A 67,781-nucleotide genomic window follows, 5' to 3' on the forward strand; every position below is an offset into this window, starting at 1 on the left:
GATGTCCCATTGGTTTTCGTTTTGACCAGTTAGATGTCCCTTTGGTTTTTGTTTTGACCAGTTAGATGTCCCCTTGGTTTTCGTTTTGACCATTTGATGTCCCGCGTTTTCTGTTTTGACCAGTTAGATGTCCCCTTGGTTTTTGTTTTATCCATTTGATGTCCCGCGTTTTCTGTTTTGTCCATTTGATGTCCCGCGTTTTTTGTTTTGTCCATTTTGATGTCCCCGCCGCTTGTATTTTATCCTTTTTTTGTGTCCTCGTGTCTGGTTACTCATTTTTGCACAAACTCTAAAAGAGACGCAATTTTGTCTTTGCGTACTGAGGCTGTGGTGTACTGGTGACCATGTATGAGTAAGACAACACAGTATCATAGGTAACAAAACAACGTGATATTTATTCAACACGTCATAAAATATATGTTAGACTAAATACAACTTCGTATAAAACATGTACTTTAACATAGAAGAATAGAGATAAAAAACCGGGTATCAAAATATAAAATACAGTTTTATAATTATGTATACAATAGTCAATTGTAGAGTCACATTAAAATTCATAGTATATAAACACGTTAGCCAACGAAATATCTGTATAATACCGTCCAATTTTAAAATGTATATATCTAGTCTTAAATAAATAAATAATATATCATCAATATTGATAACATATTTATTGTATTGTTATGTAACCATAAGAAGAAGAAAAAAAGATAAAGAATATCCATTTTAACTCATTCAGCCCTGAAATTTCATAATGAACTATTCCAACCTTTGAATTGGAAGAGTTCAAATGTGTCTTCAGGAGTGAACTAGTTAATACGAAATATAGTAGTCAGTCCTGCCATAGAAACGAATTAGTGCAAACTGTAAGAACTAGTACAATATTATGTTTGAATAGTGTTTTCGATTCCTTTTCGAAGATGAATTTTTAAAATGAAGTTCACGTTATGTATTTATATACATATTACAAAAGGATGAAATGATAGAGTTTGCATTAGGGAAACAAACTCACAAATTATGTAAAGGAACAAATGTCGTTTACTTCACTATCAATGGAGATCGATCGATTGATTGATTGATTGATTGGTTTTACGTCCGCTTCACTACTCACTATTTAAGGAAGATCACAGCGCCACATATTCTATAAAAATCGAGATCATTAGATCAAATTCGAATAAGATATTAAAATCATACATTGAATTTAACTACTACATCAAATTAAAGATCACTCCCAATCGGCACTGTTAATTCAAATTTTACTTTTATCAATTTACAACCTTATATCAAAATACATTAATTTATTTACGATTATCATTTCAACTACAAATGTAGCGACAAAGATCGGCTACCTTCATAAGGGGAAGCTCTGTCGCGACCCATTTCAGTAAGATGTAATTCCACCGAAAATTACAGCCTCAGCTAGATATATTTACTAATATATCTACAATCATAAAATGGTATCTGCGATTTTTTTGTTTGTTATCCGAAAATATTTGCTTTGATAGATAAACACATAAAAATATCATCTCGAATCGTAAGTAATACGTCTAAATCATTCTCACAGGCCGTGACGCTATCCAATCTTCACCACTCTTTAGAGTTGTTTTAACACCCTAAACCACCCTGTTCCCCTATCTATTCACCAGCGTGAAGTTGGTTATCTATTCTATCTCCGCAGCTTTATAAATGCATGCACATGCATTCCATTTTTGCAGTTATATTTCCACAAATACTCCGTATATCTCCTACTTTTTATCTTAATCGCTTTCTTAACTTCTATATACAAATATATATTTATATATATCTTCGCCATCCCGTGAACACGTCTATTATATGGTACCTCTATTGTCAGAAGAAAAGTCGAATTTGTGTCTATATACTATTCCATGTTATACACTTTTTTTGTCCTTCTGCTATTTTAATTTACACTTTGTTATCCGTGTTTATGTGTTTCTACTCCGTGTGAATCTATTTAGATATTAGGTTATTTCCTGCTAATGTTTTAATTTATCTCTTTCATTATACAATTATGCTAGAGTAATCATTTCTATACTTGTAATCTACCACTTTTTCAATATTGACGATTTCATTCGGCATAGTTTATATATGCGTATAACCTCTATAAACCTATTATCAAAACATTTGATTTAAACGATTATTTCTCATACATGTATGAACAAATAATACTTGCTACAAGTCTATGTCTGTAAAAAAACTAAAAATAATATCTGAGTTAGTTTCTTGCGATGCAGATGTTTTCTCACATCTGGTGTGGAACTTTCTACTGTCGCCCACAGCAGCACATTGTCCATATTCCGCTCGTCTTTTCCTCCTTTTCGAATGACTCCATGCCCAGCAAGAAACATTTTCTGACGAAAGTGAAGTCTGTTTGGACGCATGCATCCACCTTTACGACATGTGCAGGTGTGAACTGGAGTAAAAAAACAACAGTACATGTATGAAAACTTCACAGACGATAAAAGGGGGGGGGGGGGGGGGGGGGGGGGGATCGTATGGTAGACATGACATGTAGGTATACTTCTGTTTTTAATATTAATACCAATTCTTTCCTTTTAGCCGATCCATTTTGAAGGTGAAGTTCTGAAAATTATCTTACGATAAAAAAAAATCAATAGAAAGTTTTGTATCGTTCTGATCGGCTTGTCAGGGGGAATATATGGCACGCAAGACAAAACACCAAGCAAAAACACTCAGGTTAACACAATATCAGTGTTCTGTCACGAACTACGCCTACTTACCATCCCGAGTCCATCATACAGGGAACGGCACGGCCGATGACGCTGTAACACTTTGTACCAGTGGGACTCTTCAACGACAAAAGTAACCATATTGATTACATATAGGTTTTATATATACCGTTATCAGAAAAAAATATGGATATTATCTATCTACAAATCACAAATATTATAATTTTCTTTCTACTTCCTCTATAATCTAATAAACATTCTAACATCCAGCATCATATACTAATAACTACCCAAATCTTATATCATATCCTACTAAAGATTTATCATCTAATTAGTTATCTACCTCTAGGTGATCGGGTGGTTCACCAATAAGGCCGGGGTTCAATTCCCCGATGGGACGTGAAAAGGTATGGGGTCACCTACCCGATCACGTGTTTTTTCTGGGTACTGTTGCAATTGAAGCTGTACTAGTCAAAACATTGAGTCTCTAATGTTGTGAGGAAACGACGCCAAGTATTTTTTATTTTAAACAAGTAAATTGTACACACACCAAAAAGCAAACATGATCTTTCGTGTGTCAGTTTTTGTGCCGTATACAGTTGATGTAAGTATTTATATTTATGTTCCTTTGATTTGATTTAAACATATTTTATTGTCGAAACAGACAAATGGATGAGAGATAAGCTCTAACAACTTACAAGCTCTTCTCCACGAATACAGCATATGAATTACATTTAAATCACGTGACGTACTATGTACATAGAGATACATTTGCCAAAATAATAATATGGTAGATGTATTTTTTTGTCTAAATCAACTTCATCACAAAAAGTAAAGGGGGATTGGAAGAGAAACTAGATGAAAGACGGGAAAGGAAGTCGGGAGTGAGCAGATTCGATGCCGATTGTAAAAGGTTCGTCACCGCATAAACAATTTGGGGACGGACAAATTAACCACTTCAACGATGCCTTATACGGCCATTTAGTACAGAAAGATAGCAATTTCCAGTATGCAGATAACCAGGCACAGATGGAGGTACACGAGAAATTTTACTCTTAAAAGTCTGAAGAAAAACACCGGATTTAATGCCGTTATCTAAAAATATTCAATAAATGTATAGACGACGGAACAAAAGATTTTTTTGTAATGTCAAGACGACAACGGGATGCCTGATAAGTGTCTGGGTTTCTTAACTCCCTGTTTAATCACGTCTGCTTGGTGGGATTAGGTGTTCTAAGTAAGCTGGGGCACGTTATTTGTGAATATTATAAAAAGTGCACAGTTTCTGCTCTTCTTTTTTCTGTTTAAGTGGTTTCCAGACAGTTTCTAAATATAATGGCTCGCGTGAAGCAATGGTCGTAAGACCGGAGACGACCCTTGCTGCTTCCAATTGTACTTTTTGTAGGGAGTCGGACAAATGTTCGGAGCAGCCGTCCAACACGCAAGAAGCATATTCTAGCACAGGTCGAATAAACGATATATATAGAGTATTAAGTGTAGATTTACTTACTTTGTATTTCAGTTTTTTTAAAGCTGTAACTTTTTGAGAAGATTATATTAATTGGTTTACGTGGTCAGTCCTTTGATTTACTCACCATTTTCAAACTCAACAGGATAACTTTTCTGAAAGAGTAGTTTCCTCCACTCGTCAGATCTGGTATCACTCTTCTGTTTCGTTTCCCGGAATTCACTGGAGAGGGTCCCAGTCGGTGCTGCGAGATGACATCATCAACAAATAAATGACACGTTTATCGTAAAAACCTTAACTTGAACAACACCGAGTCCATTTTGTTCAACAAATAGGTAGCAGCTATGTTACTCGTATAACAACTAGTTATCATATTACACATGTACATTATAATACTGACGAGCATTTATTTTGAACATTTCAGAAGGTATTCTGCTACAGTTATGCCTCTCTTAAATTCCTTCGAATCATTGTAAAAATGTGAAAATTGAATAATTTTTTAACGGAATGAGGACTTGAGCTTGAGCATAGAATCTATGTTTGAGCATGATCACGGTTCCATACATAGGTGCCGAGTGGTAGAACGGATTGTTAAATCTTTATACTAGGTATCTACATGCCCGGATATCTTGATTCAAAGTACATTTATCTATTCCGTCTTTGCGTATTGCAGAGTTATCTTCTCTTGGGAGCAGGTATTGATTGTTACGTCATTGGTTTGTGCGAGAAAATTACGTCGTTTTCTCAAAAATTGATGATGTTACTCTCTTAATCAAGTGACGTAACAATCAATACCTGTTCTGAAGAGAAGAGAACTCTGCAATACGCAAAGACGGAAATATGCCCAGGTATCTTTATACTAAGTATCTATATGCCCGGATATCTTTATACTAAGTATCTATATGCCCGGATATCTTTATACTTAATATCTATATGCCCGGATATCTTTATACTTAGTGTCTATATGCCCAGATATCTTTATACTAAGTATCTATATGCCCGGCTATCTTTATACTAAGTGTCTATATGCCCGGGTGTCTTTACATGAAGTATCTATATGTCCGGATATCTTTAAACTAAGTATCTATATGCCTGGATATCTTCATACTAAGAATCTATATGCCCGGATATCTTTATAATAAGTATCCTTATGCCCGGATATCTTTATACTAAGTATCTATAGGCCCGGATATCTTTATACTAAGTGTTTATATGCCCGTGTATCTTTATACTAAGTATCTTTATGTCCGGGTATCTTTATACTAAGTATCTATATGTCCGGATATCTTTATACTAAGTATCTATATGCCCGGATATCTTTATACTAAGTATCTGTATGCCCTGATATCTTTATACTAAGTATATATATGCCCGGCTATCTTTATACTAAGTGTGTATATGCCCGGGTGTCTTTACATGAAGTATCTATATGCCCGGATATCTTTAAACTAAGTATCTATATGCCTGGATATCTTCATACTAAGTATCTATATGCTCGGATATCTTTATACCAAGTATCTATATGCCCGGATATCTTTATAATAAGTATCTTTATGCCCGAATATCTTTATACTAAGTATCTATATGCCCGGATATCTTTATACTAAGTATCTATATGCCCGGATATCTTAATACTAAGTATCTGTATGCCCGAATATCTTTATACTAAGTATCTGTATGCCCGGATATCTTTATACTAAGTATCTGTATGCCCGGATATCTTTATATTAAGTATCTATATGCCCGAATATCTTTATACTAAGTATCTATAGGCCCGGATATCTTTATACTAAGTGTTTATATGCCCGGGTATCTTTATACTAAGTATATATATGCCCGGATATCTTTATACTAAGTATCTATTTGCCCGGATATCTTTATACTAAGTGTTTATATGCCCGGGTATCTTTATACTAAGTATATATATGCCCGGCTATCTTTATACTAAGTATATATATGCCCGGATATCTTTATACTAAGTATCTATATGCCCGGATATCTTTATACTAAGTATCTATATGCCCAGGTATCTTTAAACTAAGAAGCTATATGCCCGGATATCTTTAAACTAAGTATCTCTATGCCTGGCTATCTTTATACTAAGGATCTATATGCCCGGATATCTTTATACTAAGTGTCCATATGCCTGGCTATCTTTATACTAAGTTTCTATATGCCCGGCTATCTTTATACTAAGTATCTATATGCCCGGATATCTTTATACTAAGTATCTATATGCCCGGATATCTTTATAGTAAGTATCTATATGCCCAGATATTTTTATACTAAGTGTTTATATGCCAGGATATCTTTATACTAAGTAGTTATATGCCAGGATATCTTTTTACTTAGTGTCTATAAGCCCAGGTATCTTTATACTAAGTATCTATATGCCCGGATATTTTTATACTTAGTGTTTATATGCCCGGGTATCTTTTTACTAGGTATCTATATGCCCGGGTATCTTTATACTAAGTGTTTATATGCCCGGATATCTTTATACTAAGTGTCTACATGCCCGGATATCTTTATACTAGGTATCTACATGCCCAGATATCTTTAAACTAAGTGTCTTTATGCCCGGATATCCTTATACTAGGTATCTATATGCCCGGATATCTTTATACTAAGTATCTCCATGCCCGGATATCTTTATATTAAGTATCTATATGCCCGGATATCTTTATATTAAGTATCTATATGCCCAGGTATCTTTATACTAAGTATCTATATGCCCGGTATCTATATGACCAGGTATCTTTATACTAAGTGTCTATATGCCCGGGTGTCTTTACATGAAGTATCTATTATTATTATTTATAGTATATACCCGGGTATCTTTATACTAAGTGTCTATATGCCCGGATATCTTTATACTAAGTATCTATATGCCCAGGTATCTTTATACTAGGTATCTATATGCCCAGGTATCGTTATACTAAGTGTCTATATGCCCCGATATCTTTATACTAGGTATCTATATGCCCAGGTATCTTTATACTAGGTATCTATATGCACAGGTATCTTTATACCATAGATCTGTATACCTTGTATCTGTATACTATTCATCTGTTCTTAAAATATTTATATACATAATCTAAATACCACGTATCTGTACATTGAGCATGTGTATTGATGTACGATATGTAACTAAATATACTAATATGATAATGTATTTACCAGGCGGTTCACTGCATTTAATTACACGGCTGTATCGCCTAACATACTCTCGTCCGGTTCTCTGTAGATATTCAGCTACAAAATATAACAATGTATTGATTTACACAATATAACAATGTGTGATCCTTCACAAAATATAACAATGTGTGGCCCTTTACAAAATATAACAATGTGTGGCCCTTTACAAAATATAACAATGTGTGACCCTTTACAAAATATAACAATCTGTGGCCCTTTACAAAATATAACAATGTATTGATTTACACAATATAACAATCTGTGGCCCTTTACAAAATATAACAATCTGTGGCCCTTTACAAAATATAACAATGTGTGTGATCCTTTACAAAATATAACAATGTGTATGATCCTTTACAAAATATAACAATGTGTGGCCCTTCACAAAATATAACAATGTGTGGCCCTTTACAAAATATAACAATGTGTGGCCCTTTACAAAATATAACAATGCGTGATCCTTCACAAAATATAACAATGTGTGACCCTTTACAAAATATAACAATCTGTGGCCCTTTACAAAACATACCAATCTGTGGCCCTTTACCAAATATAACAATTGGTGACCTTTTACTAAATATAACAATCTGTGACCCTCTACAAAATATAACAATGTATTGATTTACACAATATAACAATCTGTGGCTCTTTACAAAATTAAACAATCTGTGACCTTTTACAAAATATACCTATCTGTTGCTTTTTACAAAATATAACATTCTGTGGCCCTTTACAAGATATAACAATGTGTGGTCGTTAACAAAATATAACAATGTATTGATTTACACAATATAACAATCTGTGGGCCTTTACAAAATATAACATTCTGTGGCCCTTTACAAGATATAACAATGTGTGACCCTTTACTAAATATAACAATCTGTGACTCTTTACAAAATATAACATTCTGTGGCCCTTTACAAGATATAACAATCTGTGGCCCTTTACCAAATATAACAATTGGTGACCTTTTACTAAATATAACAATCTGTGACCCTCTACAAAATATAACAATGTATTGATTTACACAATATAGCAATCTGTGGCCCTTTACCAAATATAACAATTGGTGACCTTTTACTAAATATAACAATCTGTGACCTTTTACAAAATATACCTATCTGTTGCTTTTTACAAAATATAACATTCTGTGGCCCTTTACAAGATATAACAATGTGTGACCCTTAACAAAATATAACAATGTATTGATTTACACAATATAATAATCTGTGGCCCTTTACAAGATATAACAATGTGTGACTCTTTACAAAATATAACAATGTATTGATTTACACAATATAATAATCTGTGGCCCTTTACAAGATATAACAATCTGTGGCCCTTTTCAAAATATAACAATGTGCGACCCTTTACTAAATATAACAATCTGTGACCCTCTACAAAATATAACAATGTATTGATTTACACAATATAGCAATCTGTGGCCCTTTACCAAATATAACAATTGGTGACCTTTTACTAAATATAACAATGTGTGACTCTTTACAAAATATAACAATGCGTGCTCCTTCACAAAATATAACAATGTGCGACCCTTTACTAAATATAACAATGTGTGACCCTTTACTAAATATAACAATGTGTGCCCCTTTACAAAATATAACATTCTGTGGCCCTTTACAAGATATAACAATGTGTGACCCTTTTCAAAATTTAACAGTCTGTGGCCTTTTACAAAATATAACAATCTGTGGCCCTTTACAAAATATAACAATCTGTGACCCTTTACAAAATATAACAATGTGTGATCCTTTACAAAATATAACAATCTGTGGCCCTTTACAAAATATAACAATGTGTGACCCTTTACTAAATATAACAATGTGTGACCCTTTACTAAATATAACAATGTGTGACCCTTTACAAAATATAACAATGTATTCCCTGACGGATACTCTCCAATGTTAATTAAAACTAATATAACAGTTGGCATACGGAACATTAAAGCTGGGAGTTCAGGTTTCTACAGAGACACACTCTCTAATTTGTAGTGCTAAAATATTTAATGCTAGTTAACATTTTGTAACATGCCCGTTACTACGACATCAGAATATGTATGAGAATGTATCTTGCAACTATTATATTTTCACCATAAGACATATATCTGCAGAGAATCAACTGGAAATGACGTCCATAGCTAGGATCGGTTATCCCCGTGATCCAACTGTAAAATTGCATGAAAACATGTCTTTATCTTTTTCTATGTCTTCTCCATCAAAATAAACATTGTTAATCGTTATTAATGACTCGTTATTGATGATTCCTGCTGAAATAGTTGTTATATGCCTCCTGCTATTAGCAAGATCCTGTCGGACTATTTAATATTTTAACTCACCTTTTGTAAGATTTCTGGATTTTAATTCTTCCATATCAATACGCGCCGGAAATCAAGTATTAGTATAGGGACATTAAAATGTGCCGCAAGAAGCTACCGGGAGCTTTCCATTGGTGTCGACTACTATATCAACTATATCAGTATGAGTATGATTCGTTCAACTTGTGTTCTACTGTATCGAGATTTGTCCAACTTACCACTGTCTAATGTTATCTCAAAAGACCTCGTTACATTCCCCAAAAACTCGCGTGTTTCCTTCCATTTATCATCTACTACAGTTGTATCCATGCTGAATCTGCAACACGAAAGAAAAACAGTGATAGCATAGGCATCAATGGGGAGTTCTGTAGACATGCAGATACAATTAATGGTGCGTGTTAAATGAGCGGGTGGGAGTTTTATTTAGTTGATGAATTTTTCATTAACAACTCAAAAATGTCAAAATCACAGTAGAAATATAACTTAGAGACAATGTAGTGTTTCACATGTTGACAGGAATGGTGTAGGTAAAAACACTTACCTAATTACAATATGTTCTGATGCTCTGACGACACTTCAGACAATGTGGTCGGAAAGCCCGACAATATAGACACTAACACGATCTGGTTGTGAAGCGTATCAAATGACGTCACAATGCTAAAGAGCACGTGATGACACCATAACTATGACGCCATAATGCATCTTATGCTGCTGTGTATAATAGTAGCATTACCTGATATAACGCAACAAACCCGAACATTTTCTTCAATGTCGAAATCAGAATAAAAAGACTGTTTTTAAATTGACTTGAATGGAACTCTTTCAATACAGTTAACACGCTTTTGAAAATCATCAATTGCATATAAAAAGAGTTGGGATTGAAATTGGAAGTGATATTTCTGTAGAACTCTAGCAGTGAGGGGCGGGGTTAATATTTGGGGTGACATTTTGGTAGAGCTGGAGTGATGATATTTGGGATGACATTTGGGTAGAGCCGGAGTTGTCAGGGGCGGGATTGATATTGGAGGTGGTATTTGGATAGAGAATGAGTTGCGAGGGGCAGGTTAATATCCGAGGTGACTGTTGGTTAGAAATGGAGTGGTGATCGAGGACGCTTGATATTTGGGATGACATTTGGGTAGAACTAGAATGATGCGGGGCGGGGTTAATATTTGGCTAGAACTGGATTGATGCGGGCGGGGTTAAGATCTGGGATGACATTTAGGTAGAACAGGAGTGATAATGGGTGGTGTTGATATTTGGAATGCCATTTTGGGTAGAGCTAGACTGATGCGGGGTAGGGTTGATATTTGAGGTGACATATGGCTAGAGCAGGAGTGATGAGGGGCGGTGTTGATATTTGAGGTGACATTTTGGGTATATCCGGAGTGATGTGAGCGGTGTTGATATTTGAAGTGACATTTTGGTAGAGCTGGATTGATGCGGGGAGAGGTTGATATTTGAGGTGACATTTGGGTAGAGCAGGAGTGATGTTGATATTGAGGTGACATTTGGGTAGAGCAGGAGTGATGTTGATATTTGAGGTGACATTTTATAGGGCTGGATTGATGCGGGGCGGTGTTAATATTTGAGGTGACATTTTATTGATCAGGAGTGATGAGGGGCGGTGTTGATATTTGAGGTGACATTTTATTGATCAGGATTGATGAGGAGTGGTGTTGATATTTGAGGTGACATTTGGGTAGAGCAGGAGTGATGAGGAGTGGTGTTAATATTTGTGGTGACATTTTCGAGAGAGAGGCTGTTGGTATACTGGCTAGCACTTGGTGGTCATCTAGCTGGTTCTTCTCCCTTATTGTGCATACACAAATTTGCAAAGAACTGTTTGTAAATGTCAGTCATCGCTGTCTTATTACCAGGCACTTGGAGTGCGTTTCTTTTGGTCCTTGACGATTTTTGTTGTTAATATGCGTCATTTATTTACAGGACAGAGCTGGAGTGATGTGACAATTTGGTATTTGAGTTGGCAATTCGGTAAAGAATTGATATTTAGGCCAAGCCATTAACGGTTGGGGTGACATTTTGGGTAGAGCTGGAGTTGTCAGGGGCGGGGTTGATATTTTAAGTGACATTTTGGGTAGAGCCGGAGTTGTGAGGGGCGGGGTTGGTATTTGTGGTGACATTATGGGGCGGGGTTGATATTTGAGGCGACATTTTGGGTAGAGACGGAATTGTCAGGGGCGGGGCTGATATTTGTGGTGACAATTGGGGGGTGGGGTTGATATTTGAGGCGACATTTGGGTAGAGGCAGGGTTGATATTTGAAGTGACATTTTGGGTAGAGCCAGAGTTGTCAGGGGCGGGGTTGATATTTGAGGCGACATTTGGGTAGAGCCGGAATTGTCAGGGGCGGGGTTGATATTTGAGTAGAGGCGGGGTTGATATTTGAAGTGACATTTTGGGTAGAGCCGGAGTTATAAGGGGCGGGGTTGATATTTGAGGCGACATTTGGGTAGAGCCGGAATTGTCAGGGGCGGGGCTGATATTTGAGGGGCGGGGTTGGTATTGGAGGCGACATTTGGGTAAAGCGGGGTTGATATTTGAGGTGACATTTGGGTAGAGCCGGAGTGATGAGGTGTGGGGTTGATATTTGAGGTTAGGGATGTGGTGGCCCAAGTGACGAAGACGAACAAACCAAGAAAGAAACCAATAAGAGGATAGAAAAACAACATAATGCAGGCCAATTAGCTTTAATACCGACATCTGCTATACCAGTCATAATAACATATTTGAACATTCAGACACTCGAGAGTCTATCAATATCTCGGCAAATGGACCAGTCGGGCTTGAAACGTTGCGACACGTTTAATACGTGTATTGTTTGTACATAAACTTTGATATTACCGCAGTCTTATTTAGCAGATCGACGATGAAGATGAAAATGTCGTAAAGCAAAATGTGATTTCTAAGGACTAGGTGGTAGTAACAATGCTTGCATGGGTTCCAAGTCCCCAAGTCTTAGATGTTTTAATGACGTGTACACAAGAAAAGCCTTGTACAACAACAAACTCCGTTTGACTTTCTTCAGTAAAGAGAATATCTTTCAGTCTCCAAAACAGCAAAAACATGTAAGCTTATTAAGAAAATAAGGACATTTTTTAGATATTAAAACGTTTTGTCTGTTTTGTAAAACGGACATATAAAATCCTTATATTTATATGAGCTATCGCTAGGGTAGCACTCACGGCTCCCGACCCTCGGATTCCTGCTCCCCTACACTCTTTTAGTCAATCCCCGTCTTCCACTCCTGAATATATATCCTATATAATTATCTTAAACGGCAGAATACTTACTTCGTCGACTATTTTATCTTAGTTTACACCTCCACAATTACAGCAACGCCAGGGAGAACATAAAATGCAGCCAGAGAATCTGGTTGTGATGCACACTAAATATGACGTCACAATGAAGAACACGTGGTAATACAATAGAGAAAACAACAATGTCAAGATTTGACCCCACAATGACTGGTGTAAACAATGTCAAGATTTGTCCATACAATGACCGTAGAAAACAATGTTAACATTTGTCCCAAAATGACCGGAGAAAACAATGTCAACAACTGTCCTCACAATGACTGGAGAAAACAATGTCCACACTTGTCTCACAATGCCAGGACAAAACAATGTCAATATTTGTCCCCACAATAAATGGAGAAAACAATGTCTATATTTGTCCGACAATGACTGGAGAAAACAATGTCAACATTTGTCACTACAATGACTGGAGAAAACAATGTTAACGTTTGTCCCGAAAATGACGAGAGAAAACAATGCCAACGTTTGTCTCAGAAAGACTGGAGAAAACAATGTCAACGTTTGTCCCAACGATGACTGGAGAAAACAATGTCCATATTTGTCTCACAATGACTGGAGAAAAAACAATGTCAACATAAGTCCCAACAATTACTGGAGAAAACTATGTCAACATTTGTCCCACAATGACTGGAGAAAACAATGTCAACATTTGTCCCACAATGACTGGAGAAAACAATATCAACATTTGTCCCACAATGACTGGAGAAAACAATGTCAACATTTGTCCCACAATGACTGGATAAAACAATGTCAACATTTGTCCCACAATGACTGGAGAAAACAATGTCAATATTTGTCCCAACAATGACTGGAGAAAACAATGTCAACATTTGTCTCACAATGACTAAAGAAAACAATGTCAACATTTGTCTCACAATGACTAGAGAAAACAATGTCAATATTTGTCTCACAATGACTAGAGAAAACAATGTCAATATTTGTCCCTACAATGACTGGAGAAAACAATGTCAACATTTGTCTCACAATGACTAGAGAAAACAATGTCAATACTTGTCCCTACAATGACTGGAGAAAACAATGTCATCATTTGTCCCACAATGACTGGAGAAAACAATGTCAATATTTGTCCCAACAATGACTGGAGAAAACAATGTCAATATTTGTCTCACAATGACTGGAGAAAACAATGTCAATATTTGTCCCACAATGACTGGAGAAAACAATGTCAATATTTGTCCCTACAATGACTGGAGAAAACAATGTCTATATTTGTCTCACAATGACTGGAGAAAACAATGTCAATATTTGTCTCACAATGACTAGAGAAAACAATGTCAATATTTGTCTCACAATGACTGGAGAAAACAATGTCAACATTTGTCTCACAATGACTAGAGAAAATAATGTTGTCATTTGTTCTCAAAATAATTGTAGAAAAATGTGTCTACACAGCAAACAACATCTGTCATCAAAATGACTGCAGGAGTACATAGAAAACAAGAGGGCCTATATGAGCTAACAAAAACAGCATTTGTCCTCATAATGACTACAAAAAATCGCAACACTGTCAAAATTTTTCCCCAGAACAGGGTACCTTTATTATCACATAGTTTTATGTGCATTCAATAAAAAATTACAATTTATTTTATCACAGGCTCTCATTTGTTACAAGAAAAAATATATTATTTCTGAACCATTTCATTCTGAACAAAATGTCTTCAAATAAAACTGCTGATTGCCCAATACATTACCATTAATCTATAATAAACACTTTTTTATGCAGTTTAAACTGAAATTTTCATGTACAATATTTGAAGTAATTAAAAACAAATATTGTTTGAATAAATAACATAATAAACATTTTTTTCTCTTTTTTGTAACATTTATAAAATTTGAATAATAAAACAATGATATATTTAAAAAAAAAAGAGCCTTTTTTCTCCATAATTAAGTTATGCAATACTGAAGGTAATATTCAATATTAAACATGAAAATAGCCTGGCAGATCAAGAAAACTGTTGGGGTACATAATTACGAGAAATATTGCACTAATTTTGACAACTTGCAACATCTTATTATTTAATTCAGTTTATTACGAAATGTACATTGCATATTAGGCTTACAACACCTACATATTAAACAGTATTAAAACATGGCTGTACCATGGCAGAGAACATAAGAAAAATAATTCAAAAGAAAAAAGATATAATTAATTTCTAGCTGCAAGAGTATTAAACAAATCAATATATATAAAAACTAAATACACGGTAAAATTACATTTGGTCATAATCTCGTACAAGTAAATGGGTGGCATTCATACAAACTGGCACAAATTATAAAATGTTTCAGAAATCATCCTCAGTAGTTAATGACATGGAAACATTGATATTTAAAAGATTTAATATTTCCTTAATATCTCTCTACACAGTACTGTCAACAGTTTACTGCACCACATATTTGGATATTAACAGTAGGTCACACAAGTAACCAGGGAGACATATAAATATCTATACCCAGTACTGTAAACAGTTTACTGCACCACATATTTGGATATTAACAGTAGGTCACACAAGTAACCAGGGAGACATATAAATATCTCTATACCCAGTACTGTAAACAGTTTACTGCATCACAGATTTTGATATTAACAGTAGGTCACACAAGTAACCAGGGAGACATATAAAGAAATCATTGATAAGAAACTGTGGTTTGTTAAATAGTGACAAACAAACAACAGGCATTCAATTAACATACACACCATACAATAATCCCCCCCCCCTAAAAATAAAACTTGAATTGGAATGGGTCATGTAAAAGTGGGTTTATTATTTACCCAATATCTTTAAATTTACCCAATATCTCTAAATTTACCCAATATCTCTAAACAGGTATAACATCATATTCTTGGAAGTGTTTTATTTTTTATATTTTTACTGAATATCGTTAACTTTGACGGTGTTATATTCAGATAAATTCCTGTATGAACTAGAACAACGACAGGTCAACAAGGGCCATGCCATGTGTCTGACCATGTATATGCCCCATAAACACTGAGCAGAAGCCATAGGGATTGCTTTTTTATTTTGAAATATTAGTGTTTGTATTAGTAACACATGTATGTAGTCCAACAAATATCAGTTACCATTAAATGTGAACAAAATCAGACCAACAGAACAGAAGTTTTAATCTGAAAAGTCTCAACCGATTAGAAGCCATGGGTAATCTGGTTCATCCCAACATGCTACTGCCCAAACATCATCACCCTAGGCCTCATGGTTCTTCAGAAGAAGTAGTTAAAGGTTTAACAAATTTGACCTGTGACTTTCAAAGTCAAGTCGTTATTTGAACAAACATGATTAATAGCTCTCATCCTGGCATTATACTGGCCAATTACCATCACTGTGGGCCTCTTCTTTATTCAAAACTGTTTTTTATAGGTTTTAAAATGTCTGACCTCTGTGAGCTTTAAAGTGGGTGAAGGTCATTCATTTGAGCAAATTTGATAGCCCTTTATCCCTGCATGCTTATTTTCAAGATTCATCAAAAAGATCCATTAAAATTGATCCCTAGTCATATTTAACTCCCTGTGGCATGGATGGGTCAATAATTCATTTGAAACATACAATTATCAATTTTCTTTGAAACTACATAATTATCAATATGATTCTTCAGAATGTAATAACAAGCTCAATGTTATGTGTTACAAATACAGTGGTCACCTGTCTTGGAAAGTTATTATGTCATATCACAACAAATCTTTATATCACAGGTGTTTTAATCATTAGGCCCTTCAAAAATTCTGGACTTGAACAAGGCTACTTATATCAATATAATATCATATAATTTAGTACAACATAAGCCCTGCTGAACCAGATGATTTTTGCTTATATTTAAAATGGCAGGCCTAATAAAATCCTGTGCTCTATATCATAGGTAGGATCGTGAACAATACTTTGAAAGGTTGAGGACTTATGACAAATGATTTCGAAGCTGAATAAATGAAATAGAGATGATCGATTTTGGTGGTCACACATGAAAGACCATTTTACAAAATGGATGCTTGTCTTATGAAGTTTATTTAATATTTGCTGACTATTTCAGTGCTAAAACTAAATTTTAAAATAGTTTTTATTGACATTTAAAAATCTAGGAAGACATTTCGGTGAGATGGATTATACATCAATCAGTTCTACTACTCACCAGTAATCAGTCACTACCTCTCCTGGTTTTAATACTCTCCTGCCCTACATATCAGTCCTACTTACAGCTTTATCATTCCTTCCCTCCCAGATATACTGCTAAATTAAAAAGTCAATCAAAACCTCAGGATTGAAATGTCTTCTTTTTTGTCCTCCTTTCTCTTGATTTCCACCATTCTATAACACATTACTCCTCTTTTAACTTTTTAATCACCCAGGCTGAATACAGGAAACTTTGAGTTATCCTCCCCAGCAAGCCTCAGTTGATGTTTGGGCGTCTTTGGTTTGGGATCAGTGGATCTCTCTCATCTGGTTCCTTCTCTTCAGCCGGGTCAGCTGCTAGCTGGGCTGCTTTTATAGCCTTCTGTTTTCTACTTAGGTTTAGGATTCCACCCTGCACAAAGAACAATTAAACTGCCACTTAGATTTGACCTAATTACTAATGAAGGGAATTCAGTAAGTTTCTGTTCTGATTTATAAAAAGTGTCACTTGAAACTGTACCAATACTTCTTACCTCAGTTTTTTTTGAAGAGTACAGATTATGACTTTTTACTGTAAAGGTATGTATCTTGTCAGTATTGATAATTTCATATGCTTATTCTCAAACATATTCATATTTATGGATATAACAGGTAATGACTAACAATTTACAGTGATAGATATACATGTATTGACATACATTTGTTAATTACTATTACATGTAAGATGCAGTGGTGGATTAGAAATTGATATCACAACAAAATACATATGACCATGTTTTTCTGGAAACTGGTCTTCTTTGTATATATTATAAACAAAGAAACCTTAAAAACAGGCAATTCAAGAAAATTGTTTTCAATTTAAACATGCTTGCTGTTATTTATATGATGGCACTAGTTAAAGAGTGTTCAACAAGAGGTTTGTTTTATGGACATAAACATGTGTCCCCTCATCTGCCAATGTACATCTTGAAGTTACATCCTGGACAAAACTTTGCTGGAAATTTTGCACTCATTTGACCTTTGACCTGGAAGTGAAGGTGACATCACCTAATTAAAGTGTACTGTACACCTTTTGTGGATGATGTAGGTATTCAGTAAATCACATCAACACATCTTTAATGGTTTAAAAGTTATGCATTCGACTTATTTGACCTTTAACTTTGAGGTGAAGGTCAAATGTAACTTATTATAATCCACTTCATACTTTCAGTGGGTGATGCAGGTATGCATAAAATTGTGAAATTTGAGCAAGATCCCTCCAATACCTCTTTAGCAATAGCACTAATACAATATTACTCCAGAATTCAATATGGCCACCTGCTGGCCATCTTGGTTTAATCATCCCCAAAATTCAAAATGCATAACTAGGGGACCTTGGGGAACCTTCATGTGAAATTTGAGAAAGACTCTTACAGTGCTTTTTGAAAAACAGCGCTAACAAACTTTGACCTTAATACATGATGACTGCCTGTCGGCCATCTTGGTTTTGTGATCAGTCCCAAAAAACATGCATAACTAATGAACATGGAAAACTTTCATGAGAAATTTGAGAAAGACCTCTCCAGTACTTTTTGAGAAATAGTGCTAACAAACTATCATTCTCAAACTCAAGATGACTGCCTGTCCACCATCTTGGTTTTGTGATCAGTCCCAACAAACCATATGCATAACTAGGGATCATAGGAAATCTTCATGTTAAATTCGGGAAAGATCCCTCTAGTAAGTTCTGAGAAATAGTGCCAACAAACTTGAACTCTAAAATTCAAGATGGCTGCCAGTCAGCCATCTTGATTTTGTGATCAGTCCCAAAAACTAATATGCATAACTAGGGACCATGGGAATCTTCATGTGTAATGAAGGAAAGATCCCTCCAGTACTTTCTGAGAAACAGGGCTAACAAGAATTGTTTAAGGACGGACAGAATGAGGGCATGACCATGAATGACCTTGGAGGCAGGGTGATTTGAATACCCCACCATCTGATGATGGTGGGCTAAAAAATTGTATCTGCATCTCTGGATCATTCATAGAGATGGATTTATTAAAACATTTGAGTTAGGTGTTTCATTAGTTTATCCTTAAACATTACTTGTACACACTTGTAAACGACACATTTTCAAGACAGCCGTAGAAGCATATATATAATATCCATCCATATATGAAAATATCAACTGTCAATCAATAATTGAATCTTTTACTGTTGCATACCAACTCTACACAGAAATCGTGACTCACCCTTCTGTTATCGTTGATGTTGAGGAACACTGTGGTTACCACACAGGCGAGGCTGTTGGCCAGGAGGAATATCATGACATATTTCCACCTCAATAGCGTTTCCTCTGGCTCCAGACTGAGGACAAATAGGTTACAGGCAAACGCTTACATCCAGTCAAAGTGTCACGGTACAAATGTTTTATTGAATACATCAATTTGAGGTGGTTTTTTTTATTGCAAAACCAATTCTTATTATGTAATATGTAATATTTATCAAAACTTTAGTATGCATATTCTGTGCCTACACCCATCTTTATAGCCCAAAAAAGAAAGCATTTCAAAACTCCCACCTTCCTTACCCCAAAAGAAACCCTTCATCTCGTTTGACATTTAATTATAACTGAAATGTAATTGGCAATTAACAGAAACACCTGGTACTTAATTTCCCTGAGTTTAAACCATACTGATTCTTCCAATGAAACACTGAATGTACAATGTTTTGAAATTTGCGAACAATTTCCTGCTTACAATTGAAAGGTGGAAACCAAATGGAAGTATCAGTACCTACAAATATATGTATCTTTCTTATAAGTGGGAACAAAAACCCATGAAAACACAAAATTTACTCTAGTGTTTTCTTAATGAATGTTTTGTACTTAGAATCTGATCTGATCTACCACCATTTATGTGATAAAAGTCACGGGAAATTCTGTTCCAAACAAGTCAGTTTTTACAGTCTGACATAATGTTATTGATATAGGTAGATCAAGTTTGTTAATCTACAATATTTAAATATTACACCAAGAGAGCATTGCCGATAAAAACAAATACATCGAGCAATTTACTGCATTACATGACAGAGAGATAAGCTTGTAATTATGGTACCTTGCACTGGGAAATACATAACATCTAACAGTGATTTTGTTTTGCCTAGTTTTACAGCCAAATTCAGGCTGCTTCCCCTTGATAAAAAGTGTTTTATTTTCCCAAAATGAAGGAAAAATGGGGAATATCTTCCTAATTTCAATACAAATTATTTTCTATATTTTCCCAATTCATGTAGGAACAGACTGTTGTAAAATTAAGGAAGAAAAAACACAATCTACACACAATTTCACAGATTAAATAGCCTTTGGAATCTTTAGTCGATCAATCAGTTACATGGCCAAACCAACCACCAGGTTAAAAAAACTATATACAACACAGTATATTTAGTGGATGGTTGCACGATTGGAGGGTTTTACTCAGGATTTGATTTTGCTGACCACCAAGTTGGACAATCCTATCTCTATATCCAACACACTATACTTACTCAAGGGTTTTGCCCAGAATCTGACCAACCACCAAGTTAGAGATCCCTATTCCTATCATCTGTATAGAAGTGGTCAGGCCCATGGCAGTGCCCACAGTAGCTGGACTGACCACAAGAGGGATGGATGGCCACAAGCTCGCCTGTAAACAAGAATGTGACAAATTTTTGATATACCAAATAAGTAGAATAAAAGCCATTTAAACCCAAATCAATGTAAATGTGCTGTCTGTCCTGATTTTTTAAAGACATTATTACAGACTTCACTGGAACAGGATAAAATATTGAGCAGAAGACCCTCGGCAAAGCCTCGGTTCTACTACTCAATATTTTATCCCTCGGGTTTGAATAACCTTATCCACACCTCACATCAGGGATATGATACACAAAGGGTGAACTGGGTAAGAGATTAAGAATCAATCACCCCATTGTGGTGAAGTTGGGAATCTCAACCCTCGGGGAAAGATTGTTAAGTTGCCAAACACTTTCTCCTTGAGGTTGAAATTACCCCATTGCAACCCCACCCAAGGCCTAAGGGGAGGGGGGGGGGGTGTGATTTTATTAGTCCAGTACTTCTTGTGAAATCGAGATAACGATAAATGTTTAAGGATACATGAAAGGACCCTAGACAAAGAACACTCAAACTCCCCAAAATCTGATGAAGGCAGGCAAGAAATCAATGAAATATATACTATGTACTAACAGCAGCAAACGAGTAGGTGAGTCCCAGCCACAGTGTTGCCACCAATGGATAGACAGATGTGAATGCTAAAATTCCAAACACAGGTATACTCAGACTGGCACACATGATAGCTAGTATTCCTCGCCTTCCTATGATGTCCTGTTAATGAGAAGAAAGTATTACCCTTATAATGAATGTAATTCAACAATACTCAAAAGCCTTACACCCAGTTATACAAATTAGCAGTATATTTTATGTCTGGGCTAGTGAACCTTTCCAATATTCACTATAAAATATCAGCAAAGCAAGTAGAATTAATCCAATTCTACAAAATCTACAGGCTAGTCCTTACAGTATACAAAATTGACACCCCTGACCAAATGTTGAAATTTGTGAATGTTTCCACTATATAACAATAAGATGAAAACATCAAGAGGATTATTCAAAATGAGTACAAAATTAAGAACTTTTAAATATTTGCAAGTTGTGAATGACATTACTTTTTAAATGAACTCTTCAAATAAAAGGTCAATATTAATGTTATGTTATAGTCATATATATAACTATATGTTATAGTTCACAAAACACAATACATACTATGAGCCCTCCTAAGAAAGGGGAGACAACCATGGAAACATCGTACACTGCACCAGCCAAATACGAGGAAGTTTTCTTGTCAAACTTATACTTGACATGTATAAACTCACTGTTAGAAAGAAAAAAACATATTTACCATAAACCTCAGAAACTTATATTTTCAAATCAAAGTCAGTGACTTTTTATTATGTTACATTAATTTGTGGTATTAAAATATTCTCGCATTAAATGCACTATATACACAGCACAGTAATAAATGTTTTTATTTAACAGAATATTACTATTGGCAATAAACATGAAAAAGTAGGTGAGAAATTGTGCAGTGTCTTGATTGCAAAATTGTAAAAAAAATACCACTGCCATGAAAATAACCATAATTATTATATAAATTAAAAACATTACCCATTGATTTATCTTTTATAAATTATATTCTATGTCATACATATTTATCATACACAGAACAATAAAAGTCTTGGGAAATTGTATCCCTGTTTGCAGTTCAATTTGTGCTCCAATTAGACATGTCTGAAAAATCTCCAGCTTCCTACTGAAGTTGGAGATACAGACATTAGATACGCAAAAACCGTGGAGGAACACTACTCAACCACCAGCATTGCATGACACTGACTTATAATTACATCTGAAAACCAAATTTCGTTGAAATTAAACTATTTTATTCAAAACCAATGAACCAATTAGAAATGGAGAGCCTAGTTAATTATGTGTAGATATGCATGCATCTTACTGACAATCAAACTTAGCCTGGCACTTGCAAACAAGCACATCAAGTGTGGTAAAAAATTAAACCATTTTTAGGGTCAATATTGCCCGGAAACCAATTCACCAGTCAGAACTGGACAGTTTCATTATCATCTTTTCTCTCGTTTGTTAGATTTAAAGTCTTTTCAACAGTACATGCATCTTGTGGTATCTTGTGATTAAAATTTTATACAGCTTGGTTTGCGAGTTTTTGTACTCTAAAAATCCAAGATGGCTGCAGCCTGGTGGCATTTTTCCGAAAATCATACATGCACAAATATCAACCAAGGAGAACCTACACATGAAATTTGAGAACAACCTGTTCAGTACTTTTGAGAAATAGCGATAACAAGAGTTTTTTAAGGAAGAATGAACGATAGACGGTAATAAGACCAACAACGAAGGACAATTTGATCAGACTATCATCTGATGGTGGTGGGCTAGTCTAAATATGCGAAATGCATTAAAAAAACAGTATGCTTTTCCATATAAGTTTGAGGGACATAATGACTTGCCTTGCATCAGCAACAAATGGAAAGACGCCATTGTAGAAAAACATGATGGCTAAAGCCAATAGCCAGTAAGACAAGGAGAAGTATTTGATATCTGTCACTTTCTGAAACAAATAAATATTGCAGGGGTCGAAATTAAGTTTTTACATCACTAACAAATCATTGCGAGTGACGAAGATATACACATAAAATACAAAAAATGATAAATGGCTTCATATTTGAAATAATAAATTTACTTATGATTATTTACAATGCTTTCACCATTGGTCAATATAAATTGACACAAAACAATTAAGCTGACAACGTATTTTTGTTTAATTAAAATTTGTAGAAATTTCATTTTTTTCTAAATTTGTTGTTTTCATTAAACTTGGGTAGTACATTTGTATAATGAGTGAAAATTTTCATGTAAATGTTTATCTTTAGATAAGGGAGAAAATACTTTATCAAAAGGACAAGAAAATATTGCTAATATTTCTATTTTTAAAAACATTGAGATGTTTACGATGTGACACTTTTGATCCTTTCTCACCGTGCCCTTATAAAAACTCACAAGTTTCTTGGACTCTGCCTTGAGGTTTTGTTCATCTCCTAGTTGTCTCACACCGTACATGTCTAAGAAGCTAACAATCAGGGCGGAAATGAAACCAAGGACGCATAGCATGGCTCCTAAGCAAACATATCAAATGTAATGAGATAAACACACCATAACAGTAGCAGTTTTTGAACGCTCAATCACTTCTTTCTATTATCTTTTATTTTCAACCATATAGAGAAATATGTCAGTATCTTTTATGAGAAAACAGCCAGCTGTTTGGAAACTTATAACTGATCATTTTGCATCTGAAATTCATTTTATATACAATTAGGAAATAGTATCTCCAGAATACAGATCCATAAACAGCTTATAGTTTGGCAATCAAATAATTTGGCTTTTGATAAAAGAACATTGCCAACCAGAATTCTGATTCAGTAATTTATGATTGGAAAATGCTTATATCCTGAATATACACAATCTTTAAAAAAATAACTTCTTTGATCTATTTAACAAGCAGAACTCCATTTACTGATTGTTAAGAAAATATTGAGAACACTACCTGCCCACAATGTCCATGAGAGTCCGTAAGTCTCAGAAAAGCTTTGTGTCAGGAAGAAATTGAGGACACTGCCAAGTCGTGAGAATGCCAGTGTGATACCAAAAGCCATCGCTAGTTCCTTGTCACGGAACCAGTATGCTGTTATCCTGTTCTGTACAACTAAAGGACAAGAATACATACAATTTAACTATGATGAAATGTGAAGTTTATCATTTATGATAGTGCATGGTCATTAAAGTCTCTCCCGATTACTTACCCCTTCCCCTCCCCTTAATGTTTTTCCTTTTCTTTTTTTGAGATGATGGGTGCTTTTTTCTTAACCTATAACTTAAACCTACCCCCATACTTTTTTTCTTTTTAAGATGAAGGATGCTCTTGCAATTGTGAACAAGACACAGTAAATTGCAAGGTAATATAATCCATTGGCTCCCAGCACCATTTGTTTTTCCCAAATTGGATACAGTTATTTTAGAATCAAACACTTATATAGAAAGATATATAGAAGTACATTAAAGGTAAATCCTAATGGCTGAAATGTTTTGCTGAAATTTTTCTAAAAAAACATCGATGGACAAACTTATTCAATGGTTTAGGGCACAGTACTAGTGATCATATGTCCCCGACAAGCACTTTCAATGATTGGTGTCGGAGGTCAGAATATGTTACATTGGCCTACTTTTGGTTTTGCTAGATGATGCCTTCCTAAAACGCATATGCATACCAAATCGAATGGTCTGACATTCTAAGAGATATAGCGCAGGGGATATAAATTTCGATGATTTCATTCAGATAAACCAAATTCTCAATAAATGGGTTGTAAATTTGAAGATATTTTTAATAGTGCATTTTGATCAAAGTGCTGCTATGTACTATTTCATAGGTTACAAAAATCAATAAGAAAATGAAAATTAAGCTTGCACATTACATTCACAGGGTCAAATGTCTCTAATTCTGTACAGTACAGTGTGAGGATGTTCTTGAGAAGTGTAATGACTTACTAGTCAGGGAACCATTTCCAGATCCAAACAGCAAACGTCCAAGTAACATGACGGGCAACATGGCAGAGGTGCCCTTCAACATAGAACCAACGGCAAACAATGAGGACCCCACTACACACAGGAAGGAAAACAGGAAAACTCCCACTGTAAAGTAATAAATGATCTTTTACAATAAATCATGCAGGTCAATGATCAAATCATTTCTTTGTTTACACGCATTTTTTTCTTAAAATACTGAAATAAAAATATTTTATCAGAGCATTAAAAATCTGTTGAACACTTAAAATTTACATGTCCTTTTAGCATTATTTGCAATCATGAAATGTTCCTCTGTTTAAAGCTTATCCCTGACAATACAGTTATAGAGTTGTACAGTTGATATGTGCCACTGTTGACAAGCTTATCACTGACAGTACAGTTATAGAGTTGTACAGTTGATATGTTCCACTGTTGACAAGCTTATCCCTGACAATACAGAGTTATAGAGTTGTACAGTTGATATGTTCCACTGTTGACAAGCTTGTCTGAGGTATTATGGAATTACACAGTTGATATGTTTCAAGTTTGCTGGTTGTTTCTTGCTCAAGATATTAGGGTTTCAGCTCTGTTTCAATGATTTTCTAAGACATATAGTTGAGACAGTATTTACCTCTGTTCCCCAGCTTGTCTATCAGGAATCCTGCACCAATAACAACAGCTGCATTTCTGAAAAAGTTCACATTCTTTAAATACAACTTATGCCCTGGATATGACAGAAAATATGTACTTTTTGTTCATCATGTCTTATTATCTTTACCAAAATAAGATTGCACAAAACTTTGGAATAGTCACCTTGCTATCATATTTGGAGCAGAGTCAACACAAATTCACCTTTACTCTGTAACACTCTTGAGGCAGAATTGTATTACAAATGTATATAGGTGCTTAGAATATTTTGTTAAACCGATAGTTTTTTTGTAAACTTTTAAATTTCGTTTATCCTTGACCTACAGGAAAAGAACACGATAGACTGTAGTAGTATAATGATTTATAAGACTGTAGTAGTATAATGATATATAATGCAAAATGTACTTGTAACTGTCAACTTGATACTTGATGTGTGAATCACCTAACATAACTAGGTTCACCTTTGCAATGTCATACTGGTAAGGTCTAAATGCCATATGTATACAAGGTTATTGTTTAGCTGGCGCTGGGATAGGTTTACCAAATATAAACTGCAATTGCAATATTGACGAAAATTAGAAATACACACGTCCAGGCATATATGGCATAGAGAAGGTTGTAGTCAGCTGCAGACATCCCAAGGCAGTCATCACACTTAACGCATGTGTCGTTCTCCAGCCCAGTCGAGTTCTGCGTACAATTACCCACCTGTCATCAGAAATAAATCATATTGGATGAATTTCCTTATAAATGGTATTGACAGAACAAGTCTAGCAATGCTCTACTGAGTGATAAAAAAATGTCACAATCTCTATGACTGCTATGGAAAAAAATTCAACATACTTTCGTCAAAAAAACATTTTTTTTCCATTCCTGACCAAACAATGTATAACAATCATTGGGAATTGACAATCAATAACCTGTTCACTACTTTCATTAATTTAAGTTTTGATATAGGTGTAGTTACTTCATTCATTCTTTTAATATACTAGTAAGGTTAATCAGATTCAGTGAGAACTATTAAATGAATTCAAAAAACAGGTTGGTTACCTGTTCCTGAAAATGTCATAAATGTAGTTTTACATTAGTTTACAGTCTATACCAACTTGACCTTTGCATATACTAAAGGTCGAATCAAAGTAGTTCCTCGTAGTAGATGCACACACCCTCGCGGGAACATATAAAATGGTTACCCGGGAACTTATCCAGAAAGTATGGAGCTGGACAAATTTTACATTAAGATAACCATTCATGCAGACCCAACTGTTAAACATGTACTAAAAATCAAACACTTATATGATAATACAATTTACCCCTTGAAATTCATCCTGCAAGACACTTGGCATGTCAAAACAGTAGTAGGAGCCAAACGTCAACATGCAGTTGAAAAACAGCACCAGGAAACGATACCCACCTAGAAAGATACAAAGTCCTATATTAAAATAAGACTATACATACGTATACAGGACCTAAAACGTGATATGTTTTGAATACTTTTAACATACACCCTTCTATTGAAAATTGTTCAAAAAGTAAATCCAGTGATAGCACTAGTCTTTTTGAAAGTAAGGTCCAAGTTAAAGCAAGTGGTTAATTTGACTTAACATAGGCAGTTTTTTTGTTACCCAAATTTGACAGCAGTCTGTTCCTTTATGAATTGGGAAAATATATCATTATCTGTGTTGAATTTTCCTCAGTTTTGTCATTTTGGGAAAATAAGACACTTTTTAGCTAGGGGGAAACAGCCTGTATTCGGCTGTAAAACTGAGCAAAAAAACACTGATAGGAATATGAGAGAAAAGTAAAAAAAATATGGAGTCCCTTTCAGTGTGTTGGCAAATTTTGATACAAACTTTTATATGATCACTGGGCTCCGACAGAAAACTTTTGGGATTTATGAGCATTTTTTGTCTTTCTTTTCTGTGTGGATCAATTACAAAAGCAGAAATCACAAAAATGAAAATTCAAAACTTGTTTCATAATTTAATAGGAAGGGAAAGTCAAACTTATGACAGACCCTCTATTCAATATCTGAAACTTTGTCCTTTGATGGATTTTGATCTAGGCATCTTATTGCCACATTAGGGCCATTTCAAGTTGTGTCTTTAATTCATATAGATAAAAACTACTTAAAAAGTATCAGAAAAATGTTTGAAACAACAATACATGTTATCACTGTATATTTACATCTCTCCCTTCTTATAAAGCTTGGCAAACTCTGACTTCGTATAAAAAAGCGTATATGCAGTGAAAAAAAACCTCGGCGGATTACCAATTGTTTCAAATATGGCGCCGTTCATGCTTTAGCAAGATAATAGTCCAATGACAAATATTACTTTGTTTCTTCAACATCAACACTCAAGGGGTTATTATGCTCAGTTATACTCTCTGCACCCCTAGAATATGTCATAGCAAAAATTGAAGGCCTGCGGCTAGCTATTTAATTAGTCTCAAGTAAAAAAGACCCTGACCAATAGCTAGGCTGATACCGGTCATTTGAAGATTACAGAGGAGTGACACTTGACTTAAAAGTCAGTTAATTTTACTGTATTGGTGCACACGGAGCCTTCGATTTTGCTATGACATATTCCAGGGGTGTAGAGAGCGAAAGTGAGCATAACGCCTGGAGTATCAAGAATGTTCAACGTTCAGGATCCATAATGTCTACCGTGAATTTGTTAGGTAGATATATATTGTCATGTCAAAAAGGGGGTGCACACTATACCCAGGAACAAGTCATTCTTGGGTTATCATTCTCAAGTTTCTGGTCCGCCATATTGGATTACCTCCCTTCAAATAGTTTTGTTTGGAGTCGTCGGTCATATATGATAGATTGAAGATTAAAAACTAACAAAGAATGAAATAAGTTTTGAATGTTTTAATGTGTTTGAGTTTCATTATTTACTTTACAGTACATCATCACTTACACATTACACACACACGACAACGTTATACCGATGAATGGATATTTAACACTAACGAAGGAAATCAAAGCAACTTAAAATTAACATTGTATGTTCAATGTTCACAGTTAAATTATAATTATATTACAAAGGGATGCTCCAGGCACACTTCTTATTAAATGGATGCACATTCAAATTTCTTTGACAGTAAAATAAACAATGGCAGCTTTGTTCTGGAACAGTCAACTGCATCGCTATACTCATATAACAACGTAGATCAACTTTATTATGCTAGCAACCAATTACCACGGCTACAGTAGCTACCATCGTATCAACCAACTGAGACTGCTTTTTCTTTGAATGTAGCATTTTAACTGTTTTTTATGTAAAATAAAAAGGATTAACCTTCATTTTGACGGCGTATACGTATACGGTAGCATGAACCGATTGGCAAGGATTGCATTCTTTTCGAAGCGCTTATGGGTTCCATAGAATATATGTGTGTTCGTTGCCAATAGCAACTGCATTCATACTACCTACACCACCAAAAAGAAGGTCAATCCTTATTTGTTGTTTATTGCCTTAGTAACAGGATGTATTTTATTAGTTAGGCTGTCACTGTTCTACAGATAGTGATGATCACTTAATGCTTGCATTGTGTAACAGGAAAGACACTGGGGATCAAATCCACATTTTCTATAGGCTCCTCTACAACGTGCACAGCTGATACCACTGAACTAAAGGGAAATTTCCTCTAGCCCGAAGCTAGGAGGTGACCGTAATTCTGTGTACAATTAAAATCCGCCACACTATGTATACTCCCCCCTTCTCAAATGTATTATCCCTCAAACACATCAACAGGGAGGCCAGACACCATTTGTAACACTGGAAAGAGAGTAGTGTGCTTCCAGCTGGGATCAAACCTGCAATCGTTTACGTTACATAATGTAATATAAGTTTGTTGTTGGATGTTCCACACCACCACTGAGCAAAAGGGAAATTCCCTCTCGAGCAAAGCTAGAAGGCGACCATATTCAAATAAGATCTGCCAGACTGGCTTTAAATTTTGTTATTTTTTTTTCCAGATAAATAGAAATTTAAATTGCAAGTATTTGAAGTGACAAGTCTCCTGTATTATCCTAGTGTCATCAGACTCTGGGCCCTCTGGAAACAACTACGATTTCATACTAACTCATACCGGCAGAAAACTGCGGAAACTACTTACTGTCAATATTATATGTATGTTAGTGTCGATCATAAACTGACAAGACATGTGTACAATCTAATATGAAAACAAAACAAAAAGTTGGAAAACTGTATCTAAAAAAAATATAAAAATCATTTTTCGCTGAATTTCAATGGTCCAGGGACGAATGATTCATTCTAATTTTCTACAAAATAGGCTACTTGACTCAAGTCTTTAGTAGGCCTACTGTAAATCAGCTGATCATGAGCAGGATAGTTTTGATACAGTTGTTACGGCAGTAGCGGATCATTGTCTATAGCGGATCACTCGGAAAACTAAATCTGTTTACATTAAAATGAGCATAGCTAGACGGAAATTAAATGTACAAACTTGTTAATATAGTTTTATTCTTGAAAGTAAAAACTGAAGATTTAGTGTAATTAGTAAATTAACAGCAAAATCACGAAAACATTGTTTTGTCAATACGATGCACACCTAGTGGACGCCATGTTGGAAAACGGCCGGTTCAGGAAAAAAACAGTTTTTTATTTCAAACCACCATATTAGCCAAATGAAATATTGTTTTATGGATGAATTACGTTGTATTGTTTGTGGAAAACTCAGTGTTCTGTTAGGTAACAACTGTTTACAAATATGAGCGAGCTTTTTCCGAACTGTGTTTTTGTGTCTATAGCGGATCAGTGTTTCGTGGTACGCACGCGTATGAACATAACTGAACGTGCACACGCGATTTCGAAAATTGGAAGAGCAGAAGAAGAAAACATTGTGATCCAGATCAAGACAACAGGTAATTGTGTAGTTGCACAACAAAATCACCCTTTATTCGCCCCAATATATTAACATGTCACATGATTATTTTGATACCAAAAATAGCATGTTTACAATATCAAAAGCATGGCAAACTTGTTACTCTACCTTGAATCGGGCCATTAATTCTCAAATCCATATTGTCATAGACCAAAACATGACTCCAAAAGCACATCATTAAACTCCAAACGAGTACCGTATAATAAAACTATGATTTTTGTAAACAAGCGTGTCAAACGCTCACTGAATGAAAAGTTGACTGGGTGTGACGTAGAGCTGTGACGTCGCGAACACAGGGGCCATCTCGGAATGTTCTCTCAGATGTTTGACACTTGCAAAACGCTTATAGCTGGACACCGTTTAAATATTCAATACACATACACTCCCAATCATATTAAAATTGTGAACATTATTGCAAACTATGGTAATAAAAGAGCATGCATAATATTGAATATTAATTCCTTTGTTGGCTGAACAGAAATGTAATATTTTCCGGGGGGGGGGGCGCTTTTTTGGAAGATATTCCCCAACTTAAGTGTCATAAAAAACCCACTTAGAGCCATAATGCAGCTAGTAAAAAATAATTCACATACTTATATGGCCATAAACGTAAGCAATAATCAATGTGACAAACGAAGAAATGTAATAATTATAATATAGTTGGTCACGGAAAGCAATCTAATTATTGACTTCCATGATTTTGTTACACTTCCCTAATTATTTTGAACAGGTATTATTTTAGCAAAAACACTAATAAAGAGTGTACACTTTATGATTAGACAGATATGTTTAATCTAACACATTCTCCGAGTTTTATATCAAAACGGCAACATTTAATACATGTGAACAAATTGCAGTATAAGCATATCGTAGACGAAGCACCCAGGCAACAGACAATCCAGCTCTCGTGATTTCCGTGGTGTAAAATCCTCATTCTCTCACAGTCTGAACACTCTCACGCGTTCCTACGTATACCCTATCGGGCAAAACAGGCAAGCTGATCATATGTCACCCATTGACATAACAAATTCAAATTCAAATTCAAAATTTTCAAGACCCGATCAGTCGTGAAACTCGGCCAATAAACCAGATACACGTATTCACTTGTAAAACAATTAGTAATGAGCTTATTATGACATTTTGTAATACAGATAGGAACACTCCATAAAACCCCAGTCGGACGTCAGACAATATTAATACCTACACAATATATTATCTATTCGTGAGAATGCGATTGCAACCTGGTTATGTGAAATGGCAGAGAGAGGAATGGGCCTTAAACCCGTGAACAGCAGTGGGTAGTAGAAAGGCATACTTAATTAAAACAGTTGTTTAATGTGTTTACGCTGTATCAGACATCACATCATTAGCACTACGTACAGGATTCGTAGACACACGAAACTTCTCCTGAAATTTGGAAAAGCAATATCAATGAATACAAAAAACACAAACAATTTTAAACGAAAGCGTCGACATCGTTTTTTCCTCCTTTTTGTTTTGTTTTATATACTCTTCATTTATGGATTATAAAAAAGACATACATTTTCAGTTTACATATACTATTGAAGTCCCTTCTTTTGAGTGAATTGGTGTTATTACATATAGCATATAACCAAAAGTCATCATGAAAACGGACCATTTTAAGAGTACACGATGACAAAGTAAACATATCAGAAAGCCAGTAAAAACAACGTACACGTAGACGAAATTTAGGAGGATTTTGAATATGTTTATTATAAGCATGTTTCAATGTTGATTTCTGGTCTTTGTTGCAAACGGCACCTCATCCTTGATACATGCAAGGGGTTACGCTCACTTTCGCTCTCTACACCCTGGAATATGTCATAGCAAAACTGAAGGCACGATTTGTCTCAGGTAAAAAATACTGACCAATCGCTAGGCTGATACCTGTCCTTTGAAGATTACAAAGGAGACTGAGATGACCGACTTCAAAACCTGTCAATTTTTACCGTTACGTGACCGAGAGATTCTTTTGATGTACATCAAAGGGTCGAACTAGTCTTCTTGTCTCATCAACAAGGTGGCGCACACTGAGTCTTCTATTTTCCAGGGGGTGTAGAGAGCGTAAATGAGCGTAACCCCTGGATATCAAGGATGTCGGCACCTCAACTAGTTTAAATACAAACAAGTTTCAATATCAGTCCAAAACTCTCAGAATTGTGGTAGTGTGACGTTATACAATTTTGTTTCATTAATTGGAACCCCATGGACAATTGAGCAGACCGACGTTCGGAAAAGAATTTGTATTTTACTTAGCAGTTGAGCAAAAGCGTTTAACTAAGATATCGTCTTTAAAGTTGTCCGTGTATCTATTGGGTCGCTTACCTGACAGAAAAATGTTTTGAGACCACCCAGCAATCGAGCATCACCGTCAGAGGCCCACCAGGGGGCGCGATCCGTTATAGACAAACGTGATCCGTTATAGACACAAAAACGGTAGGCTTTGTTTTGTTAATTTTGTTTTATATGGTCAATGTTCATACATTATTTTAATATGACATGAAAGGATATACTTTGTAGATTCTATAAATATACAATGTTTGTGGTAACCCTGTTCTCAGAAATTGTGTGGATCGTTTTTTCGCCGAGTGATCCGCTACTGACGTAACAACTGTACATGTACCGAGTACGTACAACGGAGGGGCAAGTTCGGTCCAATGTCTTTCAAACAAACGATAAACGGTTTAAATTAAATTCTGTTTACATTTTCCTTGTGATGCCACAACATGAAATAAATTCTGCATCTTTGAGATCTACTATACAGCATATTGAGGTTTTAGAAAACTTACAGTCTTCTGCTCGTAGACACGCCATCTTTCTTGTTTTCAATTCCCTCCGAACAGAAAATCACGAGTTTACTTCGGAACCTCCCTAGACTTATCATGAGTCAAATTCACATAACGCTGTTTTCCTATTGGCCACGATTTAGGTTCTATTTAAGGTGGCTCCACCCCTTTCGCAATTTTCGTCTGCTGGATAACCGAAATACGCGGTAGTGAAGCGAACGTAAAACCTATCAATCAAACAATCAATTTCGCAGTCACCACTGATAAAACTTTAACATGCAGGGGCGGATCCAGGATTTCCTAAAAGAGGGGGGGGGGGGGGGGCGATAAATTAAGGCAGCACCCCGAGCGCGTAGCGCGAGGAGGGGGAGGGTATGGGAGGGGTTCTTCCCCCTCCCGTAAGGGGGGTTTGGGGGATATCCCCCCCAAAAAATTGTGTTTTGTTGACGTCTCAGAAGCGATTTCCCGTGTTCTGAGGATTGTTTTTAAAAAGAAAAAAACATATTTTAAGTATGGCCCAAAGACTTTTTTTGTGTACTGGATAGAAAATTCCTGGTCAGTCAAATATGTGTGTTGCCTAGATATTATGTGTATACACAAAAATGTCAATGCAATTTGAAAAATATTTCTTGATCAGATTAAAAAGTGGGGACCAGAAAAGTGAGGAGATAAAATAAATGGTCTGCGCCTGTTTAAAGAATACCTCAGCATACAAGGAAGACAACTACTAACCTTTCATTAAAATGGAAACGCTGTTGTAAAGACAACGCCATTCCCTGTAGCTTTCAGAGCTTTCCATAGGGTTTTGTCAATATCAAGCACGTCGGCAGGAATTAGATTTGTGGATAGAATATCCTCTCCACTTGCTTCTACAGCCATAGCTGAACTAAACAGTTAGAAAGCCCTGATACCAGATGTAAATAATTTCGAATTTGTAAAAGTATATTTCAATTTAGTTTTACTATTGATCACTGTGAGTGTCGACGGACAATGTATTTGTTTTAAAAACAAGGGTGCGGCACCTTTTGATGTCCGCGTTGCATTGTCTATGAAATATATCCACGAAACACTGTATCAGTTCTATAATGCATTGTTAGGTTTACAGCTCCCACCAGATAAAAAGCATTTACTTTAACTTGTATAGATAATACCAAAATAATTGAATGGATATGTTTACTCGATTATACATAATATTGTCAGCCGAAAAAAACCTTTATCGTTCTGGTATAATGATATGATTAATATCGCCCGGGCGGTTAGGAAGGTTACAATAAAAGGTATTAATTTTCAGATCATCTATAACGAGCGGTCAATAATATAATTATGCAACTTATGCTAGTATATTTCCGCCGAGCGTTGCAAGTTGCAACTTGGGGTTTTGCGGAGGTGGTAAAATAAAAAAAAACCACTTTAGGGTCAAGATACATGCATATAAAGACATGCATCTTTTGAACCTTGTGTTGTACGTTTATTCGCCAGCAGTCGACATCTACATGTAATATGGTATCAAAATGCGACGGATCCACTGCATGGTTTGTCTTTTGTTGTCTTAATTATGAAACAATGCGCCGAATTATATATACAGTTTATTTGCATCTATATAGATATATACAGGTTTATGTCCATACACTTTCATTGCTCACATGTTGTCACTCCAGCGTTCGTACCACAACTCCAAATAGTTACATGCTCTCTCGTGCACCTCACAAAACTCTAAACTCTACTATATCACACACACACACAACCTGTCCTCTCTCCACTCTATCACACACCACCCTTTGTTCTCGTGATACTGGCCATTCTCAATCAACATTTCTCCCTATATGGTCCGAGCTTTAATTGACAACTAAATAAGATCTCCAGAACCAAGTAATATGTCTACATTTAAATTGCACGCCTAATCTTAAACAAATAAACAACTACAGACTCTCCACAGACACTCACTGATACGTACTGCTGTGGCTGACATAGCTCATTAATTAGAACCACTGACCACTCTGACCTCTACTGGCCCACTCGACTCTCCTCCTACTCTCAAATATGACACTTTTTCACAATGATGAAGTCATGAAGTTATATGCTATTTGGAGCAATCTTTTGTGCGATTACCGACCACATTCTCTTTAACATGGAGAAGCAGGGATTGTACTCTCAAGAAAGGGATGTCCATGATCGAAACATCAAAATCGTCCCATTCATAGTACAGCGTACATAGTTGTAAACACAGGGACCTGAGAATTATCGTTCAAGCAGCGTGATAGCATGGTCTTCGTAAGGTCGAAGAGCTGTGTGAACGGGGTAAGGCAGCCACGCTAGTGAATTATGATCAATTCCGTGCCTATCACTAACAGAAGTGCTGCGGTATGATTTTCTAATTGTGTTCCGACTTTCATTAAAATGGGACGAAAATGAAGTCGGGAAAATTCATTTGAAAGAAAGTAAAAGGAGACTTCTTGCCGCCCTTACCCTTATTACCTTGGCAATGAAGACTGGCTTCGGTTTAGTCCCTACAGAACATGGCCCGGGATTAAGTCTGGGCTTCTTAACGGCAGGCCCAGTATCCAGCGAATAGCAACGACTTCTGGACCTTTAATTTGTCTCTAGAAATGAAAACCCGAAGCCACATCCTCCTCCTTCAAGTCCTTTTGCACAGTAGGTAAAACTCCACTGACTGCAGTCGGACCATTTAAGGGGTTGTCAAAAGGCAACAACGGTGAAGTTCACTCACTTGCATGTCACCAAGACCGGCGAGCGAGCATTGCATTAGACAGTGTGGATCACTGAAGTGCAGCAACTGTTTGTAATGCTTATTTAAGGACAGATATTGGTCTTTCCTCTCCTCATCAGACAAATGATCCTCAGGAAAATCTGGGAACCTTTTCAAGGAGACAGCAGTGAAGGGGTATATATACATAAAACAAGGCGTTAAGGGGGAGGCGCAACATCTCGACCTTGTGGTGTTCCTCAGCCTGAAACACCACCTGGTCATCCATCATCCTACGACAGGAAGACAAGTCCCTTGACTAAAGATTAGCTGGATGAGGGGCAAGCTGACCGTCATGGATGGCGTTATTGGAGGGCAAAACCTCTGACAACTCAGCCCCCCCGAGTTGCAGTACGAGTAACAGAAAAAAACCTTAACACCAACGGCGGCCAGTGCAGTATACACAATAATGCCCTCAGGCAGGTTCATGTCACTGCATGGGGCAGGGCAGTTTTAGGAGGAATCACAGAGCTGAATAAACTGGCCGCCTACGGGATCGATGACGCCGAAAGAGGTTAACAATCCTTCTCGCTGATGATAAATTTAAGGGTAACGTCCATACGAAGCGAACGCATACTGAAAAGGAGGCTTAGATGCCTCAGTCACCACCTCCTTCTCGACCTCGTCTGACAATTGGGACTCGCCATCAGAAGCAGCAGCGTCCGCAGAAGTAACTTCTGACAAGAGATCGTCGACCTCAGTGCACCTAGGCGACAGATCGATAACCCGAACCCTCACATTCCATGGGTTCCGGGGAATCCATAAAGGAAGTTTTGCCCGCCTGCAAAGATACGGGCTAGGCAAAGGGAACACTCTTGAACTGAAGCTCCGAAAACTCCGAATGGGGACGCTTCTTAGCTTAGCACTTACGCACCTTGGCCTAGGAGCGTGCTATGAAAGCAATACCAGACTGTAGAACGACAACTTCCATCAGAGGCAAATCCATGCATGTACGAGTCCTTCCCGTAACTACTGAGTTTCTGGATCGCCAAAACCCTCGCAGGCTGGGTTGGTTGGTCAGGTCGCATACTGGATTAATGTCATAACCGGAGCGAGTCGCCAGGTTGACATCGCCCGAGTGACACTGTAGCAGACTCATATACGACAAAAACGTGTCTTAGAGTTCTTTCCTCTTTATTCCGATCCGTGACGGAGACTGACCAGACATGAAGAATAGTCAGGCTGACATTGACACCCAACAAATCTACACAAATAACACTCACAAACATAATATATAAAAATATTAAGACATATATGTACAGAGATATACATTTCATTATCCTTGTCTAATCTACAAAGACTCTTCTGTACTTTTATATTGAAAGAATTACTTTTATAGTAAATGTTATCTTTACATAATTTATCAAATAGCTTCACTCTACATGTATCATAATTCATCATAATTTAACTTCACGAATTACGTGTAATGCATTACTTGTCTAGGAATTACATTTCATACAAAAAGAGCTATAAATGATGAAATACATTCACAGTTACTTTTACAAACAATAGACATACATTAAACACACAAATATCAGATACATTATTAGAAAATACACATTGCACAAATACACATACCCCATTTATGGAATGGAGGCATTTTCACCTGGGACTTGGGACTTATTATTCCAAATGTTTCCCTCCAGCTCTTTTCTCAGAGTAATGTAGATCAATATTCTAAAGACAAAATACATACTAATTACAATCAAATGCTTTCAATTAAATAAAATACACAATTATACTTTACTTTTATCAAATAGCATTCATTTGATTAGTTATTCACATTTAGAAAATACAACATAGCACTCTCTATCAAATATCTTAAAATCTGCACAAACCTTTGTTCTGTATTGTGACTTCTATAATACATACATCAGCTCTCCTAAAAAATCTTTCTTGCCGCTGACTTTTGGCAGCAAAACCCCTGACAATACTTCTAGCTGTGACCCCCCCCCCCTACAAAACCGACCAACAGAAGAATCTATGTAAATAAACAAACAGGTTTAAAACATGTTCACATGACCAAAAACTGGACAGAACCGGTACAGCACAATACATTCACATTTACATGAGTTTATACTCACCAGGTCTGGGTCTTGTGTCAGGGCATGCTACAGGTAAGGTATTCTGTAAGTCTTCCATGCTTACATATATATATATACGTACAAATGCATAAAACAACACAACATCAATTTTTCGTATTTTTTTTTTTATTAAAATCAAAATTAAACCACTCTACTACAATACTTTTAACAAAATCATTTAAAACGTCAGCTAACTAAACATACTCAATATGATGATCAAATCTTTTTTAAGCATACGATTAAATTTTCTTCATATTCATGTATTTTAGAATGGTATATATTGATTAGGTATGCATGCAAAATAAAAATGTCGTAAAATCTTGAATTGAAACAAAGTTACCTGTTTTTGATATATATATCAGAAGTGCATCAGTAAATGCCTCGGCTGCAAATACCAAATACTATGCTAGTTTTAACAGCATTTTAAACGACAGATGAATTGAGCTGCGTGCATAACAATTACCTAGAAAATATAGCCAATGATAAGAGAGACCCTTGTCGCATGAAACAGAATTGTTTTTTGTTTGTATTAAGGCAGTTTCAGAAAAGTTTATTTCGGGAGGAGTCAATAGAATGCTAAAAAATACCAGTAGGCTACTACCATTGAAATAATATCACATAGTTTCTGACTCAAGAGAAACACACCTTGTCAAAAACTGTGTTGAGTATTATTTCAATGGTAGTAGCCTACTGGTATTTTTTAGGCAGTTTCGAGCTATTTAACTCCAATTTGAGCGACATGCCTATATCTTCAGCTTGCATTTCAAATTTAACACACGCAATGACTTATCTTTTTGTGTGTGCACCACTTACAGGAAATGCAACATTGTCACATGTGTCGAAACTGTTATTATAAAATCCCAACCCCCAAAAAGATGATAATTTAACAAAAATGTGGGCTGTTTATTTTCCTCGATTATCTAAAAATTTTGTCCTAAAATCTGTTAAAATAGTCATTTGCTGGAAATAAATAAGATGTAAGGCAAAAATTATACTATTACTGTTATTTAAACATGTTTATATATATCCTCTCACTATGTGAAACAGGATATTTGATTTGTTTAAATGGGAAAAAAATCATTCCATTACATTGATTCCTGAAATGTAAGGGGATGGGTATGGTGGTTATGTCTGCCAACATATTTTGTATTCTGACAATACACGAAAACGTCTGTTCAAAATCACGCACTTAACATTTCTTTTGCTTTTACTTCAAAACATCATCGATACTCTAGGGGTTACGCTCACTTTCACTCTAAGCACCCATGGACTATGTCATAGCAAAATCGAAGGTCCAGCGTGTTCCACCTTGTGGATAAGACAAGATCCTTTGATGTACATCAAAAACATTTCGCGGTTTCGTAACAGCTTAATTGATTGTCTTTGAAGCCGGGTGTCGTTCCTCTGTAATCTTCACAGGACAGGTGACAGCATAGTGAATGCTCAGGTAATTTTACCTGCGAACAATCAAATAGCTAGTCGAGGATGACAAGGCAAGGTTTGTGCCACACCAACGTTCTCTCTTTTTCCAATATATCATTAGATTTTAGACAAACAGAAAATAATTAAATCTTTAATTTTATTTTCAAAATGCTAGTTGGGTTTATCGTCCGATCAACCGTTAGTGACGTATGAATAATGACAGCCCATACATTGACGTCAAAATGTTACACCTTGATGTTAGTGACTGTGTTTTTAAAAGCAATAGGTAGACTCGCGCTTACAAAATATATTACTGTGGTATTCATGTAGACATCAGCATATATAAAAAAAATCTATCAGGTTAAGAATGCAAATTAACCAACACACGTTCCTTGGGGCAAATGTTAAACTGATCTTTGTCGCTTCACTGACTTCACCTGTATCAGGCTTAGCAAGCGAACATATTGACTTGTATGTGGTACTCTATGTTCATGCGGATGACTTGTACGAAGTTAACATTTGATAGATTGTGCAACACTCTGAAGTATTTCATAATAAAACGTTTAACATGAACCACAATTATTTCGACATTATGATTTTGATAAACATGGTAGACAACGCAGAAATCCTATTCCATGTTTTGATTGATTTCGAGTTAAAAGAGAACAAGCATCGAGTTAGCAAGTAGGGTTAAAACACAATAATCTTAATAATTTAAAAAATCTATTAATACCTGATTTAAAAACATTTCTATGAAAAATTGAAGCAGTATTGTATGCTATATATTTCTCGCGTGGACGTATTTCAATGAACGGAAAAACATCTTCATATAATCATTCTTATTTACTCAGTAAATGTATCATGAATTGGAAAAAATGAGACAGAAACTTCCTTTCCCTTGGTAAAAAATATCTGGAACCTGGTGGGGATTATATTTATACTAATTTTGTTAACCGACAATAGATGAAGGTTGTTTTAGATATAAACGTTTTTTGTACACTGATAACTCAGAAGTGGATGCAAAATGAGATATTATTATAAGAACAGCAGTTAATAATATAACATTTAGAAAGCAGCATTCATGTAATTGGCAGAGTCTGTGATTTGAACTACAAGAAGACATATATTGAGGAAAATAAACAACGCCAAACAGACGTTATCGAACCACTTGGCAACAACATTCCATGTTACACTCGGATGTGTGTCCTCTACAACACTTTCTTGGCGGTCTGTTGAAGCTGTATACGGACGTTCTCCATGATTCTGATTAAGTCTTCCCTGCACGTGACCATAGTGTTCGGTATTTGTATTGGCATACCTTTTGTTTTTGTCGTTTATTTCCATGTTATCATTTACATATCGCTCATTCTCGGGAGGCCAGTGTCTCTGTCTAGGTCTGTTTGGTTTATCAACGTCACTCCGATGATCTCGTGGTCCTTGTTTCAGGTCTGCCCGTCGTTTCGAACACGCCAATACCAGACGTTTGACCCATTGAGGAATAGACTTATCATCTTTATTGCTGTACAATACAAGGGTAAACACGGTGAATACCATGATCAGAGCACTAATTATTAGCTCAGAGAGAATATATAAAGTAATACGGGCTATATGAGGTTCAGATGTACTAGGTAGTTTGTCGGACACAATCGACAGAAACACCGCCATGGCCAGCAGCACAGTCACTCCAAACGCACTCCGTTCTCCTGGCTCAGGCGGTAGTAGGAATACAAAAACATTAAGAACTCCAATTACAACTATTGGTAACAAAAGATTCAGAATCGCAAAAAGTGGACGTCTTTGAAATTTGATCACCATCACGACAAAATCGCCTCCCGTATGCTTTTGTACTGTCATTTCGGTTGAGAGAACCTTCCAGATTCCATTTTCTATGAATTCCTCTTGTGTCATAGCATCCAAAGGAAGCCTGAAATCAAAAATACCTTCAGCGTATGCCCATGGAATAATGTATATTTCACACGTTTGTCGGTCGAATGGGTAGTACGCTACGTTTGCTGTGCAGGAAACTTCGAACAAGTCTGGTACAGCCCAATTTGCCCATCCGTCAGCAGTGTATGCCACATGTACGAAGTCGTTTCCAATCTTTTTCACGTTATTATAAGGCTTTGCAACAAAGAGATGGGGAATCCATACCTTAGACTGTGGTATCATTATCTCAGTTGTGTTTCCGTGTTGAACAGGATCCCAGATAAGTCTGTCATCCTGCCACTGAATGGTTGAAAATCCTAGAAATACTAGTTTTCCGGTTTTATCATCAAACTCGTTGAGTGTAAACAAATTGAACAGTATGTAAAGGGCAACTGGTTGAGATTGGTTGAAGCTCGGTCCGAGATCTCGGTTGTAAGTTAGAAAAAGTTTGTCTTGTAAGACTTGTATATCATGTCTTGTTGCACTTTGGACTCCGTGTAAACAAGAACAAGCCAATACAAGCAACAGGATAAAAACTCCCATTGCGTCTTAAATTTGTTCACTGGTGAATTAGAAACTCAATAACCACCTATTGAAACACCAACAGTTATATCGTGTGTTCACCTTGTTATGCGCCGGTCTCTTTTCGTTGATCCAATTAACATAAACATAAGTATTTATAGACCAAATCTCTCCGCATCATTTCACATGACTGAACACCAACTATTTGTATCTCACTATAACATTCGACTGTGTATACATGTTAAATAGAATTATGAACCTCACACTTAATATCGCGAAGCATTTTAATAACAATGTTTTTTTCTTCAAATGATTCAAAATATCAAGCGATACCATACACAATTATTGATTAAACACGACGTCGTATTTGTGTTCATTATATATTCAGTGTGGAGTACAATAAAAATAGGAACATATATTTTGCATTTATGATTGATAGCATTCGACGTATTTTTCCTTTTGAAGTGATCTGGCAATACTGATTATCAAAATCACTTACGATATTAATTGTGTTTCTCTCGATTATAATTCTATGTTAGTACATACACACAACCATTCTAAAGTACACACGTATTAGTCAGTAGTCTCGTTTAGGGATACGAATTCAATCATGTAATCACATTTTCGACATTGTTCTACAGTTTCAATAATGTGAAACCAATTTCATGGATGTGATTTCAATCACAGCGTGTGTAAGGAGTCCTCACACTAGCTAAGGTAATATAAAGACGGGTGTCTAGGTAGACAGTAACGAAAACAAAGAGTTGTGAATTACAACAAAAATGTTAGCTTCTTAATCATACGTCTTTACGTTCATGTCTGAGCTCTGTCGGTATTAATGTGTAAGTGCCTCCTCTTTGTTGAGCTTTTTGGAGTACATATCCTTAGATAGGGATGTGGGGCAATGAAACTCCCATTTACCGACCAACGGAATATTTTGACGGGAAAGAATCAAAGCTTCAACAAAAAGGGAAGGGGACAAATCACGAAGTCGATAACAGTAGTGCCATTGCTCCCGATTTTAAAATGAAAAAAACACCAACCCATCTTCTTTTAGAAGTGACTTTCTGCCAAACCCATAGAAAGTTACATACTTAAAATTAAGTGGCAAAGCTTACAAATGTTCATTTCGCGGTGAGTTCAGTCTTGGTAGTCATTGCTTCCATCTAAAATGGCTTACCTTTGTTAGAGATGTTGTCTAACAGAGATATTATTTTGTATAAGAAGTCTGTTGCAATCTAGAAGCTGTCACTAACAATCAATCGTCTGTCGTTGACTATCAAACAGCTGTCAAAGCCTGTCTTACAGCTGTCACTGAAAATGAATAAAAGAACCTTCCCCTACCATCAGGGTGTGAAAGAGAAATTTCCATCCCGAGGGTTGGAGATTTCCGTGTTACGTCCTTAATGTTGGAGATGATTATGTTTCTCCCATCATTCTAAGACTATGTTTAAAACAATAGTTTTTAGCATTTGTGATCCTGATTTGCCCATTACCTCTCTGGTCAAGAGCTGGTAATGGCGTCATATATGATTGTTCCCATGACGACATATTGTTTCTTTCTGTGTGCAATGTGTCATACCCTATGTAGTTACAGAGAAAGCATACCCTAGGAGTGACAGCGAAATCTTGAACAGGTAAAACCGGAATCAATTAATGAAAGGTGGGAGAAATACATGTCACTGACAATCAAATAGAATTCACTGTCAATCAAAAAGCTGTGACTGGAAATCAAGTAGCTATCAATAAAAAGGAAAAAAAGCTCTCAATGACTTTCACATATACGTCACTGGTAATCCAGTAATTGCTGCTGGAAATAAATAGGCTTTTATCGAGTTCACTTACATTTTAATAACCTAATGATGCCATACTTTTTCAAATGATCGAATAAGAACGAATTTAAATATGCAAACGCCAGAAAAATATCTGAAAAAAACTATTTACTAACTTCTTAAGGTGCAAAAAGTGTGTGTGGGTTTTTCTAAATGTGAAAGTAAAATGAATTGCTTTTGCATTTTGAAATAGTTAAGTAAGTTCGTAGGAAAAAATAATCATAAGATCATATGAACAAATACGATCTGATTTAAATATGCCAACACCAGAAAACATCATCGACCCCGTTGTTCTTTGATTTATATATGATTTCTTTTAATAGAGAAAAAGTTCAAATGGTTAATGTAGACATACAAAAAAAACAATTTAGAAAACTAGTTTGGTCATCTCAAAATATGACAAGTTTATGTCGAAGGTCCGTGAGGAAAATAAAAAGAGTATATACGTAATGGTTATATTTCGTCGTCACTATTCATGCTAATTAAAGTGTCAATTGCTTTCGCTGCAACAATACATGTTTTAAGAATATAAACAATGCAAAACAGACGTTGTCGAACCACTTTGTAACGTCATTTCACACTACAGTTGGTCGTGTGTCCTCTGCAGCCATTTCCATTCGGACTTTCGAAGCCGTATCTGGACGGTGTATATTGTTCTGTTTATGTCCACCTTGCTGGTCTCGTTCACCACAATATTCTCCGTATAATTCATTGAGTTCAATGTTATATCCATATCGTTCATCTCTCTGATTATTTTGTCGTTGTCTAACACTGCTACAAGTACGTACAGCAGTACCAGGAATGTCCCCATTTCTACAAGCGCGTGAATCTCGTCTCCGGCGCCGGCCCGTTTGCAGTTTCAAAATCGTTGATACAAGTCGTTTTATCCACCTGGGAACTAGTTAATCGTCTTTTATGTTATATAACTTAAGGCTTATCATTGTGAACAACATTATGAGTGCAATAAGTGCTAACTCGGCAACAAGATATATAGACACACGGGCTATATGAGGTTCAGACGTACTAGGTAGTTTGTCGGACACAATCGACAGAAACACCGCCATGGCAAGCAGAACAGTCACTCCAAAGGCACTCCTTTCTCCTGGTTCAGGCGGTAGTAAGAATACAAATACATTGAGAACTCCAATCACAACTATTGGTATGAGAAGATTCAGAATCGCGAACAGTGGACGTCTTTGAAATTTGATAACCATCACGACAAAATCGCCTTTAGTGTGTCTATTTATTCTCATTATGGTTGAGAGAACCCTCCAGATTCAATTTTCTATGAAGTCTTTTTGTGTCATAGTATTGAAAGGAAGTCTGAAATCAAAAGTCCCCTTGGCATACGCCCATGAAATAATGTATATTTCACACGTTTGTCGGTCGAATGGGTAGTACGCTACGTTTGCTGTGCAGGAAACTTCGAACAAGTCTGGTACAGCCCAATTTGCCCATCCGTCAGCAGTGTATGATACTGGTGCGATGTCATTGCCAATCCGTTTCACGTTATTATAGGGTTTTTAAACAAAGAGCCGAGGGGCCCATACCTTCGACTCGGGCATCATAACTTCAGTAGTGTTCCCGTATTGGAGAGGATCCCAAACTAGTCTGTCATCATACCATTCAATGGTGATAATCTCCAGCAATACCAGTTTCCCGCTTTTATGATCAAATTCTGTGAGAGTATACAAATTGAACACTACGTAGAGGTTGATTGGTTGAGACTGGTTGAAGTTTGGTCCGAGATAGTATATCTACTGTACATCATGTCTAGTTGAACTCTGAACTCCGTATAAACACATACATGCTATCACTAAAGCATTGAACACTTGAATCATTTTAAGTTACTTGTTTTGTTTTTGATACAAAATCTGTTCTCGTTAAACCGTCTGATCCATACACATGTTCGTCAATCTGAAATTCACACTTAAAATACGTACATGTAATGTATGTGATTACCAAAGCACAACCATAGTATACTGTTTGTCGAATAGGATTTTTTCCATTAATTTTTAAGGGACATCGATTTCAACATACATGTATTAATTTATGAATAGGTCGTTCCCTGTTCAGTAAAGAGCCAGCGCTATACCATTCAACTAAAATGGCGCGGTGAGTTTTCTTATGCATCAACATGATCCTCCTAAATACGTCAACCATGAATACGTTAATGGCCTCCGATATTTCACATATTAGGGACGTGTTAGTAAAAGGCAGCTTGGCATATATAATTGGTAGTGAGTGTGTGACCTAAGCAGTCAGCGGGATATGTTTATGTCCTTGAACAGGGCATTTCACTCTTTAGCAAATACATGGAACATTACCCATAAATCAACCATTTTCTCCAGCTTCATCAAGTGTCCATCTACATACCAAGCCAGATCCGCAAAAATTGACTTTCGGGCTTATTCACCAAGTGGGCAAGAAACTATTGCATCACTTGACCAAGAAAAAATCCAGACATCATTGCGCTCTATGGATAGTCTTCCTTTTAAAAGATTAGTATATGTTGTTGAATATTATTTCGTGTAGACTTAGTCTTATTGAATGGCACGGTTTTGCATTCAAAAGTACAATAATTTTCTTCAGAAAAGAACAAAGTGATAAAACGTAATAGTGATAGATAAATATGTCTTGATCTACCTCGATCAAGACAGCTGACACGCGCTATTACGTCACAGACAACGCACTTCTTTCACCATGACCTGTGACCCTGTGCACTTTCAGCAAAAACGATTACATCATCACCTTTTACACACATGTAATACACATGTAAACAAACACTGTATAATGGCAAGCTCAACATCCCGACAATTCAAAATAGGCGAATGTGTTACCGTAGGAAGAAATGGTGAAAAGGGAAGAATTGTAGATGAAGTTAAACCATTAGGAACGTATGTTATGTACAAAGTGCAATTATTTGGTAACGGTACTATCGTTACAGCGTCGAAGCATGAATTGGTAAAAGGGCTAGCAGACGACGAACTTGAGTTTGATATGCTTGATTTTGATGTGAGCAAATATCTGAGTGAAATATCCCATGCAGAAACACAGGCAATGCTACATGAGTTAGAGCAGGGACAATCTGAATCAATGTTGACCCTCCGACGATCACATACAACCCCGGCGCCCCCCGGCTCTCCTCAGCAGACGGCGACTGCCACAGCCCCACGCGTTGCCGGTAGATTTGTTAACATGGACGAAAATGACTTAAGAAACATTGTGGACCAAAACGAGAATATTAACCCGAAAAAGAAAACTCTTTGTCATATGAAACTGTTTGAACATTTTCTGAACGACGTAAACGAATTGCGCCAAATGCACCAAATCCCAACTACCGAACTCGATTCGCACCTTTCAAAATTTTTAATTTGTGTACGACAGAAAGATGGTAGCGAGTATCAACCCAGTTACTTAAGAGGGATGCTTGGCTCGTTTGAAAGGTATTTAAAACGTCATAGATATGGGTATAGTTTGATTTCCAGTCATCAGTTCGCAGGTACGAGAGAGGCGCTCAAAACCAAACAAAAAGATTTAAAAAAGAAAGGAATGGGGAATAAACCAATGGCAGCGGATGTTATCACCGATTCTGAAATAAACACTTTGTATGAGACAGCTATAGGTAAAGACACACCTGAATCTCTGCTGAACACCGTATGGTTTAACAACATACTTCATTTCGGGATGAGGGGAGGAGATGAGCACAGATAGTTATGCTGGGGTGACCTAAAACTTGGATATGACCAGGAACTTGAAAGAGAATTTTTACAGTTTAACGAAAGACAGACAAAAACACGGACAGGTATAGACGTTACAAACACAAGGAGTACAAAGCCAGCAATGTACGCGGAACCCGGTAGTGACAAATGCCCAGTAGAGACGTACAAAGCTTACAAGGAAAAGCGACCTGTCAATTTTTGTGATGACGAACACCCATTTTACCTCGGTACGGTGACGCACAGCAAAACTCCCCACCAACGCGACGGCGCAACAAACTGTTTAAATTAATTAAAACTATGGTGACAAAAAGTGGAATGTTTACTAACAGGTCCGAAAACAATGTTGTGCAAAAAAGATTGACAAATACCAGTGTTCGCAAATACACGTGTCAAAAACTTTTGGACGAAAACATTCCAGATGTACAAGCAATCACATTATCCGGTCACAAAAACATTCAATCTTTGAACAATTACAGAACAGTCAACAATAAACAAAAACAGAAGATGTCGTCTCTTCTCTCAATGACAAATCGCCCAAATAAAACCGTACAAACGGACTTAGGACGACACACTGGGTCTGCTAATACTACTAATGTATAAAATATCTAAATTTGATTATGACTTCTATTTATTATTGACGTTGCAGATTTTTTTTACACACATTTGCAGTACAGCGGCTATGCGTGTATTCATGCGCCATTGATGATAGTACGGTGCATCGGGGTCAAAAATACAACTTCGCAGTGGAGGTATTTTTACGGTATGAAAATGTGGGAGAAAAATAATCAATCACTCCTGTGTGATATAGACAGAGATATCTCAACCCTCGGGATGAGATATTTTTGTTAGGTTTAGCACTCGGCTTAAACCTAAAAAAAATATCTTACCCTCTGGTTGAGATATCTCTGTCTATATCACACAGGAGTGATGGATTCTATTAGACTACAGTAAAAGGAACCTTGACTTTTGAAAGAAAAAAGTGTGGACGAATATATACTGACCTGCACGTTTTCGAAATTATTGTCCCATCTGCGATGACGAGGTTCAATGTTCGATAGGAACATAATAGGTTATGCGTTATATAAACCACGGAACCCTTTGTATCATTGCTAAAACTAACACTATATTTTGATTATAAGAAATGTATAATGTTTTACCCTTCACGCTCGATTCTTTTGATATATATCAGAAGATCAAACTGATGTATTTGTATCACCAACAAGGTGGTGCCTGCTATTTCTTAACTCTTTTGCCACTGTAGACCATAATTGACTCATCCATATCAATGCATGGTAGAGTGTACTAAAATTACATAGGGGTGAAAGGGTTAATGGCCTAATCCAGGGTTATAGAGACTTAATTAAGAGTAACTCCTAGAGTACCGAGGATGGTGAGACGCCGACGCCCACATTACTTCCCCTTCCACTAATTCTTCGAATAGTTTCAAACGATACGGTTTTATGTTTCTTAGTAGAGTCAATGATTTCTATGGAGAAGACTTTAATATTTATGACATTCCGTGTCCCTTGATACTGGTAGTATTTGCTATGGATTAGCTTTTGCCTTTCTTTGAGTATGTTTGTCCTCTGCTGCGGCTGGGTTAGCCCGAGTTAAACGGGCTGCGGCTGGGTTAGCCCGAGTTAAACGGGCTACGGCTGGGTTAGCCCGAGTTAAACGGGCTACGGCTGGGTTAGCCCGAGCTAAACAGGCTACGGCTGGGTTTGCCCGAGTTAAACGGGCTACGGCTGGGTTAGCCCGAGCTAAACGGGCTACGGCTGGGTTTGCCCGAGCTAAACGGGCTACGACTGGGTTAGCCCAAGTTAAACGGGTTACGGCTGGGTAAGCCCGAGTTAAACGGGCTACGGCTGGGTTAGCCAGTTCTTGCAAATAATTGACCATGAACCATTGTTGTTGTCATTATTTGGTTCCATATCGTTATTTTCATTAACATGTATTAGATGCGTATATGCACTATTTGACTCTCATTGTTTGCTGACTAGTTTTTGAAAGTTCCTGACCAGGCTTTTATTATACTTTGTGGATTTCATCTCTTTGTGAGGCAGCCACAATTGCTCTTCTTTGAAGAGATCTAGCTGTTCTATTTTAGGTAACGACTACTTTTTTTTATGTTTTCCTAGCATGTAGACACTGTTTTAACCTATTCAACCCTGAAGACACAATTAAACTCTTCCAATTCAAAGGTTGAAATAGTTTATCATGAAATTTCAAAGGTGAATGAGTTAATTCCTTGTTTGCCGATCTTTTTTTGGTAGTTATGTTCTTATTGCATTTCGGTATTGATTTATCAGCTGCTCATGTTAAAAGTTTGATATCGATCTCCAGCAGGTTTTCTTCCTGAGTTGATAGAATGTTTGATGTTGGCCAGGTTGTCCCTTATATTCTTGGGTTATTATGTGGAGATTTGCATTAGAGGTAGATGATATGATGCGCTTGAATCCTTTATATCCTTAATTGTGACTTTGGTTTCACGTCGCCAGCTTCATGTATAACAATGGTCACCGGAGTCCTACAGTATTTATTTTTATTGTTGAAATATGTACCAATTTGAGTAAAAAATAGTTTAATATAACGTTAACTTAAGTTTGTCAGGACCATGAGCTGATCATTCCTAGACCGAGTTTCAGTAAGATCGGCCTATTAGAACTTGTTTTTTAAGTTTGAAATAGTTATCTTCAAAATAGCGGCCATGCTTGCCAAATTGTATTTCTGATTGACCAGAAAAATAACAACACTTTGTCAGGACCATGAGTCCATCATTCCTACAAAGTTTCAGTTCAATCGGCCCAGCAGAACTTGACTTTAAGTTTGAAATTGTTTTTTTCAAAATGGCGGCCGTGGCGGCCATATTGGATTTCTGATTGACCCAAAAAATAACAACACTTAGTCAGGACCATGAGTCGATCATTCGTAATAAGTTTCAGTTCAATCGGTCCAGTAGAACTTGACTTTAAGTTTGAAATAGTTTTTCAAAATGGCGGCCGTGTCGGCCATATTGACGTAAAATAACAACACTTTGTCAGGACCATGAGTCGATCATTCCTACAAGGTTCAGTTCAATCGGCCCAGCAGAACTTGAATTTAAGTTTGAAATAGTTTTTCAAAATGGCGGCCATATTGGATTTCTGATCGACCCGAAAAATAACAACACTTGGTCAGGGAGATGTCAGTAACCTTCCCATGAAATATTAATGAAATCCCTTTGCCAGTATTTCAGCTTAAGTTGAAAATGTAAAATGTTAACGGAAGATGACAAACAGCAATAGGTCACTTGAACTAAAGCTCAGGTGACCTAAAAATGTTGTAAGATAGTTGCTGGCTTGAACTTCCGATTGAAGGATCATTTACATCAAATTTGATGAAAAATCACCTTACTGAAACTGAATTTTAACCATTTAAATATTATATCTACTTCCCCAATGCGGCCCCCATCCCTCCTTATAAGGTGTTTGACGCTGGGGGAGGTTTTTTGAGATGTTTATTAACACTAAATTAAGTAAATTGTACATCTCCAGTATTCACATTTATACTAAGTAAAAACATGTGTTAAAATGTGAAATATGTGTGCACTTGTATGAAAATCTATACCAGTATCTAGTATTTTCCACATTCTATGAATCACATCCTCAATATTCAGGGGTTACGCTCACTTTCGCTCTCTGCATCCCTGGAATATGTCATAGCAAAATTGAAGGCACGAAGATAGCTGTTTGATTGGTCTCAGGTAAAAAGACCCGACCAATCGCTACACTGATACCACCTTTGAAGATTACAAAGGAGCGACACTTGACTTCAGATCCTTTCAATTTTAACCGTTGTGCGACCGCAAGATTCTTTTGATGAACATCAAAGGATGGAACTAGTTTTCTTGTCTTATCAACAAGGTGGTACACACTGAGCCTTCAATTTTGCTATGACATATTCCAGGGGTGCAGAGAGCGAAAGTGAGCGAAACCCCTGGATATGGAGGATGCATGTGCATGAACCATACAGTGAACATAACACATGAATGTAAATACAATTTAATATATATTGAATACAAATAACCTGCTTACATTAGTTTGGGTTTGGATTTTTGGCATAAAAACTCTATATGAAGACTAAGCTTAGATATCATAGTCTATACTATTGATCAGTATGATGATTTGCTCTGGTTGTGGCAGCATATGCAGGTCAAACAATGATATCACAGATCCCTCAAAAACCTTCACAGAACAGTCACCAGAAGTAATAAATTATACAACAGAATCAGAGCTATATGGCAACCTTTCTGATGTCTACATTATATAATAACAAGATCATGTTATAAAATGTTGCCAGGAGACCACACTCTTTGTCCCAGAAAAAATTGTCCAACAGGTCAACGTTGTATCCCTCACTGCAATATTGAATCTATGGAGTCTGTACTTTCGCACATAATTCAACAATTTACAAATCTGTGTATTATCGATACAAAAACTGCAAGCTCACTGAAACATGGCATCTGTGAAGTGCTTTCACATTTTAGTCAATATATGAGTAGGGTGTCATTCTCTCTTTGTCTTCCTTATCAATTCATCAAATGATCTTCAGCCTTTTAATGACTTCATCACCGACTACAAATAAAAATGGTACAATTTGTATTTTATGCATCAAATGCAAAACAGATGCCAACAAGGTGAATTTATATTCAGGGGTAAACAATTTTACTAGCCCAATAATCGTGTTTAGTAGATTTATATCATGGTTAGTAAAAGTAAAACTGTTTTTGCTGTAACAGCATGGATTGGGCTAGTAGAATTTCCATAACATGTCGGCAGGTTAGTACCCTAATGAAATTGCATACTCTGTTATATTAACAAGAGGTCCAATGGGCCTGAATCGCTCACCTGGTATTAATTTCATACTTGTAATCTTAAAAGTGGACTTAAATACAGCTACAGGCAGAATATCAGTGTTTGATTCATAAGAACCTATTAAAAGATTTAAACATATGACGCCTGTGACCTTGAATGTCCAACAAGGACATTAGGTTGAACAGAGTTTAAAGTCTTCCAACCCAGGATGCTTTTGGCAAAATATCATAACCCTGGACCTATTGGTTATACAGAACAAGTCATTTAAAGATTTAAACTTATATTGACCACTGTGACCTTGAATATGGGCGAAGGTCATTCATTTTGACAAAATTGGTAGCCCTTCATCCCAGCCTGTTAATGACCAAATATCATCACCCTTGGCCTTAGGCTAATTTAGAAGAGGTCGTTTAAAAGTTTTAAACATAGTTGACCCCTGTGACCTTGAATATGGGCGAAGGTCATTCATTTTGACAAAATTGGTAGCCCTTCATCCCAGCCTGTTAATGACCAAATATCATCACCCTTGGCCTTAGGCTAATTTAGAAGAGGTCGTTTAAAAGTTTTAAACATAGTTGACACCTGTGACCTTGAATATATGTAAAGGTAATTCATTTGAACAAACTTGGTAGCCCTTCATCCCAGCATGCTACTGGCCAAATATCATCATCCTAAGACTTTCGGTTATTGAGAAGAAATTGTTTAAAGTTTTTAAAAATATTTGACCCCTGTGACCTTGAAAATAAGTAAAGGTCATTCATTTGAACAAACTTGGTAGCCCTTCATCACAGCATGCTACTGGCCAAATAGCATCATCCTAGGCCTATCAGTTATTGAGAAGTTGTTTAAATGTTTTTAACATATTTGACCCCTGGGACCTTGAATATAAGTAAAGGTCATTCATTTGAACAAACTTGGTAGCCCTTCATTCTAGCATGTTACTGGCCAAATATCATTAGCCTGGGCCTCTTAGTTATTCAGAAGAAGTTGTATAAAGAATTTTTAAGACAATTGACCCCTGTGACCTTGAAAATGGACGAAGGTTATTCATTTGAACAAACTTGGTAGCCCTTCATCCCAGCATGCTACTAGCCAAAAATCATCACTCTTGTCGTTTTGGTTATTCAGAAGAAGATGTTTTAAGTTTTTAACATATATGACCCCTGTGACCTTGAAAATAGGTGAAGGTCATTTATTTGAAAAACTTGGTAGCCCTTCATCCTTGTTTGCTTCTGGCCAAATTTCATCACCCTAGGCCTTTTGGTTATTACGAAGAAGTTGTTTAAAGTAAAATATTGACACCGGACGGACGCTCCACCATCGCATAAGCTCACTTGGCCCTTTGGGCCAGGTGAGCTAAAAATATTCATGTTGCCTGCTGAACCCTTAAATAGGCAAAAGTGCAAGCAACTCTGTCTTCTATTTTAAAAAAAATTATTTTCATTGCTCTGATCACACAAACACGATTCAATATATTGTATATACATGTTTAGATTTTTTTTAGATATTTCCGGACTTTTCTACAAACTTACACTTGTACATATAAAAACATGAATACAGGCCTTGAAAAGATCTTTACTTGCTATATTATGTTTTCTCCTCTATAAGCACTAAGCAGATGGGGATGGATGATACAGGCCTTTTGGGTTACTCTTCACATTAATCAATTATAAATTTTCCTTGAAATCTGAAGGGCCAAACACAAGTCAAATAGACATAACTTTTCAAACCCTAAAGTTAATGTCAAATTTCGGGAATCAAAAACATACTCTCAAGGGTCTAGTTAAAGCCCTGTGATACCTCATTTTTTTTTTTAGAGAATTGAAATCTGAAGGGCCTAACACAAGTCAAATAGACATAACTTTTCAAACCCTAAAGTTAATGTCAAATTTCCGGAATCAAAAACATACTCTCAAGGGTCTAGTTAAAGCCCTCAATAATTTTTCTAGAGAATTCGACCCTTACTGATAGACTCATAGTAATTATATAATATGTCCAGGGAAGCTTGATCATGAAAGGAAGACATGATAATTCATTCCCATTATTTTACATCTTATCAAATACTTTGTTTGTGTTTTACGTCCTATTAACAGCTATGGTCATTAAAGGACGTGTCAAGTTTTGGTGGTGGAGGAAAGCTGTCGGAGAGAAAACCACCGACCGACGTCCAGTCTGGCGGCAGTACATGACGACTGCCCCACGTAGGTCTCTAACCCACGACCCATGGGCCAGTGATGGAGGGCTAGTGGTAGCAGAATGTCGGATGCCTTAACCACTTGGCCACCACCTTATCAGATACACTGTCACTATTATGTTTGTATACAGATGAGGTAATAAGTCTTACTCTACTTTATGTACAATGTACGCACTATATATATATATATATATATCAGACCTTTTGAACATGTTAATACACTGATTAATATAACATCGTTGCAACTCTCAGTTCATTTCTTTCAAATCAAAAGTAACAAAGTAATAAACAAGGTTTGTGCTTATGTACTTTTATATGTAGAAGTGTTTAAAAGTCAGGTCAATCTGATCAGTTAATACAGAAACACATATTTACATTGTTATTTATCATATGATTATTATACATGTATGTAGAGAATAATTCAATTCTAGTATTAACCTTATCAACTCATATTTGATTTTTTCAACTGTGGTACATCAGGAAAATCAATATATATATAGATGTTGGGGTCGTCTAAAGGCCACGCTCAAGTCTGAGTCAACGGCCATGTTTTATTGTTACCCGGTATAATTGACACTTAACTGTGTATGATGAATCACATGCATTATAATAAAGTCCAAAATTAAGCAGTTTTCTTTGCATAAAAGCAGGAAGGTTTTGTATATAATCCTGTTGCCTTGTGTGAAGTACCTTTGTGACTTTTTGAATGTGGACAGCAGAAACCGTGGAAACTTTGTCCTCCTTGGCAGCATCCTGCGCGGCATTTGCCAGCCTCTGCATCATGAGCAAATACTCCAGCCAGAGCTGCGAAGTGGAAAGTTCAGTATTATAGTACTTGTTATATTAGTACACGTGTACATAATGTGGTATTAACTGAGGCTTAACCATTAAACAATTCATTGTTGGGTTTTTGACATCAACATACTACATTGTATTCAAATGAAAATCTCCATTTAAGAGATTTAAAAATTATGTAGCATATTATATTTTATGCGACACAAGTATAAGACCCTAAGGTGAAAATTTATCAATACTCAACTGAATTTGACCTAATGAGCACTGTGCATGTACATCTGCCCCTTCTTGAACAAAGGGCTTTAACATGGTTCATATGAATAACCTTCACATACATTTGTACATTGAATATGACTTAAACAATATATGACTGTCCAAATCCATCAAATTTTTACTTTTTGAATTGTATCAGCACTTTCAGTAGTTTGATTTTAATAATATATTAACGAAAAAACAAAGCTCACTTTCAGTACTATGGGTTATATTTTCCTATTATTCTTATAGAGGGTAAAGAAAATGAGGTTTTAAAATAGGTTTGTGATCATCAAAGACCCAATCAGTCCTATCAGTGAAAATCCTGTCAAATTGTTAGCCAACAATTTCTAGTTTCCTTTTAGTTTACTTCAATTTGACATATTCTATCTAAAAATATCATAAATTAAGTCTTTGGTAGAGAATTTAAGGGTGGGGCATGCACAGGGGGGCTTCACTTCACCATAAAGATGAAATGAAGGGTTTCAGCATTCTTTTGCTATTTGACCTTTTTGAACCAAATCTTTTTTAAGTTTATATCAATTTGATGTCCTGTAAATGAAAATATTGATGATGCTGTGGTCAGTGCCTATCATATTGTCACAGACACTAGCTTTGGCTGTCAATACATGTACACCTATTATTAAGTCAAAGGTCAGTTTGGATACTGACCAGCTGTTTAATTTTATATAGACAATAAATTAACTGATCTGATGCTGCTACAAAGTCAGACTCACTCAGCTCGATTATCCTCTTGCCCTCACACCAGGGCTGCTTTTGTTAATCTTGTTCCAAACAGTTGAACTTGCTGGGCCACAGTTGTTCACTTGTGAAATAAATTACCAGGTATAAGGTCGGACCTAGGACTAGTCATCTGGAATTTATCCCCTGGGCGAGCCTTGACTAAGCCTTGCAAGCTTAAGACATGCATAAAGTTTTCTAGGTCCACCAACATTTATATACCCGAAATGTTAAAATCAGACGAATCAGTTGTTCCGCAGTATAAACGAACAGGTCCCAGACTTACATAGACATTTTACAGATAGACGAACAGGTTAGGTAAAAAGGCGCATATGGGTAATAATCCTGCATTGGGGTATACGTAACAGTTACCCGTTTTAGTAGCATTAGTGATTTAAAAACATACAATGTTCCTTTAAACACTTGGTGCAATTTTATTTTTATTTTTTCAACTAAAAATCCAATAAATTACACAATGAAGTACATTTACATTTCACACAAAGAGTTGTTCAACATACCCAGAATGAAAAAACATAGTATGATACCTTTCATTTTGGGTCATAGGACGTGTCAAGTCCCTGTGATTGCGTATATGTATTCACAACATACACAATAGAACGAAATTGTAAGAATATGCAAAAATTGCATGATTTTTTTTTATACCGGCAGCATATATTTGCTGGTATAAGTATTTCCTGTCTTGATAAAACTTAACGGTTTCAATTGTTATTGCAATATTTATTCAATATAGAACAAAAACTTTTGTACATATTGGATATCATTTTCCGGGGAATTATCTCCATGGATACGCTCCATCGAGAGTAACACTGCAGCTGACATCCGTGGGTACACAATGTACTATCGGCACACAGGTTATCTAACGTCACTGTACCCACATCTGGACACTTTTTAGATAAATATCAATCTTTTTTATACAATACTATACTATCAGTTCCAAAAATGTTTGTTCATTTTTCATAAAAAGATATCATCCACTTTACATTTTTATCACAATTTGATATTTCGGGCGCGTGGTTCTATAAAAAGAACGCAAAATACCATCAGAGTTACGTAGGCCATTCAACTGGCGTTACTCTACCCTGGAAGGGACCCTTCCGATACTGTGGGGAATATTAGGGTATAAAGGATCAATATCCGCAGAAAATATGCATAGTTGAAATATTTTAGAGTCAACAAAGGTTCTGAATAAATATCTTCTCCAAACTCTCATTAGTTTTGATAAAATAAACTTTTGAAAATAATATCCAAATAAATAGCGTTGCACGATATGTAAATCAGGAAAGTCTACAACACTACAAAAAGACTTAGATCTTCTGGAAAAGTGGGAACAAAATTGGTTAATGTCATTCAACCCTGATAAATGTGAAATTCTACACATCTCAAAGAAAAGGCTGACACACAAATTTAACTATATTCTCCATGGAAAAATTCTAAAGCAAGCAGATTCGGCTAAATACCTGGGCTTAACCATCACTAAAAACTGTTCATGGAACACCCACATTACCAACAAGGCAAATTCATCCCTAAGATTCATTCGGAGAAATATTAAAACCAACAATGTAAAACAAAAGAGTTAGCTTATAAAACTTATGTCCGCCCACACATTGAATACTGTAGCCCCATCTGGGATCCATGGCAGGCAAACCTTACCCATAAAGTTGAAATGGTGCAGAGAAGAGCCGCCAGGTACGTAAATACACCCTTGTGTGCTATAATGTAACTACACCAGTAGTGTTACAGAAATGCTCCAAACCCTGAACTTGAAATCCCTTGAACAACGCCGTAAAATGACCTCCACCATATATATATATTACTATATAAAATCATAAACAGCCTTGTGGCATATGATGGCAACCTCCAAATTCTCCAGCAAACCAGACAACACAAATTACAGATTCCACACAGCTCCACAAATTATCATGCAAATTATTCTTTCCTAGAACAATTAATTCATACCTGGAACAGCCTTCCAACCTTCATCGCCGACAGTGCAGACCTCTTAACACTGAAGGCAAATCTCTCTCACAAATTCTAAGCGTACATGTTGTTTTTATTATATACATATATGTAGTTCTAAAAAATAAAAAAAATACTTGTTTTTTAACCGATCTCTCTGACGCCTCTAAATAATGTTCAGTATATTGAACGTTTTAGAGTATCCTCATGTCATGAAAGGTTTTCTCAAATAAAACTGTCTACATAAAGGTACTTCTTTGCATTGAATGACAGTTTCTTGGGCCGATTGTACACTTACTTTTAGATAAAAGATAAAATGTAATCGTATTCGTGCACATCAGTTATTATATAAGTACGTCTTGTAAATGTATAAATGTATGACGTGAGAAGGCTATGATAAGTTTAATAACTTTTATCCAATCGATTGTTTAAAAATCCCGAAACGACTTTTGACATGTCCCGAAACAACCCGGAAAAAAGTCCCGAAACAACTTTCGTCTTATTACCGAAACGACCCGACACCCTGTCCATTACCGATGAAGGATACATTCTGAGAGTAAAACACTCACCAAAAGATCTACTTTTGATTGCTTCACAATAGATCGCTTAATGTTCTTCTTCACTTGTGTCCTAAATTTGGTTTGTGGACACTTTGGAATCATATTGTTGTCTCGTTGTATTTTATGTTGCTTTAGCTTCCGTATTTCAAATAGTGCGCGTTAATTGTGTTCCTCCGATAGAAGATTTCCATATCCGGTATTTCACTTCCGGTTCTGTGGTCCTCGTGTCCATTAAAAATAAATTCTATAGGCCTATATTTTACAGTCAAGATGGCAAAGACAAGTACAAAGAAACCAAGAATAAGAGATTATGTTAACAAATCGAACCATAGCATGAATCCGGGTAAGTTGAAATTTGGTTATTGTTCAACGAAATGGTACGATGTTATGGAAAAGTATGGCAGTTAGTGAGTTACCTAGAGCTTCTTGTCTTGGTAATCACAGCTACTCCTATGCAATGGGAATCTCTTGTCACAGTACAGACATGTTACTGCAAAGTTGATTATAATCAAAAGCGACCTCAAGTGAAATTTACAAGTAAACAAACAACATCATTTAGAAATAAAAAAAAATCCTCATGCAATTGGTATACTATAGGGGACAAATCTTCCATCTCTTATGTTAGTAATTCAAAGAAAAGCACATACATGTACAAAACCAACACCTCAACTAAAGTAGCATCGGATGATCAGTTTCTGAGCCCTTAAGGTGAAACTTGCCGATTAAACAAAGTAGAGCAACTGAGCAGTTCAGTATAATAAAATATAACCACGGACCCAGATAGCATAGAAAGGTAATGAACTCATCCAGAAACATAAACATGGGTTATTAACTTTAACCCATGTGGCAAAATTTCAGCAGTCAATCTTGACAAATTATAGCTCTAATCACGGACTTAGATACTCTAATCCTGTGCTCTATTTAACAGGTCCAGTACACTCTGCCGATTGAGCTATATAGCTATAAAGACCTATATAGCTATATACACCTATAAATTATAGCTGTATTGAGCTATATCTTCTCAGATTTCAAATTTCATTAAATTAAAGCAAAGTCGCATAAAAGATTAAGGTTTATGGTAATGTTGACTACAAAGAGCATACAGTTAGATGTTTATTTTCATTTTTCATAAATGTAAAATTTCCGATTTCTTTACATCGTTATTTTTTAAAAAGAATACTTATATTTAATGTCTTTTGTTATCAACCTAATGATACAATTTTCTTTTAAAAGCGACTTTGTTTCGTTTTCTTTAAAAAAAGAAAATCACTTGAAAATAGCTCAAAAGACCTATTTCAGATAGGTCAATAGAGCTATTATAGGTCTTTACAGCTATATAGCTCAATCGGCAGAGTGTACTGGACCTGTTTAAAGCCCATCAAAGATAGATCTTCAAAACAACATGTGACACTTCCAACTTTTATTCCATAATACATGTTGCATATCTGATGTTAATCTATCAAATCTTTCCAAGTTTGCCTTGTCAGTCAACTACATGTAAAAGGATTGAGTATCTAACACATTTCTATATCGAAAGGAATATTCATGGGGTGACATTGCCATATCAATTTTTAAGATATTACTATATGTGTACATCCTAACTTACATTATTAATTTGCATACACTAATGGTGTCTTCAATCTTTTTAGAATATTTTAAAGCTTACAAGTCACCATGTTTTATCTTTCTATTCTGGGTCGACGCGTCACACACGGTTATGAACGTGGCGTTCTGCTTGCATTGGTGGAATAGAGTAATAGTATATGTGTGACCAATATTAAGAAGTCACTGCGCTAGCTAGCAATCTGTTAAATATCATATTTGCATTATGTTTTACTTCTGTTCAGTAAAATAATGTGGTGAGGATTTAGTCAGAGGTGTGATAAACTAACAGGATATAGCAATTTACTAAAACAAAGATTTTTTTAATGGTTTTGAATTGTATTACAGATAGAAAGAAGGGTGAAGGAGGGTCGAATATGCGTGATCGAGCCACAATCAAGCGACTTCAGATGTATAAAAATTTCAAACCAAAAAGGTAGGTAGTTATAGGTATTAATGTAAATATAGAATTCAATTTCACTTAATATCTTGATTTACCTATATCTCTAGACTGAGGGGACTGAAGAAGATATTCCCATATCAGTCAACAACATCCCAGAAGAGAAACTATTTCACATTTGTTACAGGTAAAACCTGGAATAATTTTCAGGAGGACGTTAACGTTGTATCTACTCAAATATCAACACGTTTAAGAACAGAATAGATGAACTTTGGTAGAATGAAGATCAACTTAATTATAACTATAGGGCAAATGTAATTAACAATGGACTTTATATTAAACAATTATTTAATTTTTGAATCCAGTGATGAAGAAGTCTATCATCTCCTTTAATGGAAAATGACTTTATATTAAATTGATCTTACCTTATCTTAACTTTATCTTATCTTATCTTGGTGGATAATATATATATCAAAACTATGATATCAAAGAGGATCTTAAAAGGTTAATAGGAAATTTTAATATAGTTACTATAATTTGTATATCTGTCATAGTCTTGCTGTGTATATTTACATAAAAGATTTGGGTTTTTCGGTGTGCATATACATGTACAGTCCAGTTATTTTTCTACTTCCTTTCCACAGGGGCATGTGTCTGTTTTTTGGGGGAAATATCACCCACAAAAATCATGATTTTGTGGAAAAAAATTGTCTGTACAATACAAGCAAAAATTAGCCGGAGGAAGGCCCCAAATCAACCTTAAAAAATTCACTGACAGTGTAAATACAGTAGATGAATAACCTATTCAGCACTTTTGTATTGTCTTGTCTTTTACAATCTGCATTTTGAAATGTTTTAGGGACAGTACAGGGAAGATCACTAAAGCAGCCCCTTTCCAATCTCGCCTGCCCTCTGGTACTGTAGCTAGGGTAGAACCCAACAGGAAATGGTTTGGTAAGTCAAAAATGTTTCAAGTTAATAATGGTTCAATGCCTATTTTTATCAATGATTCTGTTGTATACTGTTAAGTGTAAACATTGACACTGTTCCCATTTTTAGCTGAAGCAAAAAGATGCTTGGATTCCACTAGTTCAAAGATATTACTTATGCATTCATATAATCAACATCATTTCATTCTCCAAATCCAAACTTAAAAAAGGACTAGTGCTAATACTATTGCCTATTTTTTGTCCAAATGTGAGCTAATTTTTTAAGATAATAAAAGTATTTCAAATTTTCACGATTTAGGTCTGAAAGATTTTTGTTCATAATGTATACATGTACCTATAAATAATTAATTAATGATTTCATGACATATATATTAAACTTCACTAGTAGGCAAAGAAAGCACACACAGAGATTGATACTACTGTGACAGTGTATATATAGTACCTTGACTATGTTGTTGTGATAATTTATTCTGTTTTATCATTAACACACAGGTAACACAAGGGTCATAACACAGAATGCTCTACAGACGTTCCAGGAGGAGATGACCAAGGTCAAGAATGACCCTTACAAAGTTGTCATGCGACAGACAAAACTCCCAATCACCCTTCTAAATGAAACAGCAAAAGTGAGTAGCTGGTGGTTAAAGAATTTTTCTGTTGGTAATATCTTCATGAATTCTGAGCTTTATCAGACTTGCTTAAAGTAATTGTTTGGGATTGCATTTCAGGTCAAATGTCATAATATGTATTTGTTGGATTTCAAAATTCTCATAGTTTGACAAATAACTTTAACACACTGTAAATGTATGTATATATATATTAGTGGTTGTCATATTTAAGCACCTTTCACACATTTAAGATTGCACATGATTACAATTTCTGTTAACTGTTTTCTTCTGCTGATCATTGTGGTGTCCTGCTGATCCTTGTGGTGTTCACATAACAATGACAAATCTGTTAAATATGATAATGCACTAAAATAGCAATGTTTATAATACTGATATTATTGTTAAGTCAAGAAGGTATCTATTCAATATGTATAATATATTACACACGTTACATGTAGTAATTCCGCCATTGAGATGTTTAATCACCCAGCGGAACCTGTGAATGTGTTGTTTTCATGTGTCCGTCTTGACAAATGAACAATATAAATTGACCTATAAAAATGAGTTCAGTTCTGTGCAGGGAAAGATTCCATGTCTTTGTAAACCTTTCCACTATGTAATTTATCATGAGATTTTTTTTATGTTTTGAAAATGTTTTGCAGCATGCAAGAGTGCATCTCTTAGATACAGAAAGTTTTGAAACAACATTTGGAAAAAGGTCACAGAGGAAAAAACCTAACCTGAAGTTTGAAGATATGCAGGTAATGAAACATTTTGTTTTGTTGTGTAAACTTTTATTACCATCATTGTACCAAAAATGCAACACTTTTCAGTGAAATATTGATGTATTTTATACCATAGTATCAATTCATAAGATGTTTGACTTCTTTTCATAGTTAGACATCATCCACTTTTATTTTCTATTACAAGTTGATATTTCCGGCGTATGGTTCTATAAATAAAACAGGAAATACTATCAGGGTCATGTAGGTGCTTTAACAGATAACTGTAAGGGATACTTTGGTATTTTAGCTAATATTTTGGGATAAATTATCAATATTAGCAGAAAATTACAGTGTTTAAATATTTTATACTCAAAGAAGGTTCTGATTAAACGTCTTCTCAAAATTAGCATTTCTTTTGAAAAAAATAAGCTTCTGAAAATGACATCTAAATAGGTAGTATCACACAGCACATAAATTCAGCCTAATTTTATAATTATTTAATTGTCAAGATTATATTATTCCAAGAGTATCTTCAATTTCATTTGTTGAAATTTTGATCAGGCTTTGATGGAACAAGCATCATCTTCAGCAGAAAAGTATGATTCAGAAAAAGACCGTGATCTGGTAACTGAGGAACCAGAGTTCAAACTTGAAGCACCAGAGGTCATCTTCAAGGCTGGACAATCAAGACGAGTGTGGGGTGAGCTATACAAGGTAAGACAAGGGTAATTGTGGTTGTGAGTTTGATGTACACATCTTACTTCCTTTAGTTCATCTAAACCAACAGTTCCCTCCCTATTTCTTAATTAACCACCGTTGGTTCAGTCATTCTCTCCATTTACATGAAAAGACACAAAACAATTTCATCTCAAAGAGATATTGTGAGAATAGTACAATATCCTTATGTTCACTTTACAAGCTTTTATTATTTTGTTCTCGATGAAATAAATTCAATATTTAGTTGAAAGTTGAACATCTTATACTGAATCAATGAAGTTAGCAAATGTTTTAACCAATATGCAATATTGTAACTTTTTTCTGTCCTACAGGTAATAGACTCGTCCGATGTGGTCATACAGGTGTTGGATGCTCGGGATCCACTCGGCACTAGATGTTACCAGATAGAACGCTACATGAAAAAGGAAAAACCACACAAGCACCTTATCTTTGCTCTCAACAAGGTTGACCTAATCCCAGTCTGGGTCACTGTGAGTACTTTCCCCCCAAATATTCACCATATTTATTATATTAATACTGCAAATGATTGGTATACTACTATATTTAGTACTATATTTTTTGACACTTGCATTAGGTAACGCATTTGACATTAGCTCCATCTATGTCCTTATTTGTATTTAAATATGTTTACTCAATCTCACTATAAAATAAAACCATTTTTTTTTTTTTGCATTTAACTTTTATGTTAAATAACATCTTCATTTGTTCCAGTAACACAACCTGAGTTTGCCAGTATAATATTTTGTCAATGATAACAAAATTTACTTTCAATCCACAACTTTAAAAAAAAAAAAATCAGTTGAATTTGTACTCAACAAGGAAAAAATGGGAAGAATCTACTAAACAAGAGAAAATTTTACTGGACAAAATAATCAATACACTTAACAGCACATATCTATTTTAAGCATGTTTGAGGCCAGTAGCATGTTGGCATGAATGGCTATCAGTTCAAATATATGACTGACCCACTTTCAAAGTTACAAGGGTGAAAGCGTCAAAACCTTCACATGACTTCTTTTGAATACCTAATGGGCTGATGGTGGATAGTAGGATTTGGCCAGTAACAAGCTGTGATGAAGGGCTATCAAATTTGTTAAAGTAAATCACTTTGAATTGATTGAAGGTCAGTTAGGTCAAAGTTTGTTTAAACATTTAAACCACTTCTTCTGAATTTCCTAAAGAAAGATCTTGGTTCATTATTATTGGCATGTAGAGTAATGGTGTGAAATGCTGTGAAGTGAGAGGTCTGAATGAAGGACCAAGACCAACTTCGAAAGTTAGATTATCAAAATAAGTGAAGAATCATAATGTGTAGAGTGATGACATTTAGCCTATTTAAAAAAATGATCATGATCCTCTTTAAAGATCGCAAATATGAGAAGAATTACAGGTGAGTAATACATGCCCAGTTGGCCTCTTGACTTTTAAGGTCACCTGAGCTTTAGCTCAAGTGACCTATTGCTATCCGTTTTCGTCTGCCGTCGTGCGTCGTCCGTTAACATTTTACATTTTCAACTTAAGCTGAAATACAGGCAAAGGAATTTCCTTAATATTTCATTGGAAGGTTACTGACATCCAATATGGCCACCACGGCTGCCATTTGTAAAAATATATTTCAAACTTAAAGTCAAGTTCTACTGGGCAGATTGAACTGAAACTTAATAGGACTGATCGACTCCTGACAAACTTAAGTCAACGTTATAATTAACTATTTTGTCCTCAAATTGGTACATATTTCAACAACAAAAATAAATACTGAAGGACTCAGGTGACCGTTAAGGCCCATGGGCCTCTTGTTTCCTTTAAATGCATATTGATATGGTGTCACCTTTATTCAAATTAATACAAACACTTCCTTATATTCATTATTCATATTTTTATCCTTTTTGTCATTGTTTAAATTTCAAAAAAGAATATCAAAAGTATAATTTCTTTTCTTTCCCAGCAAAAATGGGTGGCTATTCTATCATCCGAGCACCCTACGATGGCCTTTCATGCAAGCATCACAAACCCATTTGGGAAAGGCTCCCTCATCAATCTCCTACGACAGTTTGCCAAGGTAAGATATCTGTGGCAAAGTTATAATATAGTGACAGTTAGGTAAGTAAAAATATTCAAAAAAACCTTCAGTCTGGGAATGGTTGAAACATGATAACTATTATCTATTTTGCCGTACTAGCACAGTAAAGAGGGTGGATTGGAATCAGCTTGACTGCAGTCTAAAGGTCCGGTGTAATGATGGGGCTAGACAGCACATGTGTGTCTGTGTTTCTGTTGTCCTCATTAGTCATTTTAGTAAAACTGGATGATATTAAGTGTTGACTGTTTTAGTACAACTTTATAATATTAAGTGTTGACTGTTTTAGTACAGCTTTATTATATTAAGTGTTAACTGTTTTAGTACATCTTTATAATATTAAGTGTGACTGTTTTAGTACATCTTTATAATATTAAGTGTGACTGTTTTAGTACAACTTGTTTGGTATTTGTTTCCTCATCAGCTACACAAAGACAAGAAACAGATTAGTGTTGGATTTATAGGCTACCCAAATGTGGGGAAGAGCTCCATCATCAACACCCTCCGGGCCAAGAAAGTCTGTAATGTTGCACCTATAGCAGGCGAAACAAAGGTACATTTTACATCGTAATTTCATCATAGTGTTCTTTAAATTGAATAGTATTTCATTAGATCTATGTTTTAGTGGGAGTTGAAATAGATACAAAATGGGTGAAAGGACACCTGTATTTATCTGGATGAGAAATGAAACTAAAAAATAAAACATGTGGATAAAAAACATGTATTGTCGACGCAAAAAAGTACAAAATGTACTTCTGTTTGAAATATATGGGTATTGAGGTATTGGGGTCTACTTCTGTTTGAAATATATGGGTATTGGGGTCTACATCTGTTTGAAATATATGGGTATTGGGGTCTACTTCTGTTTGAAATATATGGGTATTGGGTCTAAAATGATTGTTAGAATATGTAGTGAGTACTGCGGAAAATAGTGAGTGAATGAGGTTACGAAAACCCCCACCTGCTCCCTCCCTATAATTAGGGCTTTTCACCAACTGGTGAAAAGACCTATTGTTTTTGTTAAGTTTCTTATTCTTATTCTTATTATTCTTCTTCCGTACAGAATTGATGCAATTATATTATATGTAGATAATTTTCGGGGCTAATTTTTAGGTCACATGAGCTTTAGCTCAAGTGACCTATTGCTATCCGTTTTCGTCCGTCGTCGTCCGTCGTCCGTCGTCTGTTAACATTTTACATTTCAAACTTAAAGTCAAGTTCTGCTGGGCCGATTGAACTGAAAGTTGGTAGGAATGATCGCCTCATGGTCCTGACAAAGTGTTGTTATTTTT

The 67,781-nt window shown here is 35.8% G+C and overlaps 3 protein-coding genes across 3 annotated transcripts in view; 1 reads left to right on the plus strand and 2 right to left on the minus strand.

Annotated features, from left to right (window-relative positions):
- Positions 1-1,811: 1,811 nt before the first annotated feature.
- Positions 1,812-10,342, minus strand: LOC110452481. Its single transcript, XM_021501042.1, has 6 exons — positions 10,251-10,342; positions 9,928-10,025; positions 7,357-7,431; positions 4,304-4,420; positions 2,760-2,827; positions 1,812-2,431 (listed from the first exon to the last, which is right to left on the minus strand). Exons 2-6 carry the CDS (start codon positions 10,016-10,018, stop codon positions 2,282-2,284), a joined length of 501 nt encoding a protein of 166 aa, XP_021356717.1. The 5' UTR covers positions 10,019-10,025; positions 10,251-10,342; the 3' UTR covers positions 1,812-2,281.
- Positions 10,343-14,577: 4,235 nt separating this feature from the next.
- LOC110452534 (major facilitator superfamily domain-containing protein 1-like) lies at positions 14,578-33,818 on the minus strand. Its single transcript, XM_021501135.1, has 13 exons — positions 33,749-33,818; positions 27,335-27,435; positions 26,611-26,729; positions 26,005-26,060; positions 25,356-25,499; positions 24,358-24,516; positions 23,814-23,929; positions 23,264-23,364; positions 21,990-22,098; positions 21,414-21,551; positions 20,714-20,853; positions 19,423-19,537; positions 14,578-17,600 (listed from the first exon to the last, which is right to left on the minus strand). The coding sequence occupies exons 1-13, from the start codon at positions 33,771-33,773 to the stop codon at positions 17,466-17,468; spliced, it is 1,458 nt and encodes a 485-aa protein (XP_021356810.1). The 5' UTR covers positions 33,774-33,818; the 3' UTR covers positions 14,578-17,465.
- A 25,768-nt stretch (positions 33,819-59,586) lies between these two features.
- Positions 59,587-67,781, plus strand: part of LOC110452535 (nucleolar GTP-binding protein 2-like) — a 17,656-nt gene continuing 9,461 nt past the window's right edge. The window contains exons 1-9 of the mRNA XM_021501136.1: positions 59,587-59,732; positions 61,340-61,427; positions 62,251-62,345; positions 62,834-62,967; positions 63,612-63,710; positions 64,236-64,388; positions 64,724-64,882; positions 66,358-66,471; positions 66,914-67,042. Coding sequence (XP_021356811.1) covers positions 59,660-59,732; positions 61,340-61,427; positions 62,251-62,345; positions 62,834-62,967; positions 63,612-63,710; positions 64,236-64,388; positions 64,724-64,882; positions 66,358-66,471; positions 66,914-67,042 — 1,044 coding nt within the window. The 5' untranslated portion in view covers positions 59,587-59,659. The remainder of the gene's footprint in view (positions 59,733-61,339; positions 61,428-62,250; positions 62,346-62,833; positions 62,968-63,611; positions 63,711-64,235; positions 64,389-64,723; positions 64,883-66,357; positions 66,472-66,913; positions 67,043-67,781) is intronic.

Source organism: Mizuhopecten yessoensis, unplaced genomic scaffold, assembly GCF_002113885.1.
Source record: "Mizuhopecten yessoensis strain PY_sf001 unplaced genomic scaffold, ASM211388v2 scaffold6719, whole genome shotgun sequence".
NCBI lineage: Eukaryota > Metazoa > Mollusca > Bivalvia > Pectinida > Pectinidae > Mizuhopecten > Mizuhopecten yessoensis.

Coding starts and splice junctions, on each gene's coding strand:
- LOC110452534 (XM_021501135.1), bottom strand. CDS start 33,773: ATGGCGTGTCTACGAGCAGAAGACT. Junction 20,854..21,413: donor TCACCTACTCGTTTGCTGCT/GTTAGTACATAG, acceptor TCTTGTTTACAG/GCGAGCTTGTGGCCATCCAT. Junction 17,601..19,422: donor ACATCAACGATAACAGAAGG/GTGAGTCACGAT, acceptor TTCTTTGTGCAG/GGTGGAATCCTAAACCTAAG.
- LOC110452481 (XM_021501042.1), bottom strand. CDS start 10,018: ATGGATACAACTGTAGTAGATGATAAATGGAAGGAAACACGCGAGTTT. Junction 7,432..9,927: donor TGAGATAACATTAGACAGTG/GTAAGTTGGACA, acceptor TATATTTTGTAG/CTGAATATCTACAGAGAACC. Junction 2,828..4,303: donor TCCTGTTGAGTTTGAAAATG/GTGAGTAAATCA, acceptor TTGTCGTTGAAG/AGTCCCACTGGTACAAAGTG.